This window comes from Lactuca serriola, chromosome 5 (assembly GCF_051521515.1).
Source record: "Lactuca serriola cultivar US96UC23 chromosome 5, Lser_US96UC23_V15, whole genome shotgun sequence".
Lineage (NCBI taxonomy): Eukaryota > Viridiplantae > Streptophyta > Magnoliopsida > Asterales > Asteraceae > Lactuca > Lactuca serriola.
In genome coordinates, this window is record NC_136412.1 from 86,026,423 (window position 1) to 86,098,511 (window position 72,089).

Below are 72,089 nucleotides of genomic sequence, written 5' to 3' on the forward strand. Positions count from 1 at the left end.
CACGTGAAGCTTTCCTGTTTCCCATGATCAAGTTTATCTTTCCCTGCTCGACATTCTCACTTCTTCTTAGTCCCTGCAAATCACAACATATGTGAATACCACAACCTGTATCAAGGATCCAAGACTTAGAATGAGGTGAGTTATTATACAATATAGTATATATACCTGCATGGTTGGGTTTTACTATCCCATCCTTCAAATTTTGCTGGTACTTTGGGCAGTTTCGCTTCCAGTGCGACTTTTCATGGCAATAGAAGCATTCGGCCTCATTAGGGTTAGCAGAAGGAGTGACAAAACCTTTCTGGGTTTTGCTTGAAGAGGAGCCTTCAAGGGTCTTACCCTTGGTACCCTTATAAGGGTTCTTTCTCTTCTTCTCTTTGCCATGCCCGATTGCCATGATATTGGCCGCAGTTGGAGTAGGAGTAGGAGTAGTAACAACCGACTTACCCTTTAGACCACTTCCGGCGGTCTTCAAGAATCCTTGAAGTTTGCTGAGGGTGACTTCTTCCTTGTTCATGTGATATGTCATGTGGAATTGATCATAACACGATGGCAAGGAGTGCAAAATGATGCCTATTGCTAACTCCTCAGGGAAGTTCACATTCAGCTTCAATAAACGTTCCACATACCTTTGCATTTTGTAACAGCCCGGATTCCTAAGTATTATTTATTCCTCTTAATTTTGGTGTTTTGTGAGGAGACTCGGCGAGTTGGAGCTCAAACTCGCCGAGTATGATTGTGGTTTGGGAAAGGGTTCGCGTCCGGACTCGGCGAGTCCAAAAGGTGGACTCGGCGAGTCCATGCTGTTTAATGAAACCCTAAATTTCAGGGTATGAGACCTATTTAAAGGGTCTTATGGCCGTCATTTGCGGCCACCAACCCCAGAGAGAACCCTAAAAGAGTCCTTGAGCGTTTTGTGAGAGAAAAGAGGAAGATCCTTCATTACTTGTGGGTGATTTTGCATATAGAAGAGGATCAAGGCAAGAGGAGACCAAAGGAGGTGCTAATCCAGTGATTCCTGAGTCCAGAGACTTCATTTGAGGTAACCATTCGTTCCTTTCTCAGCCCTTTGTGTAAATCTTAGAGTTAGGGCTTCTTTGTGGAATGATTCATGGAGTAATTGGCCTCTTTTTGTGTTGATGCTTTAGATCTGGACCCAAAGAGGTCCAGTGACTCTTTTCCCTCAAGCTTTATGAGTGTTAATGGAGGCCATGAGCTTAGAATAGCATTCTAGAGACCATATCATCAAATAAGGCCTTTGGACCTTTGCATGAGCACCAAGATTGTAACTTTACGTGATAAATGTGCTTGGAAGGACTGGATCTATGAGTTACTAGAACGGATCTGACCTCAGGAGTGAGTTTGAGTTCATGCAATGGCTTAGACTCGCCGAGTAGCATAAAGACTGTCCATAACCACTCAGTGAGTGGTCTTACCGAATTAAGGGTTGACTTAGTGAGTCAGGGAGAGTCAGAGAGGGTTGACAGGTGGACTGAGTCAAGCTGGAACTCGCCGAGTTGTTCTTGAGACTCGGCGAGTTGAGTTGTGGTGACCCCGCGATTCATGTCAGGTGGAACTTGTCGAGTCAGGGAAGTACTCGACGTGTCAAGAGAGGATCCTAGGGAGTCAGTGAACACGTATAGACTCGCCGAGTCGCTCTAGTGCACTCGCCGAGTCCGGTCAAAGTTGACCGTTGACCGTTGACCAGAGTTGACCAGTGTTGACTTGATAGGGGTAGTCAACCTTAGTTGTGAAAGTGTTAATTAGAGATATATTGTGTTATAGGAGGATTATAGCTCGGAGGATCGACCGCGAGTGATTTACGGGATTTGCGAGTTATTGAGATACGCGAGGTGAGTCTTCTCACTATACTTTACCTTGAGTAGGTAATCAGAGTTATGTGACAGAGTATTTGTATGCTATATGTATGTTATGTGTTGTACTGCATTATTTCTATGTGATTTATGTTGTGCATGTTTATAGAGTTGGAACCGGAAGGTTCCCAAAGTTAGAACCAGAGGCTTCACAGAGTAGGGTCTACGGACCCACAGAGTTATAGCCTCGAGTGGCTAATATGTGTTATGTGCGGTATTTTGGGGATCTCACTAAGCTTTGTGCTTACAGTGTTTTGTGTTATGTGTTTCAGGTTTCTCTTAGGATCACGGGACGGCACCGGCTCGATTGTACACACCAGAGAAAGAGTCATGTTTTGAGGATCCTGGTTTATTAAGCAAGTGAAAATGGAGTTATGTTTTGTAATTCGATCATGAATGAGATTTTAAGCAAAGTGTTTTTTTAAGAATTAAACGATTATTTTTAAACGAAAAATTGTTTTGAAATTTTTGGTGTTACACATTTTCTGCATGTGGCCCGTGATGCGTTCACCATCCTTCATTCGGGTTGTTATCATGGAGGAGATTATTTCATATTGCTCTTGATGAGCACTTTGATGGTAGCGGTCCATCAAGTCCTGGTGCATCTCAAAAGGATAATAGTCCTCATAGGACTTTTGGAGCTCGGCTGTCATGGTGGCCATCATCATGCATGCCACTTTTGTAGCATCTCTTTCATGTACCTCATATTCAGCTAGTTCTTCAGGAGTAGTATTTGGCTCGGGTACCTTCACCTCCTTGTCGAGAACATATTCTTTGTTCTTATACCGAGTGACCATCCTGATGTTTCTGATCCAATCTGTAAAGTTGGACCCATCAAAGATGACTCTCCCACAAAGACTCATGAGAGAGAAGGAGCTAATAGGGTTTAGAGATAGTCCTTAATAAAACACCCAAATGTAGTATTAAGGCTAGGACCCAACACAATATTTTATAACTTAGAAGAGGGATGACGTAATCTAAGCTATAAGATATTTGAAGGTAGGTGAATGACGATTCACCAATTTCCACCATGAAAATGAAATATTTAATTAGGTTTGAATTGGTTTAGAAACTCCTAGATTCTTTGTGATTCATTGAACTTTCTTCAATGGCATGTTTAAATCTCGAGTGTGCCCTTCAGGTTTTGTGACTGGGATGCCGAGGATCACAAAACAAGGTGTGAACTAACCATGCAAATTACTTGGTACCCTTAATGTATTACCCCTCAATCGATGTGTCGGTTAACCACACATGCTCCATCGATACTATGATAAACATCAAGTCACCCTTTACCTAACTTGTTAAGTTCAAGTTAGTGTGTCGGTTAACCATACACGCTCCACTAACGACTTAAACAAAGTGTAAAGTGTAATTTCATGGATTAGCACCTTATTCAAATTTTCCTAAAATAACTAAGATTTGGAATTTAATAAGGTTTAGTTACTTTAGTATTATCATTATACTTTTAATGAGAATTTATAAGTCCTTGTCCTACCCGTTCAGCTAACGACCCTCCACCGATCAAGGAAGCGGTGGGTGAGAGTGGACACCTATTAAGTTGCCATTTTATAGGCAACAACCGTATACCCCCTTATAGACCGGCTTTGTGAATGAGGCGTACTAGCGGTAAGACGACTTGATCTTATACATATATATATTATTAGCTTATAATATTATAAAGTATAAGAGTTGAATTTTAACTTTTTAAAATTCTAAGGGTTGGAACTAAAGTTTTAATCATGACTTTACTTGTTCCAAAACTTGAGGGCAAGTTTTGTAAACTTTCAAAACTTTTCATTTCTTATAACTTATGAATTTAATTGAGTATTAAAATGTAGACTTTTCATTTTTTCCAACTCTTGAGTTCTTTTAATGGATTTTATTGAAGTGTGACCTTTGGTTTTCCATAAATTGAGGACAAGTGACGGAATCCATTAAAACACATAATGACCATGAATTTAACTACCAAGTAGGTTACAAACAATTCCTATGACCATCTAATCTTCATAAGTTCAAGAACATGAATATAAACATTTCAAGAATCATAAATTACTCATAAAACTTGTAATTTTTTATAATAGCCATTGTAAATGGATTAGCATAACCATTACACCAACTAAAAGGAGTTTTATAACACCAAACAGTTTAGGGTAATGTTTCTAGTCCTTTTCCAGCAGCACAAGTCAAAAATCTGCATTTTGAGGCTTCTACTCGTCGAGTGCACAAACCTACTCGATGAGTAGGATGAATTTAGTCATGGACTCGGCGAGTCCCCCCATGGACTCGGCGAGTTCATCATGCAGACAGCAAGAAAATCGACTTTTTTCACTATTTTGCATCAAGTATCAAACAAACAAGCCTAGGCTCGGATACCACTGATGGGTTTTGAGCATTCTAACACTAATATGGTGTACATCCAACCCTAGAAACCTTGGATCTATGTTTGACTAAGATACATGCAAATAATTATTTTTCCAAGGTTCTTAGCCTATCTAGCATGGCATGGGAAACTTAAATCAAATAAAGCTAGTAGAATTACTTACCTTGTAGTTGTAGTTGATTGCTTGGAGTTTTAGAGCCTAGCACCAATAGTGTGAATGCCTCAAATGGAAATCACAAATCACCACACACTTGGAACTTTGAGAGAATAGTAATCACCTTTCTTGAAATCGGCTCTCTTCCTTTACTCACCATAACTAGTGTGATTTCATGAACCAAAGCCTCCTTTATATAGTGTGGTGGATTAGGGTTACATCCATGTAAACCCTAATACCCATATCTTTTCATTTCCATGACATCCATGGGTTAAAGCTCCATGGAGTATTGTAAGTCCCCAAAATTGCTTGTGTATCAATCAGATCCCATTGAAGGTGCGGAATCCCAATCAATTGGATGATGTTAGATCAAATAGAAGAGAAGGAGAAGAAGAATAACTTGAAACTAATGTATTGATGATATGATTGATGCTCCTTACAATAGATTCTCTCACACACACTCTTCTTCTCTCTTGTTTCTCTCTCTTCTAACCGTACACCCACATGACTCCTCACCCTATATATATGAGACACCAGCCGCACACCCTGTGTATGGCCGTACACAGCCTCAAATTTACAGAAAAATATATTTTCTTAGAAAAGCAAAGTATAAACCATATTTTTGACCCAACAATCTCCCCCTTGGTTTATAGCTTTCTTTTCTAATTGAACCAACAAGCTCCTCCTAAAAAGTAGTTGGCTTTTCTTGTTAATCTTCAGTTGCAGATCGGCTTCAGCATTTATCTTCGATTTCTTCACAGCATCAGGATGAACATATGAATCTTCTATGAATGACATCATCTTGAGCAGTTGGGCATTTCTTCAAGATTTGACATTGAACGTACATTGGGTGAGGAGGCTTCTTGTACATATTCATGAAAGATGGCACTTTCAGCTTGAGAATCTTCAAAGAGAACATAGAGAACGAATCTTTTGGATCACTTCAGCATGTTTATAGATAGTAACAGATTGATTGAGGAGGCTTCAATGCGATGTGTCACATAACCTTCAATCGCAGCTTGACCATGCTTCTGGGGTTGACAGATTGAATATTGAAAGAATAATCTTCATTTCTTGCTCCTTCGAATGAAAATTCTTCGATGCTCACGGATGACGCTTTGGCTTAGAAAATCTTCAATACAGTCTCCACGAGTCTCATCTATGTCTGAAATCACTTTTCAAGACAAAACAAAACTAAAAGAAAAATTAGCACACAAAAAAATATTTTTGGATTTTTGATATTTTCTGCAAAAAAATAAAACAGAAATAACACTATTTTTATAATTTTTAATTTTCTTTTTTTTTGTTTGATTTTTGTATTTTTCTGATTTTTGTTTGATTTTTGAATTTTTTTTTAATTGTCCCCTAAATTTGTGCATAGAGGAAAACTATGAACAAATTTAACAAAAACAAGAATATTTGGGATCAAAGTTGTTAGACAATCTTAATCCGTTTGTCAGTACCTTCCCTTTCATGAATAGATCTGGCCGATCGCCGGTATTGTGGTCCACTTAAGCACGAAAAATTGTGACAAGGTTTGGACATGCTATAAGAGACAATACAAGTTGATCCTTTGTTCCTAGGTAAAAACTCCAAAGGACCATTCATCTGACGATGATCAAGGATATTGTTGTCCACCTAAGTGGAGCAGCGAGATCTACAGACAATCTATAATTGTTCAATTTTAGTTGTACTAGAACATGTTTTCCGCTTCTCGATATACCCGAATAATCAAGAACTTCCGAGATACTCCTTACTTTAGGTGATCAGACTATTATTCATAGAGAGAATAGATTTAGATTATGATTAATTATAGTTTTAGAGGGATTGAGAAGTAGAAGGTTGCATATGCTGTGTACCAGGTCGGATTATTAATCACACGAAGGAGACAACATATGGCTAATAGATAGGAAGAATTTCATAGATATAAGATGCAGAGAAATAGATTTGCATATGTTGCAGTCCAGGTCGGATCTCTTCTAATCACGTAGAGGAGGCAACATATGAATAACAGTAAGAAAGAAAGAAAATAATTTTCTACGGAACTACTTTATCGGAATTCCCCAGTTGCTCCGTCAATATTGGAATTAAGGATAGAATCCGTTAACATATGACTAACAATAGGTTGCTCAATTGGAATCCCAATCAATTGGATGATGTCAGATTAAATAGAAGAGAAGGAGAAGAAGAATAACTTGCTCAATTGGAATCCCAATCAATTGGATGATGTCAGATTAAATAGAAGAGAATGTGAAGAAGAATAACTTGAATCTAATGTATTGATGATGTGATTGATGCTCCTTACAATAGATTCTCTCACACACACTCTTCTTCTTTCTTGTTTCTCTCTCTTCTAACCCTACACTCACATGCACTCTTCACCCTATATATATGAGACACCAACCGCACACCCTGAGTACGGCCGTACACAGGGTGTGCGGCCATACACACATGTACGGCCGTACACAGCCTCAAAATTACAAAAAAAAACATATTTTCTTGGAAAAGCAATGTATAAACCAATATTTATACCCAACAGTCTCCCCCTTGGTTTATAACTTTCTTTTCTAATTGACCCAACAAGCTCCCCTAAAAAGTAGCTGGCTTTTCTTGTTAATCTTCAGTTGGAGATTGGCTTCAGCGTTTATCTTCGATTTCTTCACAACATCAGGATGAACATATGAATCCTCCATGAATGACTTCATCTTGAGTAGTTGGGCATTTCTTCAAGATTTACTCTGAACGCACATTGTGTGAGGAGGCTTGATGAAAAGATTCTTGAAAGATGGCGCTTTCAGCTTGAGAATCTTCAGAGAGAACAAAGAGAACGAATCTTCTGGATCACTTCAGCAGGTTTATAGATAGCAACAGATTGATTGAGGAGGCTTCAATGCAATCTATCACATAATTTTCAAGCGCAACTTGACCTTCCTTTTGGGGTTGAAGGATTAAATATTTAATGAATAATCTTCATTTCTTGCTCCTTCGAATAAAAATTCTTCGATGATCACGGACGAAGCCTTGGCTCGGAAAATCTTCAAGACAGTCTCCACGAGTCTTATATATTCCTGAAACCACTTTTCAAGACAAAACAAAACTAAAAGAAAAATTAGCATACAAAAAATATTTTTGGATTTTTAATAATTTCTAAAAAAATAAAACAGAAATAACACTATATTTTTTTATTTTTAATTTTTAATTTTTTGTTTGATTTTTGAATTTTTCTGATTTTTGTTTGATTTTTGAATATTTTTTAATTTTCTATTTTTTTTGTTTGATTTTTGAATTTTTTTGATTTTTGTTTGATTTTTGAATATTTGTTTTTAATTCTCCCGCTAAATTTGTGCATAGAGGAAAACTATGAACAAATTTAACAAAAACAAAAATATTTGGGATAAAGTTGTTAGACAATCTTAATCCATTTGTCAGTAACTTCCCCTTCATGAATAGATCTAGTCAATCGCCGGTATTGTGGTTCACTTAAACAAAAAAAAATTGTGAAAAATTTAGGAATGCTATCAGTGACAGGACAGATTGATCCTAAGTTACTAGATAAAACTTCCTAAGGACCATTTATTTGACGAAGACCAAGGATATTGTTGTCCACCTAAATTGAGCAGCGAGATCTATAGACAATCTATAATTGTTCGATTTTAAATGTACTAGAACATGTTTCCCGCTTCCTGATATACCCCAATAATCAAGAACTTCTGAGATACTCCTTACTTTAGGTGAGCAGAGTATTATTCATAGAGAGGATAGATTTAGATTATTATTAATTATAGTTTTTTTAGAAGGATTGAGAAGTAGAAGGTTGCATATGTTGTGTACCAGGTCGGATTGTTAATCACACAAAGGAGACAACATATGGCTAACAGATAGGAAGAATTTCATAGATATAATAGGCAGATAAATAGATTTGCATATGTTGCAGTCCAGGTCGGATCTCTTCCAATCACGTAAAGGAGGCAACATATGACTAACAGTAACAAAGAAAGAAAATTATTTTCTACAGACCTACTTTATCGGAATTCCCCAGTCGCTCCGTCAATACCGGAATTAAGGACAGAATTTGTACATCGACGAAAAGTAAAAACCACAGTTCTAGATACGGGTGCTTTAGTGTGACTGGTGGATTCTCATGTATATCTCCCTGCTCAACCTATCCGAGCGTCATATTGTCAGGCTGAACGGATCTATCTAGGTCAATATTTGTCAAGTCATTTGATTTTTTAGGTTTATCTTTGCCTAGTCAAGTCCATTAAATTCTTCATGCCTACCAGCATCGAACACGGAACCTAGACAATTCAGCTTTGGTACTTTACACAGACTCAGATTACCCGTTATCACTTGTTGATATCACTTCCCAATAATAACTACTAATGAAAAACTATTAAGATAATGAAGAATTATCTTTAAAACGAATCAGAGTAAGATAAACTCAGGAGTATAGAGAAGAAAACTCAAACCGTAAGTCACCGATTGAATTTGCATCCAGAAGGTCTGAGAACAGCACACACAATCTCAGAACATATCCGAAAATTCTTAATATCGTTAAGCACTAACCCGATGAGTGATCTCTTCCTTTCTTTCCCGAAAAAGGACACATACTCTCAAACAAATATCTGAATGTTTTACAGTTGAAAGATGTCCCCTATCAAATGCCAGGAACAACCACTACCAACAAACCGAAGTCTGATGATATGTCTCCATAGCTACTCCGACACAGAGCGGGATCAGTTGGTCTTTGGAACCCAGTCCATTTTGAAACTGGGTTGACCTTTGTCATCTTTGTATGGTACTCTCTCTCGTGACATATCCTAATTATCACAAACAGAAGATGTAGAAACGTTAGAGTGATTAGTTGATTTCGGAGATTAAACCTTTGGAACCCATTTGTAGTTAGGTTTGACCCATTTGTTTTTCGATCCGATGGGTGCCTCAGTACTTGTTTTCAATCTAGATGTTGGCCGTTGAGATGACTTTGATTTTGACTTCATGGGAGCATCTCTTGGATTTGGCTTCTTGGTCGGCATTCCCTTCATGCCTTTGGGATTCAGATTCTTGACCTTGTGGGATTTATTTTTGGCCTTCTGCGCATTCCAGTCACCATTGTCTGAATGTGACCTTGAGGGGTTTCTTTTATAAAATCTACCACTTGGCGCGTTCTGCCATCCTTGTGCATAGTAGGGAACGTATGCTCGATTAGGACAATTTCTGGCAATGTGTCCAGGTGTTCCATAGTGAAAACAAGTCTTTTTCTTCACTGTGAAGTTGTTTCTTCCTACCCCTGGTGGCGTATCCTTGCCTTGTTTCTGGTTGTTCCTACAAGCACAATTGCAACAGGCCGTCGGCTTCGCTTGTTTTGGAGGCCTGTATTTCTCAACCGCAGGTTGATCAGAAGCAACTGAGTTCGAAGCAACAGATTCAGAGTTCAAGGAGTCATTGGATTTTTCAATAGTTTTCTCCTTGTTCTCATCTTCTTCTACTTTACCTGCATATGTAACACAATCATTAGAAACGTTCACTTCATCCTTTTCTAGCACAACCGCAACAGGTTTCCCATATTGGAGATGTGCCTCCTTGTCAATTTCTTCCTGTGTTATATGGATGGATATGTAGTTATGATTGAAAGGTGGAGGACCACAATCATACCCTAAACCCTTGTTTTGATTATCTTTGAATTTTAATTGGTTTTGAAATAAGGACTCGACTGTCTTACTTGACGTAGTGTAATTTTAGAAACTAATATCTGTTTTTCCACAATAATTTTCAAAGCGTCAAGTTCTTCAGTTACAACAGCAAGTTTGCGTTTAATGTGATCGTAATTTTCACACTTGTTGCTGTACTCTTCCTGAAGCTTCCTAAAGTCTTTGGTTTTTACTTCTAGTTGTGCTTTTAGAGGTTTTTGATCCTTCCAAATTGTGTATCGTTCGTATTTTAAGTCCCCATTCTCTCTCTTGATTAGATTTATTGATTCTAGTTAAAATTTAATAGTTTTAACACAAGATGGAATATATGAAACTTCATTTACCGGAACTGATGTGGAACTCATTTTTTATATATATATTGATTGCCCTTTGACTTAAAAACCGAGAAAGTCAGCCTTAAAAGTCAAATTTAAAAAGTCAAACTCAAAAGTCAAACTTGAAAAGTCAAACGTAAAAGTCAAATCGAAAAGCTAAATTTGAAAATTTAAAAGTCAAACGAGAAAGTCAAAGTTTAAAGTCAAAGGTCGAATTTTAAACGTCAAGTCAAAATTTTAAGGTCAAAAGTCAATTTATAAATTAAAAAATTAAAAACTAAAATTTTGGGTTGAAAATTGGAATTTAAAGTTAAAGAAAATTGATTTTTGGGTTAAAAGTGTGAAATTTGCGAAATTAGATTCAAATGGTAGTCTTTTTGAATTACAATGGGAATGATAGTAACATCTAGCAAGCTAGATCAGATGGTGAAGGCGTTGGAATTGGAACCAGGGGACCCAGGTTAGAAACCTGGCAACCCCAAAACTCCCCCTATTTTTGTAATGAACGTTGCGAAGACGTGAGCTGGCCGCACACACCGAGCGAAGCCGCACACACTGAGCCGGCCGCACACTCCCTAGCCGCACACCTTCAACAGATTCGCGAAAAAACGACGTTTTTCACCCTTTTTTGCTCCAAAACTCGATCAAAAACTCATTTTTATGGAAAATGCAAAGAAGAAACCACCCCCCCCCCCCCATTATTTTTCAGAGATCTATCCAAAAAGGCAATTATCTTTTCAAAATAAGATCAAATAAGCTCCAGATCTGACAAAATTGACTGATACAATCCAAGCTCTGATACCAATTGTAAGTCCCCAAAATTGCTTGTGTATCAATCAGATCCAATTGATGGTGCGGAATCCCAATCAATTGGATGATGTCAGATCAAATAGAAGAGAAGGAGAAGAAGAAATTAAGATGAATCTAATGATATATTCAATAAATTGAGCGATGCTCCATATACATAGATTCTCTCACACACACTATTCTTCTCTCTAGAACATGATCCTCTACTCTCCTCTTTCTCTCTCCTCACCCTATATATATGAGACATGGGCCACCAGCTGCACACGAGTGTACAGCTGCACACGCGTGTGCGGCCGTACACAGGGTGTGCGGCCGCACACACATGTGCAGCCGTACACAACCACAAAATTACAGAAAAATATATTTTCCTAGAAAAGCAAAGTATAAACCATATTTTTGACCCATCAAGTATCTATGGACTTTCCAAGCAAGCCTATCCCATTCCAAATAAGCATTAGCCCACACTATATAAATATAAGAGCCCATATTTAATTAGTAATACTTTTGATCTCTAAATTAATTCTAAATTAATTATAGATCAATACTAATTAAATAATATGATTTTATATTAATATATTAGAACTTATAATATATTAATAAATCATAACTTATACTATTCTCAAAAGATTATCCATAAATTGTTCGGGTGAAGTGCAACCCAAATGGACCATGCCGGGTCGGGTCAAGTACATACCAAATATAGTTATGGACTTAGACACTATATCCAACAAGATGCCAGATCCAAAGTCTTCTCCTTTCTTTAATCTCCTCAACCTTCAAGTGTCCTTCTCAAAACCACAAGTTCCTCCCTCCAAGGCTCACACACACTGAAGGAAACACCAAAATGCGACTAGGATTTCTTTATGGACTGGAAGAACAATGAAGGAGGCTACAAATGAGCCATAAGTTCTTTAAATAGGGTACCAACCCTAAAAATTAGGGTTTCGCTCTACAGCACCTACTCGTTAAGTCAGGGCCTTCCGACTCGTCGAGTAGGTTCTAACTCCTGCGTCCACATAAATGATCTCTACTCGACAAGTTCGAGCTCCCCAACTCGCTGAGTCCATGCACAAAACCCTAAAAAAATAGATAACTTAATTAATACATGGAACACGTGTTACAAATCTCCCCCACTTGAACTAGACTTCGTCCTCGAAGTCTGATGACACAAACAAGTCCGGGTAGTGATCTCACATCTCATCCTCTGGCTCCTATTCCCATTTGGAGCCCCTTCGGTGCTGCCATTGCACCTTTACTAGCATCACCTCCTTGTTCCGAAGAACCTTTGTCTGCCTATCTAGAATCACAATAGGCCTCTCAATGTAGTTCAAGCTCTCGTCCATCTGAATGTCATCTAAAGAAACGACCGCGGCCTCATCTGTGACACACTTCCGAAGCTGTGACACATGGAACGTGTTGTGAATCTGGCTAAGCACATCCGACAGATCCAAACGATAGGCCAGTTTGCCCACCCGGGTCGTAATCCTGAACGGTCCAATATATCGGGCCCCAACTTGCCTATCTTTTGAAACCTGATGACTCCCTTCCATGGAGAAACTTTTAGTAACACAAAGTCTCCTACCTGGAAATCAAGATCCGATCGCTGTCGGTCATCATAGCTTTTCTAACGGCTCTGTGTGACTCGCAGCCGGACGAGAACCTGCTGAATCATTCCGGTAGTCTTGAGCACTACCTTAGTGCTCCTCAGGACTCGGAGTCCAACCTCACCCCAACAAACCGGGGTCCTACATCTCCTACCATACAACATCTCAAATGGAGGTCGGTCGATACTGGCATGGTAACTATTGCTGTATCAAAACATTTCCAATGGGAGATATATATCCTAACTCCCTCCAAAATCCAACACGCATGCCCAAAGCATATCATCAAGTGTCTGGATCGTCCTCTCACCCTGGCCATATGTCTGGGGGTGGTACGCCGTACTAAAATGCAACCGAGTGTGTAGTTCCTCATGGAACTTCTTCCAAAATCTAGATGTATATCAAACATCTCTATCAGAGACTACCAACACTGGCACCCTGTGTCTAGCCACCACCTCTCGTACATAAATATCCGCCAACTTCTCAGCGGATATACTCTCAAAATCCGCTCTATCTTCCAGTTCTCTTTCTTCACACCCTCGACTTCAGCCTCTTTGATCATATCTGACAATGGAGATATCACCGTCATCCTCAAACAAACATTCCCAATCGGGGAACTTGCTGTCTTGAGGCTCAAAGCATCGTCCACCACATTGCCCTTCCCGGGGTGTCACAAGATCTCACAGTTATAATCTTTCAGCACATCTAATCATGTCCTCTGTTGCATGTGGAGGTTATGTTGATCCATCAAATACTTCATACTCTTATGATCAGTATAAGTAGTGCACCGTAATCCATACAACTAGTGCCTCCAAATGTTGAGGAAAAACACCACTGCCTCCAATTCCAGGTCGTGAGTGGGGTAATTTGCCTCATGAGGCTTCAACTGCCTCGAGGCGTAAGCTATCACATGCCCCCTCTACATCAGTACCGCGCCTAACCCTGATATCGATGCATCACAGTACACTACCAAATCGTCTAACCCCTCGGGTAATACTAGAATCGGAGCCTCGCATAACCTCCATCTTAGGGCCTCAAAAGCCAACTGTTGATCCGTGCCCCATCAAAATGACACATTTTTCTTGGTCAAGCGGGTCAAAAGCACAACAATCTTGCAGAAATCCTGGATGAATCTCCGATAATAGCCCACTAAACCCAAAAAGCTACGGATCTCAGATGCGTTCTTTGGTATTTCCTATTGCATCATTGCCTCAACCTTCATTGGATCAACCGAAATGCCCTCCTTGTTGATGATATTGTTGGATTAATGTCTAAGTCCATAACTATAATTTGTAAGACTTGACCCGACCCGGCATGGTCCATTTGGGTTGCATGGCATCATGCACTTGGATAGACTAAAATGAGAGAAATAACACTTAAGGTTTATTAATATATTATAAGTTCTAATATATTAATAGGATTATTTAATTAGTATTGATCAATAATTCATTTAGAATTAATTATGTGATCAAAAGAAGACTAATTAAATATATGGGTTGATTGTGTAAATCATCCATACTTATATAGTGGGCTAATGCTCCATGGATTATCAAGTTGGGCTCAAACCCATTGGATGCTCCATGGTGTATTTAAACCCATGGATCCAAGGAAATGGAAAGCCATGACAATTAGGGTTTACTCTAATTGTAACAACTATATAAGCATCCTATTGATGTGAGAAATCGGCCACTAGATATGCATGGAGGGCAAGCCGATTCTTGAGGTGTTCTAATTTCTCTCTAAGTTATTCCAAGTGCTTATGGTGTTGTGTGAACCATTTGAGGTGTCACACTTGGGGCACTAGGCACTCAAGCTTCATGAAGACAAGCACCAACAAAAGGTATGTTATTCTAACTTGTGTTATTCAAAGTTTTGTATGCTACAATAGAACAATACCTTGGAAAGTTGATATTTGCATGTATAGTAGAGAAAACATAGATCCAAGGTATTTAGGGTTGCATGTACACTTAGGAGTGTTAGATTGCTCAAAACCCAACAGTGGTATCAGAGCCTAGGCTTGTTTTCTTGTTGTACTTGCTTAAACTGCTTAAAAATCGACTTTTGGTGTTGTCTGCCCAGCAGACTCGCTGAGTCCATGAAGGGACTCGACGAGTCCAAGGCAAAACGCATCCAACTCGCCGAGTTTGTTCATGCACTCGACAAGTTGGAACCCCAGACAACATATTTTCGAGTTTTGGTGCTGGAATTGGTCTAGAATCATTACCTTTGACTGTTTTGGGCTTATAAAACTTGTTTTGAATGTGGTAATGATTATGTTAAACCAATTTAAATGCTATAATAAAAGTTTCAATTTTATATGTGTTCATGTTATTCTTGAAAATTGTTGATTATGAATAATCATGCTTATGAGTTTTACTAGATCATAGGAATTGTGTGCAAATTTTTTGGTGATATAATTCGTGATCTTGTTGAAAATTGTATGGAGTTCATAACTTGTCCTCAAGTTATGAATCTTCAAGAATTTTATGTTTCCTTGATTTATGAGTTAGTTTAGATTGATAATGAAAAAAATTATGTTTTAGTTGTTTTCAATCCATATTAGTCTAAAAGAAGTTCATAAAATATGTTTTTGTAACTTGTCTTCAAGTTATGTGAAAAGTCATATTTATGAATCTTAAAAACTCATAAAAGTTTTGTAGGTTACATAAAATATAAGAGTTTTTTCCATTAAATAGTTTAATGACTCCATACCTTGTCCTCAAGTTATGGATGTTGAAGAGACACTTCTTTAAAGTGTTTTTAAAGAATAAGGGGTTACATTAAAATGAAGAGTCTTCATTTTAAATGAACCATTAAACTCATAAGTTATGATTTAAAGAGTCTTGAAAAGTTACTCCTCATGTTTACTTTAATTCCAAATTGAACATTGAAATTTTAAAAGTTTAAAATTCAACCCTTATACTATTATTATAATTTTAATTATATAGATATGTATAAGAGGAAGTCAATCTTACCGTTAGTAGGCCTCATTCACGAAGTCGGTCTATAAGGGGAGTATAAGGTTACTGCCTATAAAATGACAGTTTAATAGGTGTCCACTCTCACCCACCGCTTCCTTGACTGGTGGAGGGTCGTTAGCCGAACGGGTAGGAATGGACTATAATTCTCCCTTCATTAAAAGTATAATGAAAAATACTAAGTAACTAAACACTTATAAATTCTCAATCTTAGTTACATAGGAAAATGTGAAAAGGTGCTAGCCCATAAAATTACACTTTGTACCTTACCAAGTCGTTAGTGGAGCGTGTGTGGTTAACCGACACACTAACTTGGACTAGTAAGAGTGGCAAAGGGTAACTTGGCTTTATTATAGATCGGTGGAGCGTGTGTGGTTAACCGGCACATCTATTAGGTAATATTGTTAAGGGTACCAAGTCAATTTGTATGGTTATTCACACCTTGTTTGTGATCCTCGACATCCCAGTCACAAATTTGAGAGGGCACAATCGAGATTCAAACATGCCATTGAAAGTTCAATGTATCTCAAAAGATCTAGGAGTTTCAAATCCAATTAAAACTTAATTATATTTCATTTTCATGTTGTAAATTGGTAAATCGTCATTTACCTACCTTCAACTATTTTATAATTTGGATTACAGCATCCCTCTTCCAATTATAAATAGGTTTTTGGGTCCTAGCCTTAATATTTCATATTGGGTGTTATATTAAGGACTTTAAATCAACTAACTTGAATTTCTCCCATTATAGATGTCTAGTTTAGATAGCTATGGTCTTCCCAAATCTTTAGGAACAAGCTTCCTAATGAAGATGATATCCCAAATGGCAATCAAGGTGAAAGATCAATCCCTTTGTTGGGCATTTGTGGGACTAGAAATCATACTTCACTTCATCCACCTCCTCCAATAAATCTCCCTATCCCACAAGTTTTAAGACATGATAAGTTCTAAGTCACTCAATCCCTATTGGCAAGCAAAGTCTATATGTGCTTAGATCTTGGGGATTAAGCCACATTTTGACAAGTCGGGAGAGTCGGGTGTCGAAGTCTCGAGGTAGCTGGCTGCTGACTTGGTTCTTCAGTCACTCCCTGATGACAGGTCGTGACAAGACCCTTAATGATCTTACCCATTTGCTTGATGATGCTAAATCAGCAGTGATTTGGAGCATTAGTAAAGCAAATTGGATTGGAAGATCTACTATCCAAACCTATTTGGACATTGAAAATGGTGACATTGGAGGTCCAGGAAAAACCTTCTCATCCCAATGGAAAGGGATCGTCCATATTCAACTCGGTTGACCAAATGGTAAAGAGAAAGGTTAAATCTGTGATAGTCCCATGTACCGTTTCCAAAGAGTCAATATGATTCTGTTGCCAAAGGAAAGACATTGGTTGCGAAGCTGCTAAATTTACCTGAAACATCTTAAGGATGGTAAAGTCAATAGGTTTGACTCTACTTCAGGTAAATTCCATTGTCTAACTCTATTAAGTTTCTATTCTGAGATTCTTATTGCTTAATGTGACAAGGTCACATGTTGATGTTTTAAGAATCAAAGAAAAGGTGAAGAAACTTAAAGGAAGTATATGCTGATTCTGATCACGAAGATGGATTTCGATCGCATGGTTCGGTGATCAGAATTTTGAGTTGTTACTTAAGAGTTATGATATATTGCTTAGGAATAGATAACAACAAGTTTTCCATATGGATTGTAAGGATAATTTTTTTTTCCGCAAAGTTTTAAAATAAAAGGAAAAATGGTTTTGATTTTATTTATTTTAAGTATCCTTACAATGGCATTTGTGAAAAATTGTTGATTATATGTTTCCATTGATAAGCAATATGGGTAAATGGATTTGATTCTTTCATTAGTGGAAGTGTCATAATTTACCAAATAAGGAAAGATTCTCATCACCCAAGTTTCAGTTGGATAGAAACTTGGAATCATGCAAATTGTATTGTATGATCATGAGAATTTTTTATATATTTGGGAAATTAAGTCTAATTCCTTGTTCACATGTATATGTGAATCAAGTGAAGGACAAAGGGATCGGATACACTTGGGTGTGCGCTGATCAGGTCCACCACAAAGTTGATAAGATTATTCATTATGATTTACTAAAGTTTAGTAAATATGGTTATACTTACAAGTTTAAGTATAGTTCTGGATCATTGGAGAAGTTTCAATGTTAGACATAATGAGTAAGAAGAATCAAATAAGACAGAAAGATAAAAGTTTCTCTAATCTGAAGAGATGGGAGAGTACTTGAGTATCTTGTTTTATGATTATCTTAGTGATTATGAAACCATGTCACAATTGATCCTCTGAGGACACCTTAGTTCATTTTGTTTGACTAAGGAGAGGAATCGTGAATTGTTGAAATGGTTAGATCAAAAGATAAATTATACTTCGTTCCAAAATTAAATCTTAGAATCATACTCTAAGATTAAGCCTTGAGTGACATAATCTTAAGAAAGGTTTAAAACACTTGTTAAATGTAGATTAAAATGTGTTCTTACTCTTGTACATTTGAAATTGGTAAGTTGTGATGTATTGGATAAAACAAAGACCAACTAAGACCAATTGTGAGAAGTGTTTAACTTGGTAAGAATCTGCACTAACTCTTGAAAATTCGTTTTTGTCAAGGAATGGTTCTTGACAAAGAGAATCTTATATGTCAAGAGGTCAGTGGGAGTCTTAAAAGGATCTTAAGATAGATTCAAGAACTAATCTAGAGTTTTGTTAATCACTAGACCACGACTTGAGGTTTGTAACCTATCGTGTTGACATATTATGTGTCCATTCCAGTTCAAGTTGGTTTTGCATTGGAGTTCTAAGAGTTCTCAATTGGTTGCATAACAACTTGGAAGCAATGGCAGGCCCTTGAGCTGCCAGGTGGCAAGAAATTAGATTGAGTTCAGTCCATATGAGTTTGGATTTGTAATTATCCTTGTCTTTTGACTATGGTTTTGACAATTCACATGGATAAGAACACATACACCATTAAATCTAAGTGTCATAAGGTTTCTCTCCGGTTCATGAAAATGATAGTGAGGAAACTCTTTCGCTAAGTAGATTTAAGTGGATATCAAGTGTGAAGTTTGCATTCTGATGTCGTTAGTGGAGCGTGTGTGGTTGACTGGCACACTAACTAATGAGAATGGCAAAGGTTTAGAATCACATATGAGTTATCTAAGGAAAGGTTTAGACTCCAGGTGTATGATTTGATAAAGTCTTATCAAGACAATCTAGTATCAGAAATCTGAGTGATTTCTAGGTACATGTCAAAGCTAGTGGGAGCATAAAGTGTTATGCTAGTTAGATAATAATCATTATGCTAGTGGGGGCATGATGATTATGTTGCAAGTTAGCAATGTTAATTATAGAAAACAAAAGTTTCAACTCGCTTTGAAAAAGTTGTTTTACTATAATTAAGGGAGAGGAATTTATACTTCATTCCAATTCTACAAGCTTAGATTGAGATTTTAATCAACTTTAGTCAAGAATATATATGAATGTTATGTTGGAATGGTTCAACATAAGGAATTTCTATATATGTTGCTTTCTCAAAATTCGATTATGATTACGGCATCCCTCTTCATAGTTCGAATCATGAGAACATGGCAAATAAAAATTTTATAGCATGAATCGTATCCCATATGCTTCGGATATAGGATCGATTGCATGTGTTATAATATTCGTCCATTCTAAATTTTCCTAATGCTTAGGGCGTTAAGAAGGGAAAAGGGATTAGAACTGGATATGACTAAGATGATTATGCAATTGTCGAGAACAATTTGGGGTTTTCCAAAGTTTGGTTACTCATGGACAATTGGAAGTATAGAGTAAGGATCGTATTGACATATTTTTGGAAAGAGGCAACTCTTGTTCAAAAGTGATGGTCAAGATGGGAATATGGAATTGTTTCCATAGGTGGAAGTTATTCTTTGAATCTGTGTAAGATTAAAGAACTTAATGCAAAGAAGGATGTTCAAAGGAATGTACTTTGAATTTGAGACTTCATCTCCATGGAATTGCTTTCCATTGGAATACTTTGTGATGTTTGTTGCCAAGTCTTTGTGACTTGTGTGAATATCATTACAAGAGGATCATTGCATAGATTACGGTAAATGACAAGAACTTTGTATTCTTACATTTACAATAAGGATTGGGATTGTGAAATGAGAATCATTGAAGTCATGTTCAATTGATATACATTTCACAAAGAGATGACCATATGTAAACATAGTGTGCATACTTGGAGTATGGCATAGCTATTATTTAGAGAAACATAGTATGCATGCTTGGAGCATGGCATCACTACTGTTTCAATTCAAGTATTAAGTTGATTAATCGAAACATGAATAATGAGTGATCAATATGGTGCTTAGATAAAAGGTGTTTTATTTACGCTCAAAGTGTTGAGGCCATATAGGACTAGTATTATTTTGTGTTTCACTTTGCATGTTTTGACTTCCAGAATAACTAGGTCATTCTCCTGAATGACCAAATTATTCAAACCATCCACAGTCGGTCATATGTTGGAAGTAGATATGAATCAAGACTATCATGAATTTGTCTTGTATGATTTGTCTAAAGTGCTTTAGACAATGCAATAGTTGCTACAACATTCATGAGTACTCATAAGGGCTGAGTATTGGATTTAACCCACGCTCATTTGGATTCACTTCATGGATTTTATCACGAGTGAATCATGAGACGATAATATCTTATATTCTTCAAACCTAGAGATATGAGTTGTTGCCTATGATTTGGTTATGCATTGATTGTACGAAAACGCATTGCTAACTCGATGCTATAAAACGTACCTTTGTGTATGATTCAAAAAGTAGTCAGTACAAGCATATGAGTCAAAGTTTATCCATTCCTTTTACCCTCAAAGGGATAAAAGTGATATCTGTGGGCCCCTCGATGATTTAGTGATGACAAAAGTAAGTGCTCGTCCGGGCCTGGACTGATTTGATTTGTTCAATTAGTCAGTCATAAATCAGAAATCGGGAAACAACAAATGGACAGAGAGAATGATTATAATCAATGTCTCAGTCCATATGATATCTAGAATGGAGGAATATATGATCACTTATCCAATGGACAAGTCATTGACAAAGGTCAGAGTTCATTTACAAGGTCAGAGTTCGACAAAAGTTTTGAGAGCTACGATTGCCAGTCAGTTCTTGAAGTCATACGCAATAATAGTTTTAGACTTATCCAAGTGGGAGACTGTTGGATTAATGTCTAAGTCCATAACTATAATTGGTAAGACTTGACCCGACCCGTCATGGTCCATTTGGGTTGCATGGCATCATGCACTTGGATAGACTAAAATGAGAGAAATAACACTTAAGGTTTATTAATATATTATAAGTTCTAATATATTAATAGGATTATTTAATTAATATTGATCAATAATTGATTTAGAATTAATTATGTGATCAAAAGAAGACTAATTAAATATATGGGTTGATTGTGTAAATCATCCATACTTATATAGTGGGCTAATGCTCCATGGATTATCAAGTTGGGCTCAAACCCATTGGATGCTCCATGGTGTATTTGAACCCATGGATCCAAGGAAATGGAAAGCCATGACAATTAGGGTTTACCCTAATTGTAACAACTATATAAGCATCCTATTGATGTGAGAAATCGGCAACTAGATATGCATGGAGGGCAAGCCGATTCTTGAGGTGTTCTAATTTCTCTCTAAGTTATTCCAAGTGCTTATGGTGTTGTGTGAACCATTTGAGGTGTCACACTTGGGGCACTAGGCACTCAAGCTTCATGAAGACAAGCACCAACAAAAGGTACGTTATTCTAACTTGTGTTATTCAAAGTTTTGTATTCTAGAATAGAACAATACCTTGGAAAGTTGATATTTGCATGTATAATAGAGAAAACATATATCCAATGTATTTAGGGTTGCATGTACACTTAGGAGTGTTAGATTGCTCAAAACCCAACAGATATGCCCTAAAAATTGTTCCTCTCATAGCCAGAAATCACACTTGGAGAACTTGGCATAAGTCTCTCCGCCCTCAGTGTCTCCATTACATCCCTCAGATGTTGCTCATGTTACTCCTTGGTCTTAGAATAGACCAGGATATCATCAATAAAACGATTACCGACCGATCCAACATCAGTCTACATACTCTGTTCATGAGATCCATGAACGCTGCTAGGGCATTGGTCAGCTCAAATGGCATCACCACAAACTCATAGTTCCCATACCGAGTCCAGAAAGTTTACTTTGGTATATCCTCCTCTCGAATCCTCATCTGATGATACCCCGTCTGAAGATCATTTTTGGAAAACCAAGACTTACCTTGTAGTTGATCAAACAAATCATTAATCATCAGTAACGGATAACGGTTCTTCACCGTTAGTTTGTTCAGCTCTCGATAATCAATGCACATCCATCCTTATTTTTCACGAACAGGATCGAAGCTCCCCACCGGGAACTGCTCGGACGGATAAACCCTTGGTCAAGCAACTCTTGAAGCTGCGTAGATAGCTCTTGCATCTCGGGCGGTGCTAGTCGGTACGGTGCCTTTGCTATCGGAGCGGCACCAGACACTAAATCAATGCGAAACTCCACTTGCCTCTCCGGAGGCACTCCTGGTAACTCCTCAGGAAAGACATCCCGAAACTCCTATACAACTAGCACACTGCCCACATCCGGCATGGTCTCAACCCTCGTATTCGAGATATATGCCAGAAACCCCGTACAACCCAATTGTAGAAATCTCCTAGCTTTCACGACTGAACAAAGGGTTCGCCCCCTGCGAGGCCTTCTCACCATGAATAACCAGTTCTCCCCCACTTAGGGTTTGACCCTCACCATCTGGCACTCACGATCGATCATGGCCCCGTTGGCCCCCAACCAGTCCATCACAACAATAACCTTCAACCCTCGCAATGGTATCGGGACTGAATCAACACAAAACCTCTCCCCAAGAACATTTAGAACACAGTCTCGATACACCTTCGCGGCACTCATAGTTCAAGAGACACAAATGATCAGGTAGCTCCCAAATTGAACCAAACATGAGCAGCCGTACCATTAACTAAAAAGGTCCCTATACATAAGCATAATATACACATAATCAATGCAATATATCTAGAGCAGGAAGATAAAATACGTACCGGCCACAACATTTGGCACTGTTTAAGCATCCTCGGTATTCAACTGAAACGCATGGATCTTCACCGCTGGAGCATCCGTCTTAGCTGGGCGGCCATTAGTAATCCTCATCGTAGCGGGCGCAGGCGCCGCCACTACTCCTCCTCCTCACTGCAACCTCGGACAATTGACCTTTTTATGGCCAGCCTAGTTGTAGTGGAAACAAAACAAGCCCTTCTTAGGGAAATCCCTGCTTAAGTGACCCAGCTGGCCACATGCATAAGATCCTGAGCCCGCTATCCGACAAGCCCCACTGTGCAGTTTACCGAAGTTGGCACACCGACCCCGGCCCAGTTGGCCCCTACTGGAACAATCCGAGGTCTTAGGCTTTTTAGCCTGACCTACTACTGCCTATGCCTGCTCAGGATTCTGCTTAGTGCGGAAGTCCAACTCCATCTCCCGCTTATAGGCCTTCTCTACCATCTAATTCATGGTTTTGCACCCTATGAAGATCACAAACTTCAGGATATCACCCCTGAGCATGGAATGATACCTCGTGCTCCTTATGTCCTCATCTGTAGCATACTGTTGGATCAACATTCCTCGTTACCGAAACTTGGCGGTCATCTCCACCACAGTCTCGGTAGTCTATTGGAGCTCCTGGAACTCCCTCACCAACCGTTGCACCTCAATAGCTGGTGCAAAGTCCAAATCAAATCGCCAAAGAAACTCAGCCCATGTTATCTCAACAATATCGACTGTTCCCACCTGACTAGTCACCTCTCAGCATACCAGAAGCAAAACCCACCTTTGCCGAATCAGGGCAAGAACTCGTGTACTAGGCTTTCTCTATATCCGCCACCCAGCATTGGCTAACAATGGGATCCCTGACCCTGAAAAACTTTGGCGCCCCGCGCGCCTTGAACTCCGAGAACGAGGGAGTACGGGCCCCAACCTAGCCCGTAACAATCTCGGCTCTGAATTCCCTAAGCCTCTCCTCCATGATCCTCATCATGCCCTCCTTGACCATACTAAAGATAACTGAGGTAGCATCAAGGATGCCCCTTATAACCTCGACTGCGATGAGCTCACGCAGCCTCTCGTTGATGGGATTGGTACCATCGCCCGACCCAGATCCAAATCCCAATCCTGATCCCCCAGCTCCATGCCGTGTCACCACCATACTGTACTGCAATACCATAAACCATTATGATCAGGATGTCCATAGAGGGAATCTTCCCACACGGGTCCTCCTTAGAGCTTCCAGGTCTAACATTGGTTCGGGTACAGGTCCTATGCTTTCAGTAGTATGGGCCCAATACTACCTTCCACACATACGTGTACCATCCCCAAGGCTCTACATGATAACTCCAATTCGTCCCAAAATAAATCATATTCTACAGACTACCGCATATCTCAAATCCTAGGCGATCCTAACATTTGCTCTACCCACATCAATCATACCAATCATATCAGGGTGCCTTTATGCATGCAAATTATACATAGGAAAGGATCGAATAGACTTTCGAATAAGAGATTCTACCCTAGGACCACAACCATACAAGGAACAGGAAATAAAGCCAAATCAATCATTCTAAGGCTATAACTCCTAACCATATACAATTTTAAAACCATACACATAGCAAGATCCATACGATTATCATAGCCTAAATATCAGTGCAACATGGCTAACATATTGGGGAACTACTTACTTGGCTCGACTAATCACGTGCGTTGCATTCTTCTCAAACCAAGACTCTGATACCAACTTGTAACAACCTAATTTTCAAGAGAAAATTTTCATTTTTTTGATTAACCAAAATACTTTCCACAAACCATGAAATCCCAAATACAATTGTTTTCAAAATTCATATCAATTACAATTTTATTCCAAGTCATCGTAGTGTCCCATAAAAATGCTTGAGAGAAAGTGCACGTCGCGTCATCAAGCCTTGCCTAAGCCCTTAGGCTTGGATGTATCTGAAGCAAATCCACAAACCGTAAGCTAATGCTTAGTGAGTTGTCGAGAGCATACCCCACATACAATCCACATAACACATATTATATTAGCTATAAAAGTTACACATATCATATAAGCCATGCAAACAAACATATAAAGATGCCATGGGCTCCCCCCACATGGTCTTATACCAAAGTTCCATGGGCTCCGCCCATGGGCTTTAACTAACAAGCCATGGGCTCCCCCACATTGTCTTTCATTCGATTGCCATGGGCTCCCCATGGTCTCTAATTATCAAGCCATGGGCTACCCCACATGGTCTTGTCCAAGTGTCATGGGCTCTTCCCATGGTCTTCTTTGCAAGTATCATATAATCACTAGCATACCACTTAGCATACAGCTAACTATCATACCACACATCTCTACTACAACTAGTGTACCACATATCATAAAATGGGTCGACCTTGGTGCCTTAGACCCATTGGTATGGTGAGGAGACTCACCTCTCGAATGCTGAACTGACAAGATAAGATCAGATATATCTCATGCACCGGTCCAACTAAACCGCCTATAATCAACATGTGATTAGCTTGTCAAAAATCCTGAAATACCATAAATACCCTCACAATCAACCTTGGTCAATCCCTGGTCACAGTGAAGGTCAATAGTCCATGTTGACCTCAACTCGTCGAGTGCATCCAGTAACTCATCGTGTTCCTCCCGAGTCTATTCCACTGAATCCCAAGTCAACTCGCCGAGTCACCTAAGTGACTCGTCGAGATCATCGAATATCCAGAAAACCAAAAGTTCATTCAGACCAGCACTCTAATCCTTCACTACGCTCATTCGGAAACTCGAAAACGAGTAAGCACTACCCCGACTCGTCGAGTCGACCAATGGACTCGACGAGTTCCTTCAGTCCTTTTGTGTTCAGTCCTTTTCAGTGGGATCTAAGGTTCTAAACTTCAGATCCAACTTCCCTTAGTGCAAATACCATCTAAACTTGCAATCTATACGTGCATGCAAGGCCTCCCAGGCTATAACATCAAAACTAAGCTTCCTATAAGGTTTTAGTGCATGGAAAGGACCTAAGTTGAACAAAATGAGCAAATTTATGTCATTCAGGACCTAGTGATGCCTAAATCTGGAACCATATCCTTGTGATAAGTCCAAATCCGAGTATGACCCCATTTTGCACCAAAAGTGACCATATTCTTCCATAAAAGGAGATCTAAGCAAATAGAGATCAAGTTAGCAAATTTTTAGCTCTAAATGGATGCTAACAACAAGTAGATGTTGGATCCAAAGCCTTCTCCTTTCTTCAATCTCCTCAACCTTCAAGTTTCCTTCTCAAAAGCACAAGTTCCACCGTCCAAGGCTCACACACTCAAGGAAGCACCAAAATGCGGCTAGTGTTTCTTTCTGGACTGTAAGAATGATGAAGAAGGCTACAAATGAGCCATAAGTTCTTTAAATAGGATACCAATCCCTAAAAATTAGTGTTTCTCTCTACAGCGCCTACTCGTCGAGTCGGGGCCTTCCGAGTCGTCGAGTAGGTTCTAAGTCTCGCATCCACATAAATGATCTCTACTCGATGAGTTCGAGCTCCCCAACTCGCTGAGTCCATGTACAAAACCCTAAAAATATAGATAACTTAATTAATACTGGGAACAGGTGCTACAAGCATGGTAAAAAGTTTATAGCTTGGTTCCTATATCAAATACGACAGAGAAACAAGTCATTGCCTAGTTTTCATAGAGTTTATGGGCTTGGCCTTATTGACAAATTATAGTTCTTTTGCTCATGTATATATATATCTTGAATTCGTATAACATAATATATATATATATATATATATATATATATATATATATATATATATAAATGAAAGTTTTTTGCCACATGTCCTCTTCTCTTTCACTTGGACACATGACATTTTCTAGAATTTTTAAATTTTCTATTTTCCACTTGTCATTTTATTGTATTTTTCATTTTATTAAATTAAAATTTCATATTTAATATGTAATTTATTTATTAGAAAGAGTTTATAAATGTAATGTATTTAATACATTAAAGCCTATTAATTTTAATAATTCAATTTTTTTTTTGCATTTTTGTTATAAATTCAAAATTTTTCAAATTGTGAAAATTTCATATTTCATTTTTCTTTTTTAAACCCATATAATACATGGGTCTCACACCTAGTATATATATATATATATATATATATATATATATATATATATATATATATATATATGCCCCCTCCTTCCCTCTCTCGTGTTTGCATATGGACTTAGTTTATCAATCTGATGCTGTGAACCACGGAAATACTGTTTTTTTTTTTTTTTTATTTTTTATTTTTTTTTTTTTTTATAACTTTGTGTTGAGAATTGTAAATAGTTGGCTGGCGTAATTAAAACCTCACAATAGGTTAGTGAGACTAGCTTGGAATTTGTCTTCACCGCTTATGAACTTTTTCTAATGCGGATAGAGTGAACTGAAATCGTCCTTTTGTCCTATTCGCGATAGTGTCATGCAATTCAAGGTCTACGTGATGGTCAAATGCAGTTTCTTTTATTTGTTTTGGGTAATCGTTTTAATTAAGGCAGGCTATGAGTGCTATTGCTTACGTTCCATTGCTAATTCGGTGGGGGTTAAAGGAACCCAAAAGACCTATTTCCATGAAGCTAGTCGTACAATATTGTTGGGGTTTTTTTAGAACTTTTGGAATACATTCGTTTTTAAAGAGGATAAATAACAAAAGAACTCTTCATTCGAGTTTTCAAAAATGATGTCAAGAGCGTATGCTTGATTGGTTAACTTGGTTGTCTTCTTCTTATCAAGCTTTCTCCTCGATTTAGCGCAATTGTTTTGTTAGTGTCTTATGTCTATGAAAATAAGCGAGAAGTTTTATGTCAGAAAGGTAAGAAAATAAACAAGATAAATATACTTTTAGGTTCAATTTGTTGTAAGTTTAGCTCAAGGAAAAATCCAAAAGAATATAACAAAATTTAACAGGTTTTATCATCACTAAACCCTTTTCTCCATTTTTTTTTCATGTTTTAGACGTTGGTCCCATTATATATATTCAATTAAAATCATAAGTGAAAACAAAGAATTATTACTAGTCAATTCTTACGAAAATACCAAACGATGCTGTTATATCCTAACGTTATAAAAGTGATGATCTTTTATCAATTTTTTTTTAAGAATCAAACGAAACGGACTGTCACATTTTCTGACGGATATGTCGATACGAATTGATTTGATCTCATATCTAGTAAAGAAAAAGACAAAGCATACATACAGCTGAAGTCTGTATGACAAATCCTAAAGACAAAAACTCTACAATAAAGTGAAAAAACTTAACTGCAATATGTGATTTCTTGCCATAGTACCCTATGCGATAGACGACGCCCTGCTTAACTTAGTGCCTCTGGAGTTATGCGTCAACAAGGTCTATATCACTGTCGTTCATTTTCCAATTTGAGGCCAACATGGTCTTAAGGGCACATTGACCCTTATATTATCATTAATATGATCTACAATCAGACCCCTCTACTAACCTACACTCGGTCAAGTACAACCTTGTGACTTTTAGTACGTAATAGCTAGTGTTTCTTTTTTCCTTTTAGTTATAAAGTTCAAAAGGACTTTCAGTACGTTCTCTTTGTTGTGTGTGTGTGTGTGTGTGTGTGTGTGTGTGTGTGTGTGTGTGTGTGTGTGTGTGTGTGTGTGTGTGTGTGTGTGTGTGTGTGTGTGTGTGTGTGTGTGTGTGTGTAGAGAGAGAGAGAGAGAGAGAGAGAGAGAGAGAGAGAGAGAGAGAGAGAGAGATGATGTAGATACGTTAGACAAAGGACTACATGTTTCTTGTCTGACAAGAATTTGGGATGTTTAAAATAAATAATTTAATCGCTCCCTTCTAAATATATGAAGACAACTCTTGTCAAATGGCAGGTACACACCATGTTACCTAGGGGCCCAAGATGTAGTACACTACAAATTAATCCGAAAATTTCACAAGCAACAATTGAATTTATGAAATATTCAGATAAATTAAACCCACATCCGTGTGAGTGAGAGAGCTTGGAGTTTAATTAAAAGCAAATCCATATCATGGAATTGTTCAATATAGCATGTTTTATATTAATGGAATTTTAACTAATTGAAAATAATAACTGATGGAACTATCCCAGCAAGTTTCGTACACTTTCAAAGATCTCGAATTCAGCTGATTTGAACTTTCTGATTTTCCTTTCCACGAAAAACCCACTAAAATCAATCATTTTCCTTGCAGTTTGGATGATCCACCATGTGCATGACTTCCCTGTGTTGACGATGAATCCATTTTTGGGTCCAGTGAACTGATGTTGATACGACCATGGTGTTGTTGTTGCTGCTGTGGTTGTTGTGTTTGTGTTTGTGTTTGTGTTTGTTGTTGTTGTTGTTGTTGATCTCTCTGCGAGTAACCCACACCTAGAAAATCAAGAGTCGTTCTATTCGAGTTTCCAACGCTTAAAGAGAAGTTGTTTTGATTAAACTTGGTAGCCTCATTCATGTTCCCAAAATTCATGTTTCTATTTCGATTCCCTCCATACCCATCAAACATAGATGGAGCTCCACCACTTCTAAGAGTGTTCATAAGTCCTTGTAGCTGATTATCACTCTCCATCTCCGATTGTAAAGACTGGTCTCCTCTAACATCAAAGCTGGTGGCAGATAGACTTTGGCGACCTGTATGTGTTTTCGCATCACCACCAACAGTGCTCGTGGAAGAGCTTCCGAAGCTTTTCAACAGTGTGGTTGCGTTATTGTTGCTTGTGGTAGAACCCATCTGAGCTGCCTTCTGCAGCAAGGCTGTAGCAGACATGTGAGGTGTCATTGGACTTTCTTGATGCGGATTATTACTGTTGAGGAACATGTGGTCATGACTTCCACCTCCGGTGTTGAATTGATGATCAGGAAGCATGAAACCAGAAGATGACATATTCGAGTTATTTTGGGTATCGTTCTCACTGTTTTTCAAACCATTCGTGGGATTACTATTACCTGAGAAGAACCCTAAGTTGAAAAGATTAGGAGTGATTTTGGTGTTGTTGCTATGTAAATCAGGAAGTTGCATCAACCCATGAATGTTTGGCTTGTTTCCCATTAACCCATGTTGTTGGCTTTGTTGATCATAATCGAACACTTGGTTCAACCCTTGGTTTGGATCAGATAAAAAGAAAGGAGACGATGAATTCGCCATTTGTTGCTGTTGGGATTGAGGGAACAGAGGTGTTTGACTCGGTGGAAGCATAACTTGCTCGAAGTTTGCATTCCCTAGGCTTAACATGTTTGTAGTTGATGATTGGTGGTTTTGATCATGTAATTGGGAAAGACCTAAATTCATTGAATTACTAAGATGGCTTCCAAAAAGATGGCTACCAATAGACCCAAGAGCTGACGGATGCCTTGCACTTTCTTGAGCTAATGCATCACAAAAAGCCCGATGCGTGATAAAACTGTCACGCCTGAAAAAGCCATTGATTATAAAAAGGAAATGTATTAGGTCATTAATTGTATACGTACACACATATATGTAAGGTAAATAGGTAAATGACGCAATGAAAAAGACATGACATGCATGAATCATGATGATTATATATATACAAATGTATGTCACTCGTCAAAATGGAATCTAACAATCCGGGTACCAATATTTGTTCTCTATATCAAGCAGAAGATGATGATGATAGTGTCTGAAAAGATGATATTTCAATGTATAAAATGATAGTATAAATAATTGAAGATTAATTTACAGCAAAGTTATATGAACCATACTACGTAAGAACTTTGTCTCTACTTCCAATAAAAAGTTGGCTCTTGTCTACTTTGAGTAATCAATTCTATAAAGGAGCAATAAAATTAAAAAGATTCCATATTACTGATGTCCTGAAAGTGTTTCCTAAATTGTGATGAAAAAGATAAAAATGGTTAATCGTTACTTTTTTGTAAATCATTGCACTCTTCTTCTTTTCATTTCTTTCTTCATTTTCAGAAAATATTCGAGAGGTGAGACAGACAGCCCGCAAGAAGCAAAGAGCATACCACCGGTGTGGATGTATCCACTCCATAAGACAACAAATATACAGCAAAGACCCTCACCGTTACCATTGTCTACTGACATCCACGTGACTACAGACTACGTCCCAAAAAAAAACATCTTGTAAGGTGGCGTATTTCCCTAGAAAATATAGCATCTTATCAAAGCTAAAAACACACACTCAAACACATTGTTGAAATCATCGATGGAATATTTCCAACAATTCTCAAACTCAATTTTGACCCATGTAACGAATTATATATGTAACGAATTATATATTTCTCAACATTCTAAATCTTTTTTTTTAAGAGAAAAAATTAAAGGACGACTAAAAGAAATTAATATAGACGAATTTAATTAATGTATTATATACCTTGAGAAAAGGGTGCCACAATCGCATCGATATTCACGGGTGCCACAAGTTTTAGAGTGAGCTTTCCAGTCGGATTGAACAGCATATTTCTTGGAGCACTTCTCGCACTTGTATTTCTTCTCGCCATGTTTTCTTGAATAGTGTTTCTTGATTCCAGTGAGGTCTCCTAATGCACGAGAAGGGTCATGGTGGACGCATGAAGGCTCTGGACATAGATACACTTTCCTCTTCACTTCTTTGTTGCTTTTTTGCTTTAGCTTCCATGGTAGATTGTGTCCTCTTCTATGTAGTTGCAAGTTTTGTTCTCTTTGAAACCCTTTGTTGCATACTTCACATATAAACCGGTTTGTTGCCATTAGGGTCTTTGGTGACAACGCTATCACCTCCGCATCTGGATCTGTTGTTTCGATTCGTTTCAAAGAAAACCCAAAGTTATTTGGAAAAAACAAAAAGAGAAGAAGAACAAAACTGAAAGCTAATTAATATAGAAAACTACAAAAGATATATAATTAACATTTTGGTTATACACAAAGGAGCCAATACAGATTTATTTCGCTCATGAAGTCTATTCACATGATATGAATGTTTAAAAATGATTATAATTAGTAAAAGTGAATAGTAACCATTTGCTTTATAAAATTAGGGTTTTCCATAGAAGATTTTCTCACTGAAACCATAGAGGACAAAAAGAAGAACAATCAAAACAAAGTGATTGCTAGCTTCTTTAACTCATAACTTAACAATGGTTTCAAAGATTGGAAAAGGATGAATGAATTAATCATTGTTTTTCGAAAATGAATTGTATTTAACTATTTATAAAATTCAACATGCGAAAAGCACGAAATAAGATAATTGTTTGGGTACTTGCTTGGAGTTCCTGGAAGGCTTCTCTTCTTCTTCTGTTGAGCTGCTGCTGATTGAATAGTTGAAGAAGATGTAGGTATTGAAGAAACATGTTGTTCTTCGTCTGATCTTGCCCCATAAAATGAAGTTGATGAAGAAGCTGCTGCCATTTCTTATAGACTCAACCTAACAAAATCAGTTTAATTCCCTTGATCATATGAATCTTTAAACCATCACAAGCGTCATCAGATTCAACAAATCTTTTAACAAAAACTTCCTGCAAGATTTGAAAAACCCCGAAAAGGACAGGATTATATCTTACATATGGCACCAAGAGAAGAGAATATCATAAAACCGCTAAAATCCGGGGAACTAGTAAAGTGAAGAGAAAAAAGGTTGAATTCATAGACTGTATAATAAGACCTGTTTTTTTTTTCTCCTGTGCTTGTACCGATTCTCCTACTCTTCTTTTAATATAATAATAGTAACTTTGTTTGGCAGTGTCTATTTGCTTGTTCTTCAATTATTTGTTGCTATCTTGTATATATACATACAAACCTAAATACGTACGTACATACATACAATATAGAGACCCCTCTCTCTCTCCTCTCTTGAAAAGAATTCCTGATTTTCCTCACCAATGTGTACAAAAAAGAATAATATAATCATATATGGTAAGAAATTCTTTTTTTAAGAGGTGGTGGGGGAGGGGAAGTTGCTGTCCATGCAGCTCAGAGGCGGGGCTTGAGAGAGAGAGGGAGGGTGGGGGGGTTATAGGGTGGGGTATCACAATCTGCCATCTCTTCTTATTTTCGTATCTTTTCACCATTTCATAAAGACAACACACTCTTCCGTCACTCTTTTCTTTTTCGATTATCATCCCTATCTTTTACAGAATTTTATAATTAAAAGGGTTCGTTTGAAAAGCTTACAAGTATTTTTGGTCTTTTAAAATTTAGCGAGAGTTTTCGCTAGAACGATATCAAATGCAAAGTAAATTTCTCCCAAGACCTAAAATGTATATATAACAACAATTTCATTCAAGAAAACCACTCCACCAACGAGCTAGGGGGAGAGCGCAAACACATACTACATATATATAACAGCCATGAGGGGATTATTTTTAATCCACCTAATTAAAATGTATATATATATATATATATATATATATATATATATATATATATATATATATATATATATATATATATATATACCGAGTCGAAACTATGTGCATTCCTTTTTTTTCTACTTCATGACCTACTACTTATACCAAGTTATTTTATTAATTTGAAGGGCTAGCAAGAAGCTGGATATACAAACAAGTGTGATATTTTGTAACGGGGTCACCACTACACATATATAGCCCAATTTAAGAGGGCACCTTTCTTCTATGACTATCAAGCCGGTGGAAACAAACAATTTACACCTAGCTCATCTGCAAGGTAAGATGGTGAACTCAATGAAGATGATTGGACTTTGTCATCATGTAAATAGCCCATAGAAACATGAGGGTCGCAACTATATTAACCTCTTGTAAGATTTTTGAGAGCCGAAACAAATCATTGAAATCAGATACAACAACGAAAAAACATTTCTACCCAATAAGGACCCTAAGCACTCATCGCAATATAACAACCGATACATCTATGAAGTATAGTTTCCTCTTGATTTATATAGATCGTGGCATTGTGATTAATTTCCCATAATCCTTGATTACATTACGAGATACAATAAATACAAAGTATAAGAGGGCCAAAAGGGCCTGATACATCTAATGGGTTATATAAAATACATAAAGTATGACAATAATAATACGCTAACAGCACCCCCCCCCCCCCCCCCCCCCGTGTGATCGGTAGTGGAACCACGAACATTCGAACTTGACCGAAAATCGAGAAAAAACTTTGAATGAAGACTTTTGGTAAAGATATCGACATATTGAGACGAGCAAGGCACATGAAGAACGCGAACTTGACCGGTAGCAACTTTTTCTCGAACAAAGTGAAGATCAATTTCAATGTGCTTGCTCCGTTGATGTCGAACATGATTAGATGACATATATACCATACTAATATTATCACATAAATAAACAAGTGTGTCATGATGTGGAGATTAGTGTAGCTCACGAAGCAGATTTCGAATCCAAGCTGTTTTAGCAACTGCACGATACTCAGCCTCGGCACTGGACCGAGATATGGTGTATTGTCTCTTAGGTGGCCAAGACAAGAGTTTGTGCCCAAGAAACACACAATATATGGACGTTGATCGTCTAGTAACAGGGCATCCGGACCAATCTGCGTCAGAATATGCGATGAGATCTCGATTGGGAGAAGCGAAGATCTTTAGACCATGATCAGATGTACCACAAATATAGCGAAGGATCTGTTTGAGGGTTGTGAAATGAGGCTCTCTAGGATCTTGCGTGTATAAGCATATTTGTTGCATAACATATGTTATGTCTAGACGAGTAAATGTAAGATATTGTAAAGCCCCAACCAAAATGCGATATAATGTAGGGTGAGCAATGGGAGGGCCAGAGCTATCAAACTTCACTGAGAGATCTGTTGGGGTAGTGGCTGGCTTATAATTTTCCATTAAATCTCTTTTGAGAATCTCTTGAGCATATTTTTTGTCACACCCCAAAACCGGAACGATAAAAACGTTCGTGGGTGGAGAACGTCATGTTTAGTATCACAAGACATGCATCATAGTAATCAAAGTAATAAAAAACCATGTCATTAGAAAGAAAATGTTTACAAAGTATGTGGTTCAAATAACATGGACTACAAAGCAAATAAAAAGAAAAGACATGAAGCTATACTGCTCCATCTTCTGAATCCCAGTGCGCGTACCTGTCTACTGGTCTCCTGAGAATACAAGTTATTTTGAAAAAGTAAATCAACATTTAAGCTGGTGAGTTCATAAGATTTTAGTGATGTAATTAAGTTGTAAAAAGTTGTAAGTAAGTTGTGAGTTCTGTTTAGAAAAGTTCGCATGTTCCTCCAGAAAATCATATATTTCCTGCTTTGATGAAAGATAAGTAAAAAGGACTCTACAATCCTTTCTATGAATACTAAATGGATACAAGTTATATAAAACCCAGTGTAAACAAACAATCGGTTGGGTGTATCTGCCCTTAGCCCACAACCAAACAAGGATCAGGAAATGAGGCAGAACGCACACATCCAATTGTTTGTTAGATTTTCATTGTATATAACCCTAGAGTATTCACTTGGTACTCACTGAGTAAGAATAGAATATGGTCAAAAATCTCATGGCCAACCTATTTTCAAGATGCCTTTCAAAAGGCAGTTCAAATGGCCAAGGCAAAATCCCTCCTCACCATACAAGCCTTCCGAGCCACTCCCTTTAGGCATCCTCCCATTCTGGAACCAAAAATTGCTTCGATCGACCAAGGTTCTCCTCTTCGGATCCCCGATGAAATTCCTGAAGAACCACTTCTAAATCCCACTCCGGAATTTACGATTGATGCAAACATGAAGCTGGTCATGGAAGCTCTGAAAAGAGACAAAGGGAAGAAGCCTATGACTGCCGAACAACAAGCCCTTCATTCCGGACCTCCCCTCAAGAAAAAACTTGGATGGTCGTAGGAAGAAATCAACCTGGCACTAGAGGATAGCATTCGGGTCCAAGCCCTAAAGGACAATCCTGATCAATGCGAGGCATCTCTCTTCTTTGTCGTGAAGGCATACTCAAGGCTGAAGAAATAATCCCTTGCATGTACTGTGACACCTCTTTAAATGATTCTGATTAGATGGATCTTCCACTCTCTCCCTTCAGCAAATTTTGCACTAAGTTTGCTTCTCTTCACCCATCAGACGATCCGCAAGTGATAATCCGGACCGAAATAGAGAGACTCAAAACCTTCTATTCCAAACTTGCTCAACCTCTCAAGGAAGTCTGGTCAAGGAAAAGAATCACCAAGATGGAAGGTTTCGGAAGAAAATTCCTTGTGAAGTTTGAGCTCAATTTCCCTCTCTTCCGTTTTCACATCCTTTGGAACAAGCCTCCTCCTCGGACTGTTATTGACGCGGACTTCCTGTAACGCCCGGGTTTCAGGGCTAAGCATTTTTGTCAATGTAATAGTCTAGTTCAACTCTTGTAACTCTTTTTGAAGTAATAAAGATGAAATATTTGAGTATTATGTGAATTATATGTGTTTATTATTTAATTATAAATGTATAATTAATAAAGAATAAAAATGAGCGTCAAAATTAAAGTGTGAGATAATCCCGATATCTCTACATAAAGTTGTAGAATATGTCTCAAGGTTTCCGTGCATATAAGGAACGCCGAAATCCGAGTTATAACGAAGAAGTTATGACTCGTCGAAGTTTCACGACAGAACCGGCACGATACCGAGAAGCGTGAATAGTGAATTTACGATAGAGCGAGATTTAGCCTTAGTGATCTAAACGAAAGTCGTAGAATATGTTAAACTAAGAAAATCGATAAAAAGAACGCCCAAATCTGACTTCGTATGAAGAAGTTATGAGATTTTAAACAGACCAATCCTGTCCCGACTTGTTAAAAATATAACTTTAAAAATAAAGTCAAAATTAGCCGACGAAGTCTAAACGAAAGTTGTACAATACGTCTTCACCTACGCGTGGATATAAAGAACGTCAAAAACGGAGTTCGTATGAACGAGTTACAAATTATAATAGCATATTTACGTATTAAAATAAAGTATAAATCATGTATACGTACACATATATATACATATGTATATATCATTAGAAAGGTATCGACGATGCGGTCATTATAAGACTAATGTTGAGTTCTTTCGACATTAGTTTAGTACAAATATCATTAAATCCATTTATAATAGTATTATAGAGGGGTGTTTAGTTGTTTATATAACTAAAAAGTCATTAAGTAATTATGGAGGGTAGTTTTTGAAAATTCAATTAGTATAAATAAGAGCCTTGGGCTCTCATATTTCTTGCACCATTCTCTTGATTCAAGAGTCTTTCTCTCCTTATCCCCCGAGCATTTCGGTCCCTCGTGATTCGACTTCTCTTTCTGTAGCTTAGTATAGTAAGGTGAGCGCTGAAGCGCTGCACGAATCTTTCTTAGAAAGATTCAGCGACGAAGTTCTGCCCTTGCAGAGCCCGACTCCTAGCTAAAACCCCCTTGTAAGTAAGTTATGCTTACCTTATTTTAATATAGCTTATATTTAAAATTAGTATTGTTATTATGAACTTATAATAAATATTTGAGCTATTATTATAACTTATATAAGTGTCGTTATAATATTTTTTTTAACTACTCGCGGTACGGGGAATCTGGTTTAAAGGGCCGCATAGGGTTGTTGGATTTCAGAAGTGCTATATGCCAAAATGGTCCTGCCCTCCGGTGTTTTATGTCTGGCCCCTGTCTGTACATAGTGGTTGGAAAATATTGTTTAACGCTTATATAATAATAATAATACTAAGACTAATAGTTGGTCACGGTAAATATTAGACTAAAATTTAGCGATAATAATGCTAGGTTTCGTCGAAGGAAAATAGAATCGTTAGAAGCAAGCGCTGCCTGATTTTGGAATCATCACCTTAACAAGTGAGTGCATAGTTACTTTCAACTTACACATAGATATGAAGTATTTTATATAAATTATGTGCTATGTGTGCATATTATCTGAATACTTGCTATCTATGCTAGATGAACGTTGTTATACATGTTTTCAATGATTTAAACTGTATATGTATTTTATATCTACGAAAATGTTGGGGTAAAACATGGGTAGATGCAATAGGTGATGTGTGATAAAATGATGAGAGGCATCGATGTTGATGTTGTTGATTCTGTCATCTAGAGGAGTATGGATGACGACCACGGACTCTTCTAGACAGTCTAGTGGAACACTAGCAGGCTCGCAACCTGTAGGTGTTTGTGAACGATATGTTCACCGGTGTACTCCATCCCCCACATGGTTGCCTTTAGGACATTTATTGCTGAGGAATCCCCTTAGCAGTAGTGTCCGTCCCGATGATGATCCTTAGGCTAGGTCCCTTATGATAGGTGTTTAGGGACGTAAAGTGAGGATAACGGGAACGGGTAATCGGGTTATTGTTGATCGATGAAATTAATAAACTTATTTATTGTGGGTTGAAAACCCTATGTGCTCACCAGGCTCCCAAGCCTGACCCACTCAGTTTTATGTATTACAGGTAGTGGCGCATGAGCATAGGTGTGATGTTTTGGACGAGGGATTACGGATATAGGCCTGTAGATATGAAATAATGTAGTAAGGCTTATATTGTACTGTTTATGCTTTTGATCTGTACGAACATGACATCCCGAGTCTTTTAATGAAATACATTTCTATGGAAATGCTTTTGATAAATCTTTATCATATTTTTGTTTTGGGACAAATTCCGCAACACTTTCATTTAAAATGTAACTCTGATTTTTAAACAAAGCATAAACAAACCGGTCTTTTCTGGCCGTGATTTTGGGGATGTCACAGTTGGTATCAGAGCATTAGTTTAAGCGAACTAGGAATTTGTAGGATTTCTAGACTTAAACTTAGAATGCTAAGCGATGATTGTAAGGTGTGAGCACTAGCTTACTTTAGGAATTGTGCCTAAAATGCTTTTATGTGCTAAATGCTTTGTGCATAATATGCTGTTAATTGTTTGGATCTATGGTCTGTTGCCGACCGGATCTGGAAACCTTATGTGTTTAGGATTCTAAACGTACGACTTCGATATTAGAACTAGCATGTAAACGTTTCGGAGTGATAAGGACGATTTAAAACGTCTATCCTAAATAAAGATCTAAATTCACCTTATTCGGTGTATAGATCAAGATGGCAAGGACCCGTAGCGGAAACGTGAACGCAAATGGAGGTAGGAACCAACCCCCAGTGGTTCAGCAAATACCTGTTGTTGAAGAAGTTGCACCTGAGCCAGTCACCATGGCTGGAGTTCAAGCCATGATTCAGGCTATGCTAGTTGAACAAAGGGAAGAAATGAGACGGATGCTCCACGAAAATAGGGACGAACCTACCATACATTTTGAACCGACGGAGCCAGTTCCCGAGCCATCTGAGGAAGGGAACTATAGCCGCCAAGTGAGTCAAGTAGGGACTCAAGGTGAGCAAAAGGATGGCCCAGAAGGGAGAAACAACAAGGATGGGCGGATGTACAAAAATTTCTTGGGTGCGAAACCACCAAGTCTCTCAGGAAGCCCAAAGCCTGTTGAGATTATGGACTGGATCTCCGAGATGGAGATGGTGTTTGAGAGCCGCGACTGCAGCGAGAAGCAGAAGACTGTCTTCGCTGTGAGACAATTGAAAACTGGAGTCTTGAGCTGGTGGAAGCTATTGGCAGATACAATGCCACGGGGAGAAGCTCTGAAAATGTCATGGGATGAGTTCTTGGAACAACTGAAGGCGCAGTACTGTTCAGAGATAAACCTGATTGATCTGAACAATGAGTTCCAAAATTTGAAGAAGGGGAGAATGAGCATCGATGACTATGCTGCTGCATTTACGGAAAAGATGAAGTTGTTTCCATACTTAGTGCCAACCGAACTTTCCAAAATTGAGAAATTCGCAAACGGACTGCCGGCTGACTTTGGCCCAACAGTCAAGATGGGAACCACTCTGAAATCAGCTGTTCGAGCAGCTAAGAATGTGGAGACCCAACAAAAGGAAAGAGGTCTGGAGAGGGCTGAGGTTAGTGAGAAACGGAAGTTCAATGGATCCTCGAAGTCCAACAAGAAGAGTAGATTCTCGAAGTCTGGTTCGAGGGGAGGAGGATCAGAAGCGAAGTGGTGTGACAAGTGCAAGAAGAAGCACTCTGGGAAGTGTGACGAAGGCGTCACTTGTTACAAGTGCGGAAAGCCTGGGCAGTACGCCAATGAATGCACCCTCAACCAGAAAGCTTGTTATGGGTGCAATGAAGAAGGGCACATTTTGAAGGATTGCCCGAAGAAGAAGGAGACAGGAAGACCCAACATACCACCAAAGCCGAAGGCGAGAGCCTTCCAGATGACGCTCGAGGCTGCAAAGGAGGCAACAGACGTCGCTTCAGGTACCTTTCTTGTAAATGGTTTGCCTGCAAATATACTATTTGATTCCGGAGCCAACTACTCCTTTGTGTCGCATAAATTTGGTGGGAAATTAGCATTGCCTGTAAAAAAACTAGATAATGCCCTGATTGTAGAAGTTGCCAGTGGCAAATGCGTACCTATTAGTAATCGTATTAGGAACATCGTCATTGACCTAAACGGAAAAGAATTCCACGAAGAGCTATTACCCATAGAGTTAAACGGTTTCGACATCGTTTTGGGTATGGATTGGCTTAGCGCCAACGATGCTGAGATTCAATGCCGAAAGAAGATAGTAAAGGTAAACCCACCCAAAAAAGAATCATTTATGGTGTATGGGGACAAACGCAGAGTGAATTCTGGAATCATCTCCCTGATGAAAGCCAGGAAATGTTTGTCCAAAGGATGTGCATCATACTTGGCATTCGTAATCGATGCCAAGAAGGAGAAGAAAGAGGTGCAAAATATACCGGTTGTGTGTGATTATCCGGAAGTCTTTCCCGAAGATCTTCCCGGATTACCGCCTGATAGGCAAGTGGAGTTTCGTATAGACTTGTTACCAGGAACAACACCGATAGCAAAGGCACCTTACCGATTAGCACCGACGGAGATGAAGGAGCTCATGACGCAACTTCAGGAGCTGTTGGACAACGGTTTTATTCAACCTAGTTCATCACCCTGGGGAGCTCCGGTGTTATTCGTGAAGAAGGACGGAAGTATGAGAATGTGTATAGACTACCGAGAGCTGAATAAGGCAACGGTGCAGAACAAGTATCCCTTGCCGAGGATTGATGACCTATTCGATCAGCTGCAAGGTTCGAGCTACTTCTCAAAGATCGATCTTAGGTCAGGATATCATCAGCTAAAGGTGAGAAAGCAGGATATTGAGAAGACTGCATTCAGAACGAGATATGGACACTACGAGTTCTTGGTTATGTCATTCGGGCTAACCAATGCTCCCACAGCATTCATGGATTTGATGAATAGGGTTTGTAAACCATTCCTCGATAAATCCGTGATAGTGTTCATCGACGACATTCTCATCTACTCGAAAAGCCAAGAGGAGCATGGCAAGCATCTACGGGAAGTATTAGAATTGTTGAAGAAGGAGAAGCTTTTTGCAAAGTTCTCCAAATGCGACTTTTGGATACGGGAAGTCCAATTCTTGGGTCATGTTGTTAACCAGGAGGGAATAATGGTTGACCCCGCAAAGATCGAGGCTGTAATGAAGTGGGAACATCCAAGGAGTCCCACGGAGATTCGAAGCTTTCTAGGATTAGCCGGATATTATCGACGATTTATCCAAGGCTTTTCTTCGATAGCTGCTCCATTAACAACTTTGACTCATAAAGGAGCTACGTATACGTGGAGTGAGAAACACGATGAGGCATTCGAGAAGCTAAAGAAGAAGTTATGTGAAGCACCGATACTTTCTCTACCCGATGGAGTCAAAGATTTCGCGGTTTATAGTGACGCTTCTGGAGTCGGGTTGGGTTGTGTTCTGACCCAAAGAGAAAAGGTGATAGCATACGCATCTCGACAATTGAAAGAGCACGAAAAGAACTACCCCACTCATGATCTGGAGTTGGCAGCGGTAGTTTTTGCTTTAAAGATATGGAGGCATTACCTCTACGGCACGAAGTGCACGCTCTTCACTGATCATAAGAGTCTCCAGTATCTCTTTAATCAGAAGGAGTTGAACATGAGGCAACGACGATGGCTAGAACTTCTCAAGGACTACGACTGTGAGATACTTTACCACCCAGGTAAAGCAAATATTGTTGCTGATGCTCTCAGTCGGAAAGTCAATCTGGAAAGGAAAAGGCCAAGAGCGTTAAGAATTGAAGTCGTCTCGACGATTGTGGAAAGTATCAGGAAAGCTCAAGAAGAAGCTTTAGAGAAAAATGACCGAAAGGAAGAACGTTTGGGAAGAACATTAGTGTTTGGTACAAACAGTCAAGGACTGAAGGTATTCCAAGATCGAATTTGGGTACCTAAGACGGGAGGAATAAGAGATCTTCTGATGGAAGAAGCACACAAGACCATGTACTCGATTCATCCCGGTAGCACTAAATTGTATAGGGACCTAAAACCCTATTACTGGTGGCCGACGATGAAGCTCGATATTGCGAAGTATGTGGCCGAGTGCGTAACATGTGCGAGGGTTAAGGCACAACATCAGAAACCGTATGGGAGTTTGGAACCTTTACCTGTACCCATGGATAAATGGGAAGACATCACCATGGATTTTGTAACTAAACTGCCCAGGATGAAGAACGGTCACGACATGATTTGGGTAGTCGTGGATCGTTTCACCAAGAGTGCACACTTCATAGCAGCCAACGAGAAGTGGTCTATGGATAAGCTCGCAAATGCTTATGTGAAGGAAATTGTAAGACTTCACGGTGTCCCTCTTACAATTGTATCAGATCGTGATAGTCGTTTCACGTCAAGGTTTTGGAGGAGTCTACAAGAGGAGTTAGGTACAAAGTTGTGTTTGAGTACTGCTTATCATCCGCAAACTGATGGTCAGAGCGAAAGAACGATTCAGACGCTGGAAGATATGCTGAGAGCATGTACCCTCGAATTCCAAGGGAATTGGGACGAGCACTTACCTCTGGTAGAATTTTCCTACAACAATAGTTTTCACTCGAGCATCAAGATAGCTCCTTATCAAGCCTTGTATGGGCAGAAGTGTCGTATGCCGTCTTGTTGGCTTGAAGCCGGAGAGAAGCAGTTTATGGGCCCTGAGATAGTCCATGAGACTGCTGAGAAGTTAAAGGTGATTAGGGAAAGGATGTTAGCAGCCCAGGATCGTCAGAAGAGCTATGTTGACAAGAAAAGACGACCCATAACTTTCGAAGTTGGGGATTCCGTTTTGCTTAAAGTCTCACCGTGGAAGGGACTTATACGATTTGGGAAACGAGGAAAGTTGAGTCCAAGGTTTATTGGACCGTTCAAAGTTCTTCAGAAGATAGGGAACCAAGCTTACAAGATGGAATTGCCCGAAGAACTCAATGGTATTCATAACACCTTCCATGTGTGTTATTTGAGAAAATTCACGGGAGATGTTCCCGACATAATTCCAATCTCAGAGTTAAGGATGGATGAAAATAAAAGGTTGATCGAAGAGCCTGAGGCAATTGTTGACCGTAAGACTAAGAAGTTACGACGCAAGATGGTCGACTTGGTGCTAGTCCGATGGAAACATTCGAATGGGTCGAATCTCACTTGGGAAACAGAGGATGACATGATGAGTCGCTATCCACATCTGTTTGCTGATGCATGATTCCGGGACGGAATCATCCTAAGGGGGAGAGAATTGTAACGCCCGGGTTTCAGGGCTAAGCATTTTTGTCAATGTAATAGTCTAGTTCAACTCTTGTAACTCTTTTTGAAGTAATAAAGATGAAATATTTGAGTATTATGTGAATTATATGTGTTTATTATTTAATTATAAATGTATAATTAATAAAGAATAAAATGAGCGTCAAAATTAAAGTGTGAGATAATCCCGATATCTCTACATAAATTTGTAGAATATGTCTCAAGGTTTCCGTGCATATAAGGAACGCCGAAATCCGAGTTATAACGAAGAAGTTATGACCCGTCGAAGTTTCACTACAGAACCGATACGATACCGGGAAGCGTGAATAGTGAATTTATGATAGAGCAAGATTTTGCCTTAGTGATCTAAACGAAAGTCGTAGAATATGTTAAACTAAGAACATCGATAAAAAGAACGTCCAAATCTACGAAAATGTTGGGGTAAAACATGGGTAGATGCAATAGGTGATGTGTGATAAAATGATGAGAGGCCTCGATGTTGATGTTGTTGATTTTGTCATCTAGCGGAGTATGGATGACGACCACGGACTCTTCTAAACAGTCCAGTGGAACACTAGCAGGCTCGCAACCTTTAGGTGTGTGTGAACGATTTGTTCACCGGTGTACTCCATCCCCCACATGGTTGCCTTTAGGACATTTATTGCTGAGGAATCCCCTTAGCAGTAGTGTCCGTCCCGATGATGATCCTTAGGCTAGGTCCCTTATGATAGGTGTTTAGGGACGTAAAGTGAGGATAACGGGAACGGGTAATCGGGTTATTGTTGATCGATGAAATTAATAAACTTATTTATTGTGGGTTGAAAACCCTATGTGCTCACCAGGCTCCCAAGCCTGACCCACTCAGTTTTATGTATTACAGGTAGTGGCGCATGAGCATAGGTGTGATGTTTTGGACGAGGGATTACGGATATAGGCCTGTAGATATGAAATAATGTAGTAAGGCTTATATTGTACTGTTTATGCTTTTGATCTGTACGAACATGACATCCCGAGTCTTTTAATGAAATACATTTCTATGGAAATGCTTTTGATAAATCTTTATCATATTTTTGTTTTGGGACAAATTCCGCAACACTTTCATTTAAAATGTAACTCTGATTTTTAAACAAAGCATAAACAAACCGGTCTTTTCTGGCCGTGATTTTGGGGATGTCACACTTCCCATCCATGAACCCAAATGACATCCTCACTTTAGTTGCTTACTTTAAAGAAAATCAGAAGGATGACATAAGTATGGGAGCATACCATGCCACACTAAGCTTTCTGAAAGATTACATTGTAGAATTCTGCCAATGTGATTATGAGCTTGCACAACTCTACGGAACTGAACAATACATTGCCAAGATTGACTTTGTTCTTCCGGAAGCCGAAGTCCTTACTGATGGTCCCATTGAAGCATCGGTTCTAGGGTTTGTCTATACCACAAGGAAAACAAACATGAAGGACTGCTTCCAAGTCCTTAACAAACATCTAGTTCCAACTAAGGCCTTGAATAAGTTCATATCCCGGGCATCTAAGTCTGATGCTCTGGAAAAGGTGAAGGCAAAGTTTATAAGTTAGCTGGCGTGGTACATAGAGGTTCGAGAGTGGTTATTTTGAGTTTGCTAGATTGCTAAGTTCACTTAGGGGGAGATTGTTGGAACCTAAAAGTGAACCTCTAGCAATCCTAAGTCCACATTCCGAAACTCAGGCATTCTGGAGTAGGTGTTCCAGAGTCAATAATGGAGGAGTAGTCAGGAACATAGTCCAAACCAAGAATGAAGGTGAATAGAAGACTAAAGACATTCCGGAGTCACTCTCACGTCCGGAATGAATGCTGATCCAGAAGAACACTATTTTGTCTTAAAGTATTTATTGTATTTGTACCTATTTTGATGTAACGTTTCATAGGACTTAGTCTATTATCTTATTTGGACAATCAGAATGTCATAAATATTTCTTTTGTCCGGTCCTATGTAAACACTGTAGTTAATTCGCTGTAACCTTTACTCCTATTTAAAGGAGCATTCAATACAAGTCAAAAATGGATCTTTTCACTCAACTTTTGGCTCTTTACTTAGTTCTTTCAAACATTCTTCTTGTTCTTCATTTATTAACCTTTCTTTGATCATTTAGTCTTCTTCATCATTTAATGACTTGATCATTCATTAAATTCATTATCTAAGACTTGACTGGTCTTTCCAGACATGACTTGCATCCATTAGTAAGCAGACATTGATCTTAAGAATTCACTAAAGGTTTCAATTTTCAAACCTTGTCCCTGCACATCGATCTTGATCTCATAATTGGTATCAGAGCTTGAGTGGTTTTCCTTTGAATCCATAAGATCAGATTATAGTTGGTTTGAGATTACCTTGGTATTTCAACCATTTATGTGTTTAGGATAAAATTTCTTCTATATACCACTTTAGATTGAAGATATCTTAACTTCAATTGTTGCTTGTAATCCTCAATAAATGATTTCAATACAAATCGCAAATAGTGTGGGTGGTCCTACCCGTGCCCCATTACTAGTTGTGGAAGAATATGATCACTGGAAAGTTAGAATGAAAAGGCTTTTCCTAGCCAAAGATAAAGGTGAAGAAATATGGAGATCCGTCATAAAAGGTCCACATGTTCCTGTAAGAACTGTTGTAAGAGATGCAGCTGCTCAGCTCATGTGCGAAGATGACACGCCCAGCTCCTCTAACTGCAGATGATATCGAAAAGCTTCATGCTGATCAAGTTGCTTTCTATGCAATGGTGTTTGGAGTTCCTCCTTCACTCTTTGACCACATCAACCTTTGAAAGTCAGCCAAAAAGATTTAGGACATTCTTCAAGGCCTGATTGAAGGTTCAAAAAACATGAAAGACAAGCACCTCACCTCTGTTGTAAACGACTTTGACACATTCACCACCACTCCTGGTGAATCAGTGGCATCTGCATCCAATCGATATCGTATTGTGGTGAACAACATGATTGTTCATGGGATTGTCCGAACTCCTTTGGAGTACAATCTCAAATTCATAAACAGTCTTGGAAAACGATGGGGAAATGTAAAATCTTGTCTTGAAAGAAATGGCTCTTTGAAAATTTTGAAGCTTTATCAACTTTTTGATGAACTTCAAGGCCATGAATCAAACGTTGCTCAAACCATAAGGGAACTCTCCGGAGGACCTCTTGCCCTTATCAGTTCTTTTGAATCAACTATTCCGAACTCATCTACTTCGGATTCTTTCAAACACATTGTTCCATCTGTTCATACATCTACACCTACCTTATCGCCACAAACTTATCATGTTGATGATTCTAAACTCCGTTTTCAATAGGAGTTCGCTCTACTCTCAATGAAGTGTAAACGTCCTTTCAATCCTTCTTACAAACCATACCATAACTGATTACATTCTCCTCATCAAAACAATCCTCAACCATACTCAGCTCCGAAACCTAAACCCTCTTCGGAAAATCGTCATGCATATACACCAAACCTCTCTAAACTAAACTCCTCTTCGGAACCTTCTCAAAGTTACAAATCGGATAAACCAAAAATTGTATGTCACAAGTGTGGACATGCAAACCATTTTGCTAAAGATTGTCTGGCTGATGCTCCACAAAAACCAAAGGTCAAGGACTCCGCCTACTACGTCCGAAGAGCACAAGAGATGACTTAAAGTGAAAAAGCCTTTGTTACAACAGTTTCAAGAGATGTTGAAGGATATTGGTCATCCAGGGATGATGATGACGTGGTAACAGGAAGAATTATGTGTCTAATGGCAAGAGAAACTATTGATTGTGATGAAGGGTATTGGTCTTTAGGATCAGAAGATGAAGATGATGTTGCTGAACCTCACTATTGCTACATGGCAACCAATGATCCATCAGGACGAAGCATCGTCAGTAGGAAAAATCTATGATCTCTGATAATAATTTTGAATTGTCTCTTTGTGAACTTTATCTGACCCAAATTCAAACAAATATGAACACCATCTATAAAGCCTATGAGTCTACAATAGATGCAAGTGAGAAGAAGGAGTGTGAGTTAAATTGTCTTAGGTTACGTTTCGAGGATAAAAAGTTGAAAATCGAGTCGTTAGAGCGTGAACTTGTAATGTTAAGTGACAAATGTGTCATTTTGAAAGATAAATGTGAAATCACTTATTCCGAACAAAACGTTTTGATTTCTAATAATAAACGTCTTAATGCCAAGATAGATGTTTTGCATAATTCTGTAGATATGCTTGAAGCAGACCTTCGAATGACTCATAATTGTCATCACCCATGGTCTAAAGCACCTGGTCTTGGAAGCGAGTTTCCGAAAACAATTGCTAGTCCCCTGAAGGAATTGCAAAATTTGACGTTCATGGGAGAGGTTCCAAACATTAAACATTCGGACACCCCCGTTTCTCTCTTGTCACCTCTTCCAGAGACTACAGACTATTTTGAGTCCCTATTTCCTGAGTTTAAACCAATTGTTGTCAAGTGTCCTAATTCAACGCCACTTCTGCCTCTGACAAACCTAGACCTGAATCAGACCACAAAACTTCACTATAGTCTTCCAAATTGCGTAGATTATGTTCCTATGAGTAATCACATAAACAAATGTGTTGTTGAAGAAATTCCTTCATTGGCAACAGAAACCAACACCTCTAAGTTTGTATGGGCATCCTTAGATGAAAACATTGAAAAATCAAGTTGTGTCTCAACTGATTCTTGCGAATCAGATTCCTTAGTTGTCTCAAAAACTAAGTTGGTTCCCATTACACCCAATTTTAGCAATGCATCTGTAGGTCAAACCTCAAAATCCTTGACTCACACTAAGAGAAAACGAATGTTGAATAGGAAGGATATTTTGGATCCCAAAGTGGAAGCTCGCAATGCACATAAGAAGGAAGTAAAGACTAGACTGAATTCTAGATTCATTGAAAACTTCAAACTAATTGCTTCTCGGAATTCTCATGCATTACCTCATAGCCTAAACTCCTTTCCTCCTACTAAGATTCTCAAAAGACCCTCAAAATCTCCTAGTGGTGTAGAACCTAAGAAAGTAGATAGATCTACTCAATCTAAGTCTCACTTGAGTGTCACAACAGTCTAAAACACCTCTCATTGGACTATTTCATCTGTTTTATTGCAAAATTTGATGGAACAATTTTTAAATAAAATCCTTCTAAAACCAACGTGTCATCAAGTAATTTCAAAAATGAAGGGAAAACATCTTTTTCAAAATCTTCAAAGAAAAATCTGGTGTGGAGAGTCAAAACTTCCATTGATAAAAAGTCAATTCCGGAGAGCACAAATGTTACCCATACTCCGGAAAGAATAAGCCCGAAGAAGATTGTTCGGAACTCTCAAGTCATTGAATATGACTACTGGATAGATGAAAAGACATTGACTTTCTGTCTGTTTCCAAAAACTTCAAAGAATATCACCCAAAATCACAAAGTTGTTCAAAAGTCACCACCCAAATCCAAATCCTGTGCCTACGTCCCAAAGTCTGATTCGGAGCCTAAAAATTCCATTACTCACTAATTTTCCAGGAACTTTGTGCTTCGAAGCAAGATACAATATGGTATATTGATAGTGCTTGCTCATGCACATGACGGGGCAGAAAGATTTTCTGCAAGACTTAAAGCTTTCACCAAATGATGGTTACATGACATATGGCAAAAAATCCAACTCTCAAATTCGTGGTTATGGAATTCTCACCAATGGAAACTTCTCTATTTCAAATGTGGCTTATGTAGCTGATCTGAAGCACAACTTGATCAGTGTTGCTCAGCTCACTGATTCAAATCGACGTGTGGAATTTTTCAAGAAGTAAAACTATGTAATGACCGAAGATCGAACAGAGTGCTTAATCAAGTCATTACGCAACAAGAATATGTACCCGGTTGACATCAACATGATTGTTGGCAAACCACAACTCTGCCTTCTAACCAAAGTTTTTCCTGACATCAGTTGGTTATGGCACTGAAGACTCGCTCATCTAAACTTTCGGTACATGAATGATCTCGTATCCAGTGAAATGGTAAGAGGTTTACCTCTTCTCAAATTCGAAAATGATCATTTGTGTGCTGCGTGTGAGTGTGGTAGGCAATTGAAGAAGGGTCGTCATGTTATCATCGAAAAATCCATTTCGGAACCAATGGAGCTTCTACATATTGATCTTTGTGGACCATCTACGGTAGAAAGTCTTCATCATAAGAAATACATTCTTGTGATTGTTGATGATTTTACATGTTTCACTTGGGTTTTCTTCCTAAGGCTGAAATCCGAAACAATCTCAGAACTCATAAATTTCATTAAAGGAATAGAAGTTCTTATCAAACTCCAAGTCAGAAGAATCCGAAGTGATAATGGATCGGAGTTCACCAACTCCACCATTCAAAAGTTTCTCACAGAAAAAGGAATTGACCACAACTTCTCTGCTCCCTATACTCCACAACAAAACGGTGTAGTCGAAAAACGTAACAAAACTCTCGTTAAAGCTGCACGATCCATGTTGAACTTTGCAAGTCTACCAATTTATCTTTGGGCTGAAGCCATGTCTACTGCCTACTTCTCTCAAAATCGAAGTATCATCAATTGATGCCTCAACATGACACCGTATGCAGAAATGAATGGTCGGAAGCCATCAATCTTGTTTTTGTATGTTTTCGGATGCATGCAGGTGTTTCATCAAGAACAACCGTGATCAGCTTACCAAGTTCCAACCTAAAGCTGATGAAGCCATCTTCCTTGGGTACTCTTGAAAATCGAAAGCTTATAGAGTTCTTAATCGGAGAACTCGTGTTCTAGAAGAAAGCTTTGATGTTACCTTCGATGAAAAATTCGTTCATAATACTGGCCCAACTCATATTACAACTCACATTATAGAGTCCGATGCTCCTATTCCAGGATGTCCGAACCCCCAAACAATTCTTGAAGTTGATTTTAAAACACTGTGTAGCCCTTCCGAAACTACTCTTGACTCGGAATCTCGATCAAGACCAAATCTCATTCCAATCCCTACTTCGGAAGCTCCCGTTACACATTATGTCTCCGGTCTAATTCCAAGCCTCCCTCCATTTGATTCAAAACCATTACAACCTTCTCAGGTTGAGGGGGAGAATACTCATCCCTCCCTTGAATGACATGTGGATGGTTTCCAAGATGCAGCTGTTGATTTCGATGATTCCAGTCCTCTCAACCATGATGAAAATGAAAACTTCTTTGAGTTCCCTTCTGATGATGATGTCAATCTCTCTGGTTCAGAAGTTCAGGGGGAGCATCATCATCATGTTCAAATCATTCAGAGGGAGAAAATCAATTCCACGGTTGATATAGGATTGGTGGCTGCGCAATAACTACCACGATTACATGTTTGGACAAAGGATCACCCTCCGAATCAAGTAATTGGTATCCCCAATGTTGGTGTACAGACTCGTTCTGCTTCAAATATCCAAAAATGAATGTCATTTTTCAGCATTTATATCCATGGTTGAACCCAAATCCATCAAGGAAGCATTGGAACATGCCGACTGGATTATAGCCATGCATGAAGAACTCGCATAATTTGACCGAAATGAAGTTTAGAACCTCGTGCCTCCTCCTCGGAATCATCCCATTGTGGGTACGAGATGGGTATTTCGCAACAAGCTAGACGATGTTGGAGTTATTATTCGAAATAAAGCAAGGTTGGTGGCAAAAGGATTTACTCAGATCGAAGGCCTCGACTACAATGAGACCTTTGCTCCTATTGCTCATCCTGAAGCCATCAGAATTTGTCACACCCGAAAACCATGAACGGCGGAAACGTTCTGGGGCGGAGGACGTCATATACAGTATCACAACAATGAAAAGTAGTAAACAAGCAACAACATCATCCATTGCATTAATAATATAATTTTAATACAAGTGTGTTCTGTCAAATTATAATAGACACTAAAGTATAATCAAAATGAAAGATGGGTCTTGAAGGAGCTCCATCTTCTCTAAACCTTGTATCGTTGACCTGAGGATATAAGTTATTTTGAAAGCGAGTATCAGCTTTAAAGATGGTGAGATCATAAGTATTAATGTGTCTAAATTTGTAAATCTTAAAATGAAAGACTTGAAATTGTTTTGAAAGAAAGCTCGTATAAGTATGAAAATGTTTATAGATCCAACTGTAAATGTTTGAAAAATCCTAGAAATCCCTATGATTCCGACTAGTATAAAATGCAATCTTCAACGAAGACCTAACTGTTCTAATATAGTCTTCTACCAAGAATTAACTGTTCTAAATGTAGTCTTCTACCAAGACCTAACTGTGCTACTATTATTATTATTATAAGAATTTGTATCCTTAGGTACTAGGATACTCAAATAATTCACCTGATCGGTTATGTGAATGAGTCACAAGATAGAAGTAATGATATAAATAATCTGATGAGTTGAAAAACTCTTTGATCATTTAGATCTTCAAACAGGTTAATCAGAAAAATAGTAACAGAAAGATCAAACACAAGAATGAATCAAAATATGTCGAATGCTTCAATAGATTCACGCCTCAGCAGAGCTCGACTAAGAACTTCCGCTATAGAGGCTGTTTAGGGTTACAATCAATAAAAATATGCGCTGTTAATGATTGATTCTAAAATCTCACGTACTAAGATGCATGCAAGCATTTATATATACTAAACCCTAGAATATAAAATCACGGATGGATAGGCCTAATCCGGATACAAAATTAGACTAAAGAACGAGCCCAAGACGCAACACCTAACGGACCCTACAATCCCCCCCTTTGCATCAATTGGAGCGAGACTCTACTTCGGCTTGCTGGGTCCAGCTGCAGGAACTTTCTTTGTGGTTTCGAACAGACGAGGAATGAGAGCTAGGATGGTTTGTCTGAACCGAATGTACCACTGGATCATGTCATCAAAATATTTCTTGTCATCTGCAGAGTTTTGCTTGCATCGATTGATGATTCCTAGAACATGTTCCAAGCATGTAGTGGTATACAGATGCTTGTCTGCCAAGGCGAACAGGCATTTTTTGCCTTCGTTCCTTGTGAACATGACAGAGTTCCGCTTCGGGTCGATCCTTCCCATCTGCATCATATTTAAATCACTTGCAGAACCAACAGGAGAGATGGTAGGCTTTTTCTTGAAAATACTTGCGATCTCCTGATCCATCTTGGAAACCTCCATGATGTAGCAAACCAGCATCCTTTTGAAGTGATCTATGATTGGCCCATATTCAGCTTCGTTGGTGAGGAGGATGTTGTGCAGAATGATCCAATCATGTGGATTCAGGTTAGGAAGATCGGCAAGAGAAATAACATGTTCTGTTTTGGCAGATCCCCTCAGCACTTTGAACCGAACATTCGTGAAGTTACCCTCCCGAAAGGGTTTTAGGACCCGAACGTTTATGATCTTCTGTGCACTCCATGTCTAATACTGAGGCTGAGCAGACCTCAGATAGAATTCAACAAGCTCCCTATCAACCTTCGGGTGAGGATGAGGGACATCAGCAATATGAGAGAAAGCATGAAAAATGAAGGCCTTTTGGGTCAAGGGCATGTAAAACTGAGAGTCGACAGAATTGACCCTGTCCAAGGAAATCACCGGTTCGAGCCATAAGATGTTGGGAGTATCAATGGCTTCTTTGATAAGCTTCTCGAGAGTCCACGGAGGGAATAGAGTTTTATGACTCTCAAGGAGATCATGAGCCTCTTTCATTTTTCTTTCGTTCGCCTCTGCCTCTTTTGCAACACGAGCACTCATATCTGAATCCTTTTCCCTGCCTTGATTCTTCAAGAGATCAGCAATGGTCTCTTTGTCATCATCATCATCATCACCGTCTTCAAGAATCTTCTTCCCTTTATCTTTAGCACCCGAACCTGAAGCTTGACCTGTTGTTGGAGGTTCGGTTGCTTTAGTTGATGTAGAAGTAGGAGGCGGTTGAGTTTGATTTTCAGCCTTAGACACACCTTCTCCCCCTTGTTTTGGATGGGCCATGAATTCAGGAAGCCCTTCAATTTTGCTGAGCAGGTCCAAGGCGGGAGCAAGCTTCTCTGCTAGAGTGTGCCTGACTGAGTAATTCAAGATTGGATTATGTGCTTCAATGGTGTTGGTGAGGGCGGCGTGGACATCCGAAACATACGTGGAAATGACCACACACTCAGATCGGAGAGACGCAATCTCCTTTTCTGATTGGAAAAGTTGAAGATTTTTGACCTTTAGAGTAGTGGTTTTGCGAGCAAGTGCATCCATGACAGAGTTCTCCGAAACAAGATCTTCCTGGAGCTTTGTCAAGCGCTCCTCAACAGTTGCCTGGAAAGTTTTATTGTCATCGTCGAGAGACTGACGAAGACTGGCAAAGGATTGCAGTTCGGATGCGAATGAAGTGGCCAGCTTCTCGATAACAGAATCGATCTTCGCTGCATTGGATTCAATGACCCCCTGTAAAGACTGTAAAATACTGTTAGCATCAAGTAATAGTTTTTCGACTTTTTCGGTCGCAGCAGCACAGGCCTTGGTAGATGCGTCAATAGCAGCAGCGGCGGAGTTGATTGAGGCTTCATATGCCTTGGTGAACGAATCAACTAGCCCCTGAATGACATCCTCGGAGATATTGGGCCGAGGGGAGGAGGAGAAAGCGATGAGACTATCGATTTTCTCATGAAGTTCCTTGACATGCTTTTTAGTGACAGGAGCATTATCGTCATCATCACTTTGAACTTGGTACAGACTATAGTAGACAGAGTCAAAAGTCATGTCTTCTCCTCCAAGAAAAGTCTCATCATCTGATGAGTGGTTGGGAGATGAAGGCGAAGGTGGAGGTTCGGTTGTAGTAGTATGATCTGTAGTGGGTGTGGGTTCGAGTGCTGAAGTAGGAGCCCCCATATCAGATACGTTGGTTCGAACTTCAGTGGTGGTTGTTGTTGTAGCTTCTCAGAAAATAGGGGGTGGTACCGGAACAAAGGTGGGTGGAATATGAATAGTGGAGGTTATGGGGGAATGGAAATAGAGATAGAGATTGGGGGAGGAGATACTGGTGTAGTTGAAACAGCTACCTCAGGTGAAGGCGAACGAGGAGAAGTGTCACCTCGAAGCGACTCCTCAGAGTCTGAATCACCATCGTCTGATTTACTGGAGGAAGAGGCAAGAATGAGTTTGCGTCTGGGCTGGGTTTTCCTTTTCTTCAGTGGAGGTGATTGGGCTGCCTTCGAAGGTTTTCACTTCTTTGGAGAAGGACCTTTCGCTCCTTTGACAACCTTCTAGTCTTTTCCTTGTCTGGTTTCTTACCCCTGGGAGCAGGCTTATCAGCGTCATGGATAGATTGAACCATCTCTGGAGTGAGCTCTCTGGGGCCTGAGCGACTAAACTCATTGTAGGTCTTGATGATACGACTATCCCATGATACACACGCATACATTGACTCAGGAATTGAGCCAACAAACTGAAAATTGGAAGCATCAGTTACGATAATCTTCGTTGTGTGGAAAACTGCGATTGAGGAGAGTGGAGAATTAGCTACAACAGGGACATGATACTTGTCCATTGCCCACTTGGTGACCAGCGTCTAGAATTTGGCATAAGGTATTTAAGAATGGCGAGAAGTAGAAGCGAGGCTTTGAATCAACTGCTGCCATAAAACCGAGCCATAGTCGAGATTAATGCCGTTATACAGCCCGTAGAGAATTGTCATAAACATTCGGCTAGCCCCATCAGAACCTGCACTTCGTTCTGATAAACCCTTGAACAGCACAGTGAAGAAGCCATTCCACTGAGGAGGAAGACATGATTTCTTGAACTTGGTAACAGTGGTTAGAATCTCAGTGTAACCCATGTTGTAAAACATGGAGAACAACTGTCCCACAAGAATAGACTCAGGGTTAACCCTTGACTCATCAGGTTAGAACCGTAGAAGCGAGCATAATCGCTGTTTGGAGATGGAGGTTTTGGTATAAAGAATGTCGAAGAATATGCGATCGACAGACTTGTCATAGTGGGTAGTTGAGAAGATCTGCGACAAGCACTCCATTGGAACGATTTCAACCTTGGTTAATGCTGGAACCAGTGGAGAGTGTTTAAGACACTCCACAATTGGGAACATGAAGGCGTCGTAGTCATGTGGGGTGAGATCAATGATCAGGCTTTGCTGAGGTCGGATAGGGAGAATGTGGGAGGTTTCATGAACATAAGAAGAATCCGCCATTGAAGAGTGTCTCGAAGAAGAAGATGAACAGTGGGAGAAAATAATCATTTCTTGCTCTCTGAATTTTGGATGCAGTAAAGAGGGAAAAGGACTTAGGGTTTACCCTTTATACCGTGTGTAGAGGAGAGAGAAGAATCCGCCCGCAAATCTTCTTGAAAATCGAACCGTTTCCTGAGTTAATTGACGCGTGATAGTTAGCAACCCCTATGATTACGCATGAGAGAAAAACTCTTCCGTTTTGCACACCTTCCCATCAAGCGCTGTTTTGAATGCCAAAATGTTTAGACTTTTGGCTGAGTCAGCAACTTATCCTTTTAAAAAGAGTTGTCTTCATAGATAAAAGTGCACACGTGTAGTATTAACCATAACATCCCGTTGAGAATGTTGCATTAAAATCGGAGCCATAAAAATAGCTTGTAATGAACGAAACCAGATTTTTGGAAAATCAAAAAGATTTTCATGCATAGAGTGTTAAAGATAAAGAAATAGAGCAACATATATGTAGGAATTTGTGATGTCAATAAAGACACGAAACTGTGGATCTCGGGCACGAATCTCTTCCTTCAAAGTGAAGAGAGACTTTAAAGTGTTTGTGTGGTTTCCCGTTGAATTACAATCAATCACTTGTTAAGAAGTGTTGAAAGGCATCTTATAATGAGGCTGATAAGGGTGGCTTTTGCTTCAGTTCAGAGTTCCTGATCTTGACATAAGAGAGAAACCGAATGAAGTACTTGTGAGACCAATGTGGTCTGTTGAACAAGTAGGTTTGGATAATATTTAAGTGACATGTTGGAAATACTTGGTGTGAAATCTCAAGAAAAAATAAAATTGGATTCTAAGGGAAGAAATGTTATGGTATGTAACAATTTCATAAGAATCACACAAAAAGAAAATTAGAAATTTCATGGTACAACCACTTGGGTGTATTCGTTAATTCATAAGTGAAAGCTAGAGCAAATTTGATTTGTTCACCGTCAATGCATAATAGTTATTGAATATTGGGTTTCACTTAGCACGTAGTGACACGAAGCTAAGATCACAAACACAAAGATTCTGTAACCATAAACCTTAGTGGTAATTTCTGAGAGTCTCAAGGGTTACATGAATGAGGCGAATATGATGGAGAAAAATGTTTGAGATGGTGTAAGAAAACCAAAGTACCTCTGCTAAAATTATAGTGACAAAGCAGAAAACTCCTAACTCATATTAGAAAAGAGTAAGGTAGCTCATGATTAGAATAAATGTAGCAGCCTGAATGGGAAGAAAAGGTTTGTATATACCAAGTTAGTAAGGCTTTTATTCAGAATCAGTTGAGGCTTTGGACGACATGCAACAGCATGCTTCTAGGGACACTTAACTAGTAGAAAGTGTGAGAATGATATCTGCCCCATCGTTAATATGCAAACTGTTAATATAAACAAAAGAAGAGACAAAAAGAAAAAGAAAATATTTTTGGAACTTTTGATATTTTTGTAAAGAGAAAAACAAAACAAACCAAAAAAAATATTTTGGGACCGAACCTGAAATAGACCGAACGCTCGGTTCATTTCGGTTCCTAAAAAAATGTTTTTGGAATTTTTGGAAAAACTATTGTACAAATTGGGACCGAACCTGAAATAGACCGAACGTTCGGTACATTTCGGTTCCCATGTGAACCGAGCCCAAAATAGACCGAGCGTTCGGTTCATTTCGCTTCCAACTTTTAGTTTTGAGAATGTATTTTTGGTACTGACTCTGATTCCATCATACCTAGGCCTTGTAGGATTTTACTAAAACTTGCTTCAGGAAGGGCTTTGGTAAAGATGTCTGCCAGTTGATCAGTTGTTCGAACAAAGTGAATTTCGACATTTCCTTCTTCAACATGATCCTTAATAAAATGATACCTCAGTGCTATATGCTTCGTCTTGGAATGTTGCACTGGGTTATGACAGATCCTAATTGCACTTTCAGAGTCGCAATATAGTGGGATTCTTTCATATTGAGTCCATAATCCCGAAGTTGGCTTTGGATCCAAATCACTTGAAATGTGCATTAGGCGGCTGCAATGTACTCTGCTTCGGCTGTAGACAGAGCAACACACGTTTTTTTCTTAGATTGCCAACTCACCAACTTCCCGTCGAGGAATTGACAACCTCCTGTAGTGCTTTTCCGATCTAGACCACATCCTCCAAGATCTGCATCTGAGTAGGCTTGAACAAAGAAACCCGAGTTTGAGGGATACCAAAGACCGAGAGAGGTCGTTCGCTTCAGATACCGGAATATATTCTTCACTGCCAACATGTGTGGTTCACGCGGATTTGCTTAAAACCTGGCATAATAACAAACTGAAAACATTATATCCGGCCTGCTAGCTGTGAGGTACATCAGGGAACCAATCATTTGGCGATAAAGTGTTATGTCGACTGCTGGTTTTTCCAAAGATGGTGTGAGCTTGGTACCGAACACCATAGGGACTTTGACCTTTGAGTCTCCCACCATGCCAAACTTGGCAAGAAGAGTCTTGGTATATGCTTCCTGGTTGATAAAGATGCCTTCGGTTCCCTGTCTAATATTTAAACCAAGGAAAAAGTTAATCGGACCCATTGAGCTCATTTCAAATTTAGTCTCCATCAACTTTATGAATTCAGCTGTTAGGTTGGGATTCGTTAAGCCAAAGATGATATCATCGACATAGATTTGAATGATCATAAGGTGGTTACCTTCCTTTTTATGAAAGAAGGTTGGGTCAACCGAACCTTGTTTGAATTTAGACATCTTTAAAAACTTAGTTACTATTTCATACCATGCCCTAGGTGCTTGTTTCAGACCATAAACAGCTTTATCCAAGATGTAGCAGTGATCTGGATGCTTTTCATTCATGAAGCCAGGAGGTTGCTCCACGTACACAGTTTCTTCAAGTTCCCCATTCAAAAAAGCGCACTTCAAATCCATCTGGTAGACCTCGAAATTCTTGTGTGCAGCATACGCGAGAAATATTCGAACGGATTCCATCCTTGCTACCGGAGCGAATGTCTCTTCGTAATCGATTCCTTTTTCCTGGCAGTAACCTTTAACCACAAGCCGAGCCTTATTTCGAATCACATTGCTCTCCTTGTCCATTTTGTTTCTGAACACCCATTTGAGACCTACGACTGAGGCATCTTTTGGTGTTGGAATGAGTCTCCAGACCTTATTTCTTTCAAATTCATTGAGTTCGTCTTGCATTGCCTGAACCCAATTAGAATGATCGAGAGAAATATTGACGGTCTTCGGCTCAATTTTAGAGATGAAAGATTTGAACATGCAGAATTCTACGTTGGAGAATAATGAAGTTTGGTTTGCCTTCACTTGAGATCGTGTTAAAACCTTTTCAGATACATCTCCCACTATTTGAGATACAGGATGATCTCTGGTCCATTTGGTGAGAGGATGATAGTTTGGATCATAGGATGGATCCAATTCAGCATTTACCATTTCTTCCAACTCTGATTGAATATCATCGTCATAGAACATATCGGAATTCTCCCCCTCGACAGATGATGAGCCAAGAAATCTTTCTTCATCTGGGCTTTCGGGTTGATTCAGACTTTCAGTTGTCACTGGACTTCCGGGTGTTACTGGACTTTCGGGTGTAGAGGGGCTTTCGGGTGCGTCAAAAATTGGATTCTCCCCCTGAATATGTTAGTCCTGCACATTTGAAGAGGATAGATTATCCCCCTCGACCGAAGTACTGCTCTGGTGAGGTTCTTTTCGAACTGCTTCTTCTGCTCCCATTCGTTTGGCTGCATCTTCGACGATCTTCTTAAGGTGATCAATCTTGTTGTCTGCTGCCGTGGCTTCAGAGTGAGCTGCTTTCTCAGGTTCATCAAATAGATCCATGAACTGGTCAAAGAGATTTGCGATAGAGGTTGTGACTTGACCTGTTTGAAAGAAAATCTCTCTTATTGCTTCTTCAGTGGATTTCAACTTCTTAACGTAATTGTCATCGAACGTCACATAATAGGTTTCTTCAATTCTTTTAGAACGCTTATTCAAAACTCTTATTGCCTTTGAAGTAAGAGAATATCCCAGAAAGATACCTTCATCAACTTTAACATCAAACTTGTTACGATGATCTTTGTAGTTGAAGATGAAGCACATGGAACTGAACACGTGAAAGAACTTGACATTTGGCTTCCTGTTATTGATTATCTCATAAGGAGTGAGAGAGAAACGCTTGTTGAGATAAGACCTATTCTGAGTAAAACACGCTGCAGCAACGGCGTCAGCCCAGAAATATAAAGGAAGGGAAGCAAAACATAGCATGGTTCGGGCCATCTCACACAGGGATCGGTTTCGCCTTTCGACAATTCCGTTCTGTTGAGGAGTATAAGGGGCTGAGAAATTGTGACTGGTGCCCTTTTCTACTAGGAATTCTTCGAATTCTTTGTTCTTGAATTCCAGTCCATTGTCGCTCCTAATGTTTCTAACGACTTTTCTTAGCTGCATTTCAACCTGCTTGATAAAGATCTTTAGTTTGGGAGTCACCTCAGATTTGTGCTTTAGAAAGAACACCCATGTAAAACGTGAGAAGTCATCAACAATAACAAGAATGTACTTGTTACCATCAATGCTCTCGATTGATGATGGACCACATAAGTCGATGTGAAGCAAATCAAGTGGTTCAACAACTTTTGTGTTTATAATCGTTGGGTGACTTTGGCGACTTTGTTTTCCCATTTCACATGTAGCGCACAAGTGTTCACGATCAAACTCGAGCAAAGGAAGTCCCCGAACATGACCACCGGTAACTAGCTTGTTTATGTCTTTGAAGTTGAGATGTGAGAGCCTTCAGTGCCACAACCAACTTTCGTCTGAGTGAGCTTTGGATAAAAGACATATTGCTGGATTCCCTTTGATTGGTCTGAGATTCAGAGGGAACATTTCACCTTTTCGTTCAGACTTGAGAATGACTTTGTTGGATTCCTTCTCTATTATTTCTGAACCTTCGTCATCGAATGATACTTTGAGACCTGTTCCTCCCACCAGTTGAGATACACTGATGAGGTTATGCTGCAACCCCTCTACATACGCCACCTTTTCTAATTGTAAAATCTCCATTGGTTATCATCCCATAACCCTTTATCGTTCCATAAGAGTTGTTACCAAACTTGACATTGCCACCATTTTGAAGTGATCGAAAGTCCCTTAGCTCTTCTCTCCTTCCTGTCATGTGACATGAGCAGCCACTGTCTATGTACCATTCTTCGTCAAACTGCTCGTCACTTATATCCTGCAAAAATTAAGCAGATTTAGGAATCCAAAGTTTCTTGGGTCCTCGTGAGCCTTTTACAGAAACAGTGATAGTAAGGGAAATATCAACCGGATATGTTCGTTTTATTAAGGTTGTTTCATCTTTCCTCTTAATGGTAAATACTTTGATTTTATTGGAGTTAGATGCAGGTATTTTCGATTCAGGTTCGGGTGTTTGAACTTTAGCTTGCTTTCGAACTTCATTAGCTAAGGAAATCTTCCTTTTTCCTTTCATATCCTTGGATGATTGTGAATTTGATGTATGACGAGAATTAGGCTTAGAAGAAGAATTAGAATGAGAAGAATTAGAAGAAAATAAATTAGAAAGAGAATCTTTCCTGACTTGAGGTTCGAAGTGACCCCTTCGGTTGAGCTCATTTGAGGGACCAAACCTGGACCTTCGGTTGCCGTTTGATGATGGACCGAAACTGTTTTTCCGGTTGCTGTTAGTAGCTGGACCGAAGTTGGGTCTTCAACTATAGAAGCTTGAAGGGCTGAAATCAGGTCTTTGTCGATTGTTGTTTGATGATACGAAACCTGCCTTTCGGTTGTTGTTGCTTTCGTGACCGAACCTCTCCTTTCGGATTTGTTTTTCTTGTGACCCGAAAGTCTTCCTCTGGTTCTTTTGGATTGATGGATTGAAGTACCTTTTACTCTTGTCTTCTTCTCCATTTGGCTTGGAGTCTCTGTCAAAGTGAGTATAGTGAGGATTTTGGGAACGCCAAAACTGGTTTCGATCTTAGAGATTTTTCTTGTATCTCAAGTTCCTCTGCTGTTTTTGATTTTCTGTTTTGGTTGTCGGTGAATATTTGCCTTTTGTTTCTGTTTCTTAGCAACAGATTCACTCTTCATGGAGGAGGTTTCACTAGTTGAGGTGACATCTTCCACTGGAATCTCTTTTGTACCACTAGAGCTTGGAGCGTCAAAGTTGGTAGGTTTATTCAATGGTTCTGCCACGTATCTTCCTTTGGCTTTCCATGATGTTCGCTCCGACAAACCAACTGTTTCATCTACATTGTCTATCGGTGCTGACCATAAAAATTCATCACAGCCATCTGCATTATCTTCATTCACTATCGCAGTGAGTTCGGCTGTCTGATGTTCAGTTACTCCTGTGACCTTATAAACTTGATTAGGAGTGGTTCGAACCTTTTGGTATACAACGGCCTTTTCTTTAAGAATTGGGGACTTATGTTTGGACAAACGAGCGAATTCCACAAAATTTTTAGAAATCAAGTTTTTGTGGTTTTCAGTTTCGCTCCTAATAAACTCGGAACAGTCAACCTCATCCTCTACAGAAATTTCACTCATGTCATCGTCCTCATTAAGTTCAGATGCATTTTCAACATCAATTTTATTTTCTGAACTTAATTTGGTACTCAAAGAGTCAAATTTTTGTGTAGTTTTGGCCCTGAGTTTCAACTTATCATTTTCATCCAAAAGATTCTTAAGCATGTCGGTATGGTCTTTGGACTTTATAAAAGATTCAATTTTGTCCAGACCATACATATAGGTGGGATTAACATCATCTGAAGATACAACACTTTCGCAGTTGTATGCTTTGGCATCGATTTCATCTTCCTTTAACTCAAGGAAGGGCAAAATCATGAGATGTATCTTTTGGCCTATTTCACAGTTTAAATGCAGCTGAGTAATGTTAGTATAATGTCTTTTTGCAATCAAACAAAAAACATTCCTCTGTTTTAATAACTTAAGATTGTCTCTTTGCAAATAAATGTTCTCATTGAAATATCCTTCGCTCCTCACTCTTGGGTGACACCCTGCTTATTTGGTCAGTTAAATTAGAATTCGTGACACGCGTTTGAGTTAAAAAACTATCTAGATTTGAAATTCTTGAATTCAAGTTATTTAATTCCTTTTCATATGATGTTTGTGGAATTTTAAACGATATGAAAATACATTGTACCTTCTTGATTAGTTCATCTAGCTCACTGATGTGCACACTGAGAGGCTTCACTGTAAAACATACGTCCTCTCGCTCCTTAGCCTCTTCGTTTCCACCATCAGTGTTGTATCCTCTTATCTGGGATACATCTGACACCATCAGACATCTTCCACTCACATCACTATTCTTCGCCACATATGCCTTTCCATGAGAAGGCTTTCTCACCTCATCATCCTCTGAGTCGGTTGACAACACCTATACGCCACCGAACTCATCATCATCTACCGAACTCTGCACAATAAGAGCATTCATAGAGGGATTACTAGCAGCTTTCTTCCTCTTAATCTCTTCCAGTCTTTTCATAAGACTTGCTTCATCATCTTTCTCCTCATCTTTCTCTGCCATCTTCTTCAACACGCAATCTTTTGCGTAATGATTTTTCCCACCACATTAGAAGCAACTCACACCAGAGTCAGCTTCACCTTTCGCTTCCTTCTTTGATTCTTCAACTTTCGGCTCCTCTTTCACTTTCTCAGAGTTGTAGCTTCCCTGCCAATTTCGGTTCTTGTTGGTAGGGAACTTCTTCCTAATGAACCTTCTGGGATTTGATACCATCATAGCATAGTCTTCAGCTGTTAAATCGTAATCTCCCAGATTCAAATCTTCTTCGTCTTCTTCTGCATTCTTACCTTTGGACAAAAGCGACAAAGACCCCAAGTTTGAAACCATGCTTTTCTCTTGCAACACAATCTTTTCTTGGGATTTCAGAATCCCCACCAGTTTTGCGAAGGAATATGATTTAAACTGCTCATGCGCTTTAACCGTCGACACAACAGCCCTCCATTCAGGTCTCATACCATTTAAGAATGTGACCTTCTATTCGATAAGCTTTCTTTCAATGTCATGATTGATCATCTTGTTGAGAAGATGATTGAACCGATCAAATGTTTGTGTAACAACCTCATCCGGCATCTGCTTGAATTCTCCAAATTCAGAGAGAAGTAGGGTCTGAATCAAATGCTCTAGATCTTCATCTGTGGAGTACAGCTCTCGCAGCCGATCCCAGATTTGTTTTGTTGTACTACAAGAACTGACTAATCGAAACATGTCGGACTGAAGAGCGAATCGAATTAGTCTCAATGCCTTAATGTTGCATTGGAACTTCTCCTTTTCATCCTGAGTGACGTCTTTCACATCTTTTAATAGATCATTATACTCCTTTTGAGTTTTAATGATCCTAGACGTGCTTGAATGAGCGAAAGGGCCAAAAGTGATAGCTTCCCATATCAGATACCCGTTATCTTTAGATCCAATAACGTAATCTTCAAAGTGGTGCGTCCATACTTCATAGTCTTGAGTATAGAGTATTGGAATTTTGGTGGTTGATCCGATGCTGTTAGAGATGTTGATGGGATTGGATTGAGAATCGTCCATGCTTGATCGTGTAACCTGTTATAAGATCAGACTTTTGTAATACGTAAAATTAGGGTAAGATGAATAATTAATGAGATACGTCAATTATGAGTGATGGCTCAATAAATATCAATTAATGCGGAATAAACCCTAATCACTTCTTTCACAAAAGAGATGTGTATGAATTACACAGTCTCCTGCTCTGATACCAATTGATGAGTTGAAAAACTCTTTGATCGTTTAGATCTTCAAACAGGTTAATCAGAAAAATACTAACAGAAAGATCAAACACAAGAATGAATCAAAATATGTCGAATGCTTCAATCGATTCACGCCTCAACAGAGCTCAACTAAGAACATCCGTTGTAGAGGCTGTTTAGGGTTACAATCAATAAAAATATGCGTTGTTAATGATTGATTCTAAAATCTCACGTACTAAGATGCATGCAAGCATCTATATATACTAAACCCTAGAATATAAAATCACGGATGGACAGGCCCAATCCAGATACAAAATTGGACTAAAGAACGAGCCCAAGACGCAACACCTAACGGACCCTACATAATCTAAGTATTACCCTTTTGCACTAGGATAACTAACAGTGCCAACTGATGACATCCGTAGATGTACATTTACCTCTATTGCTAACAGCTGGGTGTAGGAATAGTTATTCCCTTAAAGTATACCTGTAATGGTATCAACCGTCGACATCTGTGGATGTGCTTTTACCTCTGTAGCTAACAGAGATTTTAGAAATGGTTAATCCCGCAACGTATCCTTTGGCACTAGGATATTAAATCCAATCTATCTCGTTGATTATGTGATTGTATCACAAAGTAAAGATAAGAATGAGGATTATATAACAGAATCTATACATATAAGATGTAATAATAACTCATCATATATTATCTATGTAAACGTACTCATGTAAATGTAATCATGTAAATGTAATCATGTAAAGGTACTCATGTAAATGTAATCATGTAAATGTACTCATGTAAATGTATAGTAATGTACTATAATGTTCTGCGTGTGTTAGCTGGAACGTGTGTTCTCTCTCTATCTAGCAAGTATTGACTCATGAATGAACTGACTCATTGTATGATATCGTGTTCTAGTAATAGTTCTAGTATCTTCCTGAACTACCCCTATGGTAGCTTACTAGTAATGTAAATGGTACGTATGGACATTGACGTATACCCTTGCTACCCAAGGGTATTAAATGAACTGGAAGAACCTTTATGACTATATATGTACACATGATATATAACTAATATTTAAACGACCTTCGGACGGGTACCCGATATCCCACCAGACCACATCTCAAGCGCGAAAAGGAAATAGGGCGGGCAGGCCTTCCTTAGCCTTTTAAACATTGCTTATATAACTATACATATGTATACATGCAATTGATAATATGAAAGCGTAAAATAAGTTTTGTAAAACCTTTGAACATGATTTCTATCTAAGAAAGGATCGACTTGATGTCAATCTATAAAACGGGTTGAAAGCATGGGTTTGATAAAACAGTTTAATTATAAAGAAACATTTGTTTGAAACACAATTGTAAATGAGTTTGAAATGAAACATACAGTGTAAAATGAACAGTTTAATAAGGAGTTTTAAACATATAAAATGTTTATGAAAATCATTTGAAGGAAACTGTTTGATAAAACAGCTATTGAGTAGTAAATCATTTGAATGCTGCTTATTAATCACATGTGATTGATATAATAACTAGCATGAATCTACTTGTATCCCCCCATAAAACATTTTAAAACACTTAAAATTTTGATTAAGGGGTATGAACTCACCTGAAGTGAGTGGTACGGATGAACTGAAGATGTAGGACTGCTACGTGTCAAGTGAAGACTTTAGACACACACAATGATCCTAATTACATATGAATACATATGAATATAAACAATTAGTGATTATAAAACTAATTAAACATGTATAAACATCCTAATGCGAGGAAAACACTTTGGTCAAGTGCTAGGAGGCTATCGGGTTGCAACAAAGGAGTGCAAGACCTCATACGAGAGTTTATGGTCCAAAGACCATATGTGTTGGAGTTTACGGCCCAGAGGAGTAAACTCCTGGCAATAAACTCTCATTTGGGTCACTAAATGATGCTCAAAGCTATTACAACTTAACTGGTGAAGGGCTTCAAAGCTTAAACAAGTGTTTGGGTGGGTTTAAGGCCCTAAAATGGCCTTGCTTAATGTTCACGGCCCTGGGACCACTCCCCCATGAGTTTATGGCCGTAAACTCATGGTAAGGAATATCATTTCATGAATCTTGGTCCTTAGGTCCATGGTGTAATGTTCTATGCTAAAAATCAGGGCTTACTAGAGTGTTAGGGCATCCTTTTAACTCCTTTGAGGAGTTCACGGCCTTGGGACCAAACCCCTTGGAGATTACGGCCGTAATCTCCCATGGAAGGGTGTTTTTTTTTATTTCAAGTCCCTAATTTAACTAAGAACAAATCTAGGCTAGTGTCCAAGGCTTTAGGAGAGTTTAAAGCACAATATGACCCTTTTGTTTGGAGTTCACGGCCCTGGAACTTCTTGGTCCGTGAACACCTTACTCTTGGTGTTCTAAGGGTGTTTTCTAGTCCTAAACACATTAGGATGCAAGTCTAAGTTAGTTTCATTGCTCAAGGAAAGGACTAGGTCATCATTTGACCCATAAAGAAGGGTTTACGGTCCAAGATGTTCTTGGGTCGTAAACTCTTAAATCTTGATGTTTTCCTATGATTTCTAGTATATTAGACATATAACAAGCTCTATAACACAACTAGATAGAAGTACTCACGTTCTGGGACGAAAGTCCGAAGATCCTTGAGAGAGAATATGGCTTTTCTCTAGCTGGAAATGTAACTAATGAATAAATATGGCTCAGAATCCTATATATACTCCTGGGGTTTTTGGCAGAAAATATTTTATTTACGCAATGAACTTTAATATCATAGAGTTTTGGAATAATAGAGTTGCACAATACCCTAGTGCATCCTCTCCCCTGATATCTCCTTAAGTGTAAATCCTAAAATACTCAAACTTATACCAAAAGTCTGGAAATTTACTGCAACTGTTCTAACTTCTATTGACTGGATATGGTTTGTACAGAATGGAAATTTCGTGTTGTCACAGAATCTTTCTTGCTTATGCTGCTCATAAAGGCTTCAAAGTTTACCAAATGGATGTTAAGAGTTTCTTTCTTAACGGTGAACTTGATACTGAAGTATATCTTCAACAACCCCCCCGCCCCCCCTGTTTTTTTTATCTTTCTTTTCCGAACCACTGTTACAAACTCCGGAAGGCTGTGTACGGACTCAAGCAGGCTCCTCGGGAAAGGTACGAGACTCTCACTAATTTTCTCACGCGCTTCGGTTTTCAAAGAGGAATTCTAGATCCCACCCTATTCCGAAGATCAAATGGAAAGCATCTCATGTTGGTACAAATTTATGTGAATGACATCATTTTTGGATCTACAGATTCATCTATGGTTGTTGACTTTGCTAAACTGATGATCAATCGATTCCAAATGAGCATGAATCGGGAATTAAGTTTCTTTCTTGGTCTTCAAGTCAAACAGACTAACAGAGGAATCTTCATTCACCAAGAGAAATAGATTTCGGAACTCCTCAAGAAATACTCATTGGACACCAGCACCTTAGCCAAAGTTCCAATGGGCTTCAGACACAAGATCTTTGCCGACCCTTCGAGTGCTCCTGTTGATGAAAAGAACTATCATGGAATGATTGGATCTCTACTATATCTCACAACAAGTAGCCCGGACATAATGTTTTCAACATGCTTATGTGCCAGATTTCAATTCAACCCAAAGATATCTCATCTTTTGGCTGTGAAACAAATTTTCTGATGTCTCAAAGGCACAAAGAGTCTCAGACTCTGGTACCCAACAAATGAAAGCTTCCTTCTTCAAGCATATTCAGATTCAAACTACGGTGGTCTTCAACTTGATAGAAAAAGCACTTCAGGTGGCTGTCAATTCTTAGGTGGTTGGTTGGTCGGTTGGTCATCCAAGAAACAGAACTGCATTGCACTCTCTACAGCTGAAGCTAAATACATTGTTGCTGCCAGCAGTACATCTCAAGTTATATGGATGAAATATCTACTTTTGGACTATGGTTACCGTTTTCAATGAATTCCTATCTATTGTGACTCTGAAAGTGCGATTGCGATTTCCCACAATCCAATTCAGCACTCAATGACTAAGCACATCGATATTAGGTATCATTTCATTAAAGATCATGTACTTAATGCTAACCTTGAACTCATTTTTGTTCCATCTGACGATGAGATTGCTGATGTCTTCACCAAGGCTTTAGACGAAACCAAATTCAATGGTTTTCTGAACAAGATGGGTATGATGATACCAGATCCTCAGTTCTTTCAGGAGACTTGGTCTCTTTGATAGACATATTTGAAAGAAACTTAGTTCTAATCTAAAAAAAAATCATTTCGGAACTACTTTCTCTCAAAATACATAGGATCATTTTACTTATCTTTATTTCTGACCATCACTTGAGTTTTTTAATTTGTACAGTTCTTTTTGATTAAATGTTGTATTAACCCACATGGATCTTGAATTCAGAACGTTATCTCAGAATATACTTCATAATGGCATCCCGGAATTCCACTCCAGAAAAGGTATTACATTTTGTACTCCGGAATTTCAAAATGCACTCGGAATTTCAAATGTGCTCCAGAATTTCAAAATGCATTCCAGAATTTCAAATGTGCTCTGGAATTTCAAAATCACTCCGAAATTTCCAATAATAAACCAAAATGGATGCTCATGAATCAAAATTAAACCAAGATTTTGTTCCGGAATTTTCAAAAACAAACTGAATCTTTGCTTCAGAATCAAAACTTGCTCTGGATTATTTTCGCTATCCGGACCTCCTTTCAAATTAGCATGTTCTGGAACACAATCTCTTGTCCTTTGGATCATACTAAGTCTGGAACAGCTCATCCGGAACACCAAAGGATAATAAGGTGAAACGCTTTCAGTCTCAACGGTTACTTTTTCTGATAATCCTATCCCATTCACCTCGATTTTTGTGAAACGATTGCACACCCCCATAAAAGTAGCCATCAAATCGCCGGTTATGAACTTCCATTTTAACCACACAAACCCTAACCTTTCACCTCCCAAGTCTAATCAACCTCTCTAAAACCTCTCCTTTAATAAATATGACCGGTTTTCTATTCAGATCCTCATCATGACGCTTTCCAACCCGACCCACTCCCTCACCTATAAATGCCTTTCAAACCCCCTTTCATTACTTTATGCGCTCAACACCTCCAAACCCTTATTTCTCTCTGAGTTCTTAGTGTTCTTCAAGCAATCATCTACCTTCAACAATGGCGTCTTCACATAACCCTTCTCAAACTGCTGCAACCCCAAAGAAATCGATTGCAAAGAAGAAATCCTCCAAAGCATCGAAGGGTTCATCCTCTTATGCTGATCAAGAACTGTTTCTCAGAGACACTACCCAACTGTTTTCCCTAAATCCACTGGACTACGATGAATCAATCGGGTTAATGATTGAGTTCATTGCAAATCACCCTATCTCCATTCCCCTCACTAAAATCCCTTAACCTCTACTACCACTTCATCACCTTCATCGCGCTTTCACAAGTATCAGACTCAAAGATGGTACATTGGAGACCACCATCATCGGTGATAGAACTGTTCCCATCTACAAATCGAGCTTTCTCAAGGCGGTTGGTGTAAAAGCAAATTCAAAGGGATTCAAAGTCGTGGAACCAACTTCTGAAGAGTTTCAGACGTTTCTGAATTACATCGGTTACACACAAGACTACAAGGCCAAAGATTTCAAGAATTCTGCTGTTTCCGGACTCTGGACCGTACTCATGCACCTCATCATCAGAGGGTTATATGGAAAGCATGGAGGTACTGATAACTTAAGTAGGGACTGGCTCAATGTCGTCTTCAGCATCTACTCCGAACGCGAAAATGTTGTGGATCTTCCGGAAGTCCTATGGAAAGAATTTTGTAAGTTTTCCATCAAAAGAAAGAACATTGAAATTTCAAGCTCTAGGTTCTGGGCTCTGACTCTTCAACAAATCTTCATGGAGCTTTTCAAACCACTTCCGGTTAACACCATTCCTCCAGAGGTATGTATCTCTTTTAAAGTAGTTAAGGCATATAGGATTCCGGACCAATCATCTTTTGGTCTAGTGAGGTGTCTTCCGGACCACATGTTGGCCCTCATTCCTTCCGATTCCCTTTACTTAAAACAACATCTAGAGACTTCGGTTGTGTTCGACCCAACACAACCTGCCTCAGTTTCTGTTGAGCCCATTTCGGAAGAGGCCAACCTTACTAAGTCCGGACCTAAGATCAAGAAGCCAGCCAAGCGAAAGGCTTCTCCAACAAAACCGAAAACCAAAAAGAAAGCCAAAGTCAGTGCTTCATCTCAACAGGAAGGCACCCATGACATTCCGGGTGATTTTGGCCATCTGCACACACCACCTACCCACTCATTCGAGGTACCCCTCGATGTTTCAACATCACACGCACACACTCACGGGGAGTCTCCACATAATCCACCCTCACCTTCCTAAAAAGGTGATGTCGGTGTTGAACATAGTTCCTTGCAGCCCCCTGGAACCCACGAGTCAACTTTGTTGATCCCATTTTTTATTCCACACACACACACTCTGGAACCCTGTTCAGGACCCCAAGCTTTATGGAGAAGGAGTAGTCCCTCTAACTTCGGAAGCCTCAACTGGTCTAATACCCAGAAGGAGTAGAGGACGACCAGGTACTAATGATCCTCTTTGGGAAGACTTTGTCAATAGGGCCGCTTCCAAGAGTTCGGATCTCACCGGGGCTCAAGTGGAGTCAATGCTTATTTCTATGAGGAACAGGGCCATCCAAAGCAACATGCCTTACGTTCCTCCCAATGATGCTGATGTTGTAAATGAGCTTACTTCGGAACTACCTCCCATTAGCACCCATCAAAGTGTCTTCCACACAAAGCCGGATGAAGAGATTTACGAGGAAGTCATGCTTGATGATGACGCGAAAAGTGTTCCAGCCACTAACTTCATGACTTCAACACAATTTCCATCAAAGGCATCTGCATCCAAATCTGCTTATGACTTCGTATCTTCATCGTCAACCACTTCGGATGCCACCCTCAACTCCAAAATGCTTGAAGATGATGTTGCAACAAAATTGGGTCCTTCAACAAATGTTTCCTCACACCAAGCTCCTCCGCATCACTCAGATTCTAATTCTGAATCCTTAGCTGGTGATTACATAGACCCTTTTGCACTCCTCGGGATCCAGAAAAATTTCTCAGACAGCATGCAGAAAGTGGCCTCCATTAAAACCTCTGTCACTGAGCTCAATACAAAGATGGATCAAAGGTTCTCTGGACTTGATTCCAAGCTTGATGCCATTCTTCAATCTCTTTCTTAGCAGTCTGGACTATCTATTGCTGAGAGAGAAGCTCAACTGGATCAACTAATCTCTCTCCGGCTGAAACGAACAATGGAAGAAGTAGACTCCAAATACGACGTTCTGGTTGATAACTATCTCAACACAGTCACTTCCATGCTGAAAGTCCATGACGACTTGGTGGCTGCTACTAACGACATAAAAATCAGACCCACATTC

The 72,089-nt window shown here is 39.1% G+C and overlaps 1 protein-coding gene across 3 annotated transcripts; it reads right to left on the reverse strand.

Annotated features, from left to right (window-relative positions):
- Positions 1-28,936: 28,936 nt before the first annotated feature.
- Positions 28,937-32,830, reverse strand: LOC145052716 (protein indeterminate-domain 4, chloroplastic-like). 3 transcript variants are annotated; one of them, XM_079000578.1, is made up of 4 exons: positions 32,646-32,830; positions 32,248-32,499; positions 31,380-31,776; positions 28,937-30,434 (listed from the first exon to the last, which is right to left on the reverse strand). In XM_079000578.1, the coding sequence occupies exons 2-4, from the start codon at positions 32,390-32,392 to the stop codon at positions 29,204-29,206; spliced, it is 1,773 nt and encodes a 590-aa protein (XP_078856704.1). In that variant the 5' UTR covers positions 32,393-32,499; positions 32,646-32,830; the 3' UTR covers positions 28,937-29,203. The 3 variants fall into 3 exon arrangements, with proteins under 3 accessions (XP_078856704.1, XP_078856705.1, XP_078856703.1); XM_079000579.1 differs by having other exon boundaries at positions 32,248-32,408; positions 32,545-32,830; XM_079000577.1 differs by lacking the exon at positions 32,646-32,830 and having other exon boundaries at positions 32,248-32,639.
- Between the last annotated feature and the right edge of the window lie 39,259 nt (positions 32,831-72,089).

Bases quoted from the DNA above. Each gene is read 5' to 3' on its own strand.
- LOC145052716 (XM_079000578.1), bottom strand. From the start codon at position 32,392: ATGGCAGCAGCTTCTTCATCAACTTCATTTTATGGGGCAAGATCAGAC. The intron at 31,777-32,247 runs GCAAGTACCCAA...TCGAAACAACAG, and splicing joins AAGCCTTCCAGGAACTCCAA to ATCCAGATGCGGAGGTGATA. The intron at 30,435-31,379 runs GTATATAATACA...TGGCTTTTTCAG, and splicing joins TGTGGCACCCTTTTCTCAAG to GCGTGACAGTTTTATCACGC.